Below are 72089 nucleotides of genomic sequence, written 5' to 3'. Positions count from 1 at the left end.
AGAGTCCATGCTGACGGCTAGTCCGCATGGAATTTGCTGAAAATGACCATCCAAAACTGGCCGCCGCCAAGGAGGAGACAGACACTAGAGGTCCAGTAAGGACCTCTAGCATCTGTCTCCTCCTTGGCAGTGGCCAGTTTTGGATGGCCGTTTTCAGCAGAGTCCATGCGGACGGCTAGTCCGCATGGAATTTGCTGAAAATGACCATCCAAAACTGGCCGCCGCCAAGGAGGAGACAGACACTAGAGGTCCAGTAAGGACCTCTAGCATCTGTCTCCTCCTTGGCGGTGGCCATTTTTAGATGGCCATTTTCTGACTCTGCAGCCCCCAAGCCACTGTGAGTCATCCCTTTTTCACCCCCTGCATTCCGGCACCCGGTGCACGTGCACCTCTAGCCCCCCCTAGTTGTGGCCCTGGGTATATATAGGGTTGTAATTGGGCATTAGTGTATTTTCCTGTGTAAATCAGCCTCACATGTTAACTTACAGTTAATGGAGTGTAATCTCGCCTACAGTATTTGAACCTAGTCTATTTTTTTTGCAGGTTTTGGGCATGTCTCAGATGCAAATTTAGAATTCGCAACCTATTACATTGCCTGAGTTATATAATGTATAATGGGAAAACATCTGGATGCAATTTTTAAAAACGCTAGTTGCTGACTTATTGGAATTATGTGATTTTTCATGTACCACACCCTCTTACATGTGCAAGTTTCACAAAATGTGCGAGTTTAACACGAAACTCGCACATTTGACTAAATCGCAACCTATTACATCTGGCCCCTGGACTATATATAAAATCGACATACTATTTTGCAACAATTGAGAAGAGAAAAGGCCATAAAAATAGAAGATTGATTTATTGATTCATTAATTTAAAAATTAAAATGGAGACGTGGACTATATATAAATCGACGTTCTATTTTTCAGCAATTGAGAAGAAAAAAGGCCATGAAAAAGGCAAGATTTTTTGATTAATTATTTCCTAAAAAAAAAATGTAAATTGAGTTGTGGACTATATATAAATTGACATTCTATATGTCAGCAATTGACAAGAGAAAGGGCTTTGAAAAAATACAAAATTGACTTATTGATCAATGAATTAATTTAAAAAAAATTAAATTGAGGCCTATTTTGTTTTGCTGCAACTGAGACAAGGCCATAAAACAATACAATTTAAATAGCCAAAGATTCCTAACAATGGTTGCAAGAGAAGCTGGACATACTATGCCCCCCTTCTCCTCTGCACCACTGTAGTACATTTATGAGGTGAACCATAATTATTACCACATTTTTTCTGTTTAAAAATGTGTTGCAAATTAGCAATATATTATAATAATAATGTAGCCAATAAATATGTTGTCATCTATACAAAAAGACAGTCACTAATGCCCTAAACAGCGCAAAGAAAGAGGTACAAGATGGAATTATCCTTGGGTATGTTGTATATTAAAAAGGACATGCACAGTAACAAATTCAATCAATTCAACCACAGGGACTGCCACTTTTGTGTCTGAAGTGCTTGGTTTATTTGGGCCCACACAAAACAAGCTACCAATGGGCAATCAATTCCTACACACCTATACACTGTAAAATATTGTCTCTGTATAGCGTTATGAGTCACACAATAAATAATTGCTTTCATACTTTGATTGTGGTTCCAAAGCACAAAAAGTTATTATTCAACATAAAAACAGATAGTTACACGCTGTGATCTAAATACAATTAGCGCAAATAAATTATACAGACCCAAGGTAGAGTCGTTACATATGCACACACTCTGGACCCAGATCCCGGCATCAAAGATGAAACCTCCGTCAACAGCAAAGCAAGAAGACTGAGATCCAGTTTCAGAGAGTCCTTACAGAGATAGGCAATACAATAGAACAGGTTGGCATGATTCCATTGGTTCTTCTTCCTGGTTCTTCTGTTACAGTATAGTTCATAGGTCAGTTCGTATGGTCACAATCCAGCCTCCAACAGCTCTTTGTGTCCATTTTCCCACTGCATTATAAATCTAAGCTGGCTACATTACAGAGTACATTTTAATGTTTAACTCTCTATGATCCATAGTTTGCAGACACATGTTGCGATCTACTCACCAATGATACCAGAAATATGCAAAGACACATTAGTTTAGAATGACACCAAATGGTCTGCTTACCATGTACTAAATCTTAGCTATCAAATAACATTTATTTCACAACATTACTTTTGCAGGGTTGATCATTTTATATGTTTTAGTGACTGTCTGTATTTATATTATGAGGACTTTTAACATCTTTCTATTGTGTGGTAATCGCACAACGCTAAATAATTGCATTGCCGTATGTACTTATAATGGGTGAGATTCGCTAAAACGGCACTGGGCAGCCAGTCGCAAAATGGAGTCTCATTGCCATTCGCAAAATGGCATCATGCAGATTTAATTTTAAACCAATTCTGTCTCAGCCAATTATCCAGCTTCGACAGTCCACCCTTTGATAGCAAACAACATGCTATCATACTCTGATTTTAAAATTAATTTAGGTTTACATTATGACATATTATTTAATGTTATATTATGGGATGGTACAAGGTGGTTCTTAAACCATAAATAATGTGTATCTAGGAGGGGACATAAAACTGCCCTTATACGCACATGGGAAAGATGTGGGGATACACCAATCCTATAAAGGAAGTCTTGAAGGGGATAGGGACTTACATTATTTAAGATGTCTAAAATTAACATTTCATAATACATTTCATGCATATCTAAATCTTATACATCATATGATGATACCTTCTAGTTCAGGGTTGTAATGCAGTCCTACATTTACCTCAGTATTCATATTGAATCTACTGACCACATCATAATTTCATTCTTTCGGTTTACCTTATCTTTACATTTTCCACATTTCAACATAGTAGGAACACACCTGACACATAAGCCAATTACTATGATGACAACCAGTATGAGGATCAGGAGTTTACCTATACACGCAATAATTTCCTGGACCCACTCTCCTAGACCTGAGAACCATTTGACTGGGTTCAACCAAGAAACCCATTCCTCTACCTTCTCCTCTACTTCAGCCACTGAAGCATTATGGTTCTTTCGAAATTCACATTTTAACTGCAGAATTTCACCCATCTTCCAGTCTATCACCTCCTTGGGATTGCTGGTATCGTTTGTAATGTAAGTGCAACATTTTACACCAAATTGGGTGGCCAAGGTTACGCAATACCCTCCCGTGACAGCTGTTAAATAATTTAACACTAGTCTATGTTGCACCAGTTCTTTCTTGTAAGCTTGCAACTCCCTACCTGTGTACCTGAATGTGTCATCATACATCTCGGTGATAATACATATTAATTTAGCAAGAACTTGGATATATCTAAAATTTAGTGTACCCCGAGCAATCCTGGTGGGATCCAATGCTACCAAAACTTGAAAGCCAGTTGTCTCACTAATTAACTGTGTGGCTTTATGCACGTCACCAGGTATTATATTTCTCTTGTCTCTGTGTTCATACTATGTGTAAAGATATGGTGATGGTGTGTTTTTATGAATACCAAGCATTTCACTATGTGTACACCTCTGGAAGTACTCATCCCAAATAACACAAACCTTCGAAACTTGGAGAAAGCCACTTATATGCTTTCCTTACACATATATATTATATACATCATCGGGGAGAACATAAGGAATAGAATGCATCATGATCATCCAGCACATTTCCCTAACAAATTATCCTATCTCAGGTTCTCCTATCTGGCTAATACATGTTTCTGGTTGTATATCCCTAGCACAGTACCCTTCTGGCACCATGTCTTTGGTGTTACTTAGTGTATATTTATACCAGAAGTGTCTTCCACCTGACCTAATTGTGCGCAACAGTTCATAATTCATAGGCTCATGATCAGCTCTTAGTGAAAAGGTCATCGTCTGGTTGTTCCCGGTCACCTCCCAACTTCCTGGTTCATTGGAGTTGGTGATGTTTAAACATAAAAGTGTTTTATCTACCTGGTACTGGTGGAGTTTAAAATGGTGTGGTTTGGTGTTAAGATATTTTCCATTCAGTGTCTTCCCTTTTTGTAATTCTAAAATTTCAGAGACATTTAATGGAATTGGCACTAATCCTACATTATGCTGTCCTTGGGGCACGTGAGAGCACACCCAACAGTCGGTTTGGTTTACAACTTTGCCCACCATGGTATGATAATCCTCTAAAGGATACCCACCCCAATACTGGTTTTACTTAGGTTGGCTGGCACTGTTGGATGCATCTCTCATTGACTACGGACCAACACAACTCACACCTACAATAATCCTCAGATGATAAACCTTCACACTGTCTCCGAGTATCCAGAATAGCAGATCTCTTAACAATTACTGTACTTGATTTGGTCAGATACTCCCCCGGTAGGTTTAGCACTCCTTCTCCTGACTCCATTTCATTGATATCATCATCAGCTCCCCTCTCCGTCCTCTGTCCTCCGTCACAGAAACCAGAGATCCCGAAAAAAACCCTGATAATGAGGACTCTGGGAGAAAATACAAAGATAACTACAGCAGACAAATCCATTGCTGTAAACACTCCAGGTTCAACATCATGACAGTTTGTTTCAGGCATATTATGTGACAACAATTTAAGTTTCTGCTGTTGCTGTTTTAACTGTTTACTTATTGTTATAAGATACCTTACAGTAACCTCGTTGTTACTTTTCATATCTTCCTGCGGACTTATAATCAAATGAGGCTGTCTAGCAAACAGTATTTCAAAGGGGGATAGATTGAGAGTGGGTATAGGAGTTGTCCTGATACTGTGAAGGACAAGTGGTAGTGCTTCTGGCCAGCCCAGTCCAGTTTCTGCCATGATTTTACTTAATTTATTTGGAATAGTTCCGTTCATCCTCTCTACCTTGGCACTGGCTTGCGGTCAGTAGGGGGTATGAAGTTGACTATTAATACCCAACTTACACATATTTTGGAAAACATCACCTGTGAAATGAGTACCCCTATCACTTTCAATAATTCTATGGATACCATATCTGCATACTAACTACAGAACAATTAAAACGCAGCAGTATTAGTGGCAGCAGGGTATGCCTCAACCCAATTAGAAAACACATCAGTGCACACTAATACATACTTGAGATTCCTGCAGGGTGCTAATTGGATTAAATCAATTTGTATTACCTGAAAAGGTCTGTCGGTCGGAGGAATGTGGGATGGTTCGGTAGGGATCGTTTTCCAAATGTTTTTCCTCAAGCAGGTCAGACAGGACATTGCTCTCTTTTCTGCTTGAGAAGAAAAACCCAGTGCACACCAGTATGCTCTCACCAATTTGCACATATCTTGCTTTCCCAAGTGAGTCAGACCGTGCACTGCCTCAGCCAGGCTTGGGTAGTACGCCTTGGGAGCCACTGACTTACCTTGTCCATCTCTCCAGAGTCCAGAGGACTCTTGCCCACATCCCTTGGACTTCCAGACTGCCTTTTCCTGAATGGAACACAAATTTTGCATCTCAATTAATTTCAGCATATAAATCGTTTGGAAAGTCATCATTTGTTCAATTTGTACATTAATTTAAAATGGGGTGGTTTGGAGTTTAAAATGGGGTGCTTTGGTGTTAAGATATTTTCCATCCAGTGTCTTCCCTTTTTGTAATTCTAAAATTTCAGAGACATTTAATGGAATTGGCACTAATCCTACATTATGCTGTCCTTGGGGCATGTGAGAGCACACCCAACAGTCTGTTTGGTTTACAACTTTGCCCACCATGGTATGATAATCCTCTAAAGGATACCCACCCCAATACTGGTTATACTTAGGTTGGCACTGTTGGATGCATCTCTCATTGACTACGAACCCACACAACTCACACCTACAATAATCCTCAGATGATAAACCTTCACACTGTCTCCGAGTACCCAGAATAGCAGATCTCTTAACAATTACTGTACTTGATTTGGTCAGATACTCCCCCGGTAGGTTTAGCACTCCTTCTCCTGACTCCATTTCATTGATATCACCATCAGCTCCCCTCTCCGTCCTCTGTCCTCCGTCACAGAAACCAGAGATTCCGAAAAAAAACCAGATAATGAGGACTCTGGGAGAAAATACAAAGATAACTACAGCAGACAAATCCGTTGCTGTAAGCACTCCAGGTTCAACATCATGACAGTTTGTTTCAGGCATATCATGTGACAACAATTTCAGTTTCTGCTGTTGCTGTTTTAACTGTTTACTTATTGTTATAAGATACCTTACAGTAACCTCGTTGTTACTTTTCAAATCTTCCTGCAGACTTATAATCAAATGAGGCTGTCTACCAAACAGTATTTCAAAAGGGGATAGATTGAGAGGGGGTCTAGGAGTTGTCCTGATACTGTGAAGGACAAGTGGTAGTGCTTCTGGCCAGCCCAGTCCAGTTTCTGCCATGATTTTACTTAATTTATTTGTAATAGTTCCGTTCATCCTCTCTACCTTGGCACTGGCTTGCGGTCAGTAGGGGGTATGAAGTTGACTATTAATACCCAACTTACACTTATTTTGGAAAACATCACCTGTGAAATGAGTACCCCTATCACTTTCAATAATTCTATGGATACCATATCTGCATACAAACTACTGAACAATTAAAACGCAGCAGTATTAGTGGCAGCAGGGTATGCCTCAACCCAATTAGAAAACACATCAGTGCACACTAATACATACTTGAGATTCCTGCAGGGTGCTAATTGGATTAAATCAATTTGTATTACCTGAAAAGGTCCGTCGGTCGGAGGAATGTGGGATGGTTCGGTAGGGATCGTTTTCCGAATGTTTTTCCTCAAGCAGGTCAGACAGGACATTGCTCTCTTTTCTGCTTGAGAAGAAAAACCCAGTGCACACCAGTATGCTCTCACCAATTTGCACATACCTTGGTTTCCCAAGTGAGTCAGACCGTGCACTGCCTCAGCCAGGCTTGGGTAGTATGCCTTGGGAGCCACTGGCTTACCTTGTCCATCTCTCCAGAGTCCAGAGGACTCTTGCCCACATCCCTTGGACTTCCAGACTGCCTTTTCCTGAAAGGAACACAAATTTTGCATCTCAATTAATTTCAGCATATAAATCGTTTGGAAAGTCATCATTTGTTCAATTTGTACATTAATTTTTAATGCTGCTGCCCATTTTGCAGCTTTGTCTGCCCTGTTGTTGCCCACTGACACCGGATCATCCTCACATGTGTGTGCTTTACACTTAATTACCGCCACTGCCTTAGGCAATTGGATTGCTGTCAGTAGTCCTTTTATATGTCTGGAATGTGCAATTGGTGTGCCTGCTGCTGTCATAAAATTTTTCAGACGCCATAGAGAGTCAAAATCGTGTACCACCCCGAAGGCGTTCCTATAGTCAGTGTAGATATTAGCAGATTTACCTTCTGATAATTCACACGCTCTCCTTAATGCCACCAGTTCCGCCACTTGGGCAGAGTGTGGTGGACCTAAAGGTTCGGCTTCTATGATATCTTCGTCATTTACCACAGCATAACCTGTACATAACTCTCCAGTGTCAGTTTGTCTATGACAACTCCAATCCATGTAAAATGTCACATCTACATTTTCTAAAGGTGTATCCCGTATGTCAGGTCTTGCAGTAAAGGTTTGATTCAGATATTCCATACAATCATGTGCATCAATATACCTGCAGAACTCACCTTTTGCCAGCGACTCACCTCTTTCCACCCTTTGTCCATCATTTTGCACATATGGTAAACACGTAGCTGGATTTAATGTACTGCACCTTTTGATGGTAATGTTTGCAGGTGCTATTAGGGCTAATTCCCATTTTGTGAACCTAGCTGAGGAGACATATCTGCTTTGGGCAGAGTTTAGAAAAGCAGATATAGCATGGGGAGTATAGACAATCATATCATGGCCTAATACCACATTGTCACGACCTGTGTAGTTCCTCCTCCCTACCTCTGGTGTTGCTCTTTGCCTAGGCCTGTCTAACCCATTCCCCCCTGGCTAGTCTTTGATTGCAGACCTGATTGCCTAATCAAGCAGCTGTGAGTTGCACCTGGGAACTAGTTTTATATCCCCTCAGAACTAAGCAGTCGGTGCCAGGTCATCTAGTCTACCTCTGTGACTGTGCTCCAGGTTCCCAGACAGCCTTTGCTAGTTTCTACCTTGGACCTTAGCTCACTTCAAACCTTCTGCTTCTGTGTAAGTTATCCTGGACACCATTATCATTACATTGCACCTGGACTTTTTTTATCTGTATATAAGTTACTCTGGACTTTTTATTTTTTCATCAGTATTACATTACATTGCACCAACATATCTGGACTTGTTAATTGTATATGTTACTCTGCACTTTGTTGCTATCAGCAATTACCACATTTTGCTTCACATCAGGATCTATTTATGCAGTGCATTGGACTTCTGTATTTACTTTTGCATATCCAGTCCGGTTCCATCCGGTCCTGCCAGTTTACCTGTGTTCATAAGCTCCCTGTTAATAGTTCCATTCCGAACCCAGTGATATCCATCTGCATTGCTCTGTTCTAACCTGACCATTTCTACATTCTTGAGTATATTGTTTAATAAATTATTTCAGTACATCTGACAGCTGTATTAACCTTATTTTGAGTACTTCATGCACACGCGCACACACAAAGAACCCTGGAATGTGACACACATCCTCACTCTTACTGACCAATAGAGCAGTTGCTGCTACATTTCTTAAACACGTTGGGAGTGATCTTGCCACAGTGTCCAATTGTGCACTGTAGTATGTTACTGGCCTACTGGCATCACCATGTTTTTGTTTAAGGACACCTGCAGCACAACCATCGGCTTCCGTACAATACAAATCAAAAGGTTTTTCGTAATCAGGTATTCCCAATGCAGGTGCTCTTGTCAGATTATCCTTAAGATTAAAGAAAGCCTGCTCTGATTCCACTGTGTGTATGACACAATCGGGCTTTGAGGAAGAGACTAAGGACCTCATTCAGAGTCGGTCAAAGTGGCCGCACGGTCGTATGGGAAAAGGGGCCGGAAATGCAAATGATTCCCTCGCAAGTTGCGTCCCTAAGTTCGGATCGGTAGCTGGCTGACCAAGGGGAGGAAGCGGCCGGAATTCAAAAAAATACGCCCCCTTCTTGTACGCATTGCACGTCTTCTCTGGGCATATAAGGATTAATCAAGACCATCGGGAACCATCGGAACTGGTCGTAGAGCTTAAGGTTGACCATACCCTCTCTTAAGCTCTACGATCATGTCCGTGTAAAATCCTCCCATGTCACATGTGCCATGATGCTACTTTGTTAATTATGCACTCCCATAAACTGTATGCACTCCCATAAAATGCTGTTCACATAATTAGGCACGCCTGTGTTCGGATCTCCACTCCCCCGTTTTCAAGCACCTTCCCCTGTTACCACCCACAAACTCCTCAATCTGTCACTCAAACTACCGACCTGGCTGTGTTCAAGGAGAGAGAAATTTCTGATCATAGTGGCTAGTATGCGCATTGCGAACTTTACGCATGCGCAGTATAGCAAACATCGGTGGCGTGCGGCCGCTTCGTCCGTCTCTGAAAGAGGTCCTAAGTCCTGTAATGGCAAGACCAAAATAGAAAAACCTGGGAAACACATTCTGCAGTATCCACACATTTCCAAGAAGGTACGAATTGCTGTTGGTTCTGCGGCAGTGTCATGGTCTGTGTGGCTTGGATTCTGTCATTTGTCAGATGTCATAACCCCTGGGTTAGGCAATGTCCCAAGTATTTAACCCTGGACTGGCATGGCTGTAGTTTGTCCTTAGCAACCTTGTGTCCTGTTTGCGAGAGATGAAGCAAACATGACATAAATGAATCAGAACATAACAATAAATCATCCACATATTGTATTAGAACAGATCCATTGGCAGGTTGAAAAGATTGTAAACAGTCATGTAAGGCCTGGGAAAAGATACTGGGGCTGTCTATGAAACACTGGGGCAATCGTGTCCATGTGTATTGTACACCCCTGTATGTAAAAGTGAATAAGTATTGATAGTCAGGATGAAGAGGAATAGAGGTCAATGACAGTGAAATGGGTTGCATTTGGTGGGATCTGCATAAGAATGACAGCTGGATTTGGTACTATGGGAAATTGGCTCTCTACTACCTTATTAGCCCCTCTAAGGTCTTGTACCAGCCTATAACCACTTCCACCACTCTTCTTCACAGGAAAGATGGGACTGTTGGCTACACTTGCTGAATGGACTAAAATTCCCTGCTGTAATAAGCACTCAATTATGGGATTCACCCCTCATTTAAGGCCACAATTAGAGCTGTTGACTGTTGGAAATTTCCTGTATTCCTTATGTGGATATCCAGGTACTCCCTGGTTAGGGGTCCTACCTTCACCTTACAGTTCCTACTTACATGTCCCACTTGGTTGCAGTTAAAGCACCGTCGTGAGTTGGGTGGGTGAAAGGGTTGATGTGTGGGTTGAGCGGTAGAGAAAGGTTGTGGGGGTGTATAGAGATTTGGAGGGTAATATGGTTGTTGAGCATAGTATCTGTTTTGTGGTTGTGTGTGATAAGTGGGGTAGGGCTGTGTTTGTGGTGGTGCAGGATTGGTGAGGGCATGTAGCTGTGCAGGTACAGGTGTGTCTGGTGGCTGTGATGTTACATTCATTCCTTCTGGAGCTTGAATACTAACAGCCATTAGCTTCTCGCTCTGGGTCTCTCTCTTTTTGAGGATGTTTTTATCATGTTCAATAGCGGACTCCCTAAGCTTCCCTACAGTAAATCCTTTCCAGCCAGGTAGTGAGGTCTGAACTCGGGTCTTTATCCATTTGTACCATGATGATCATTCCCCTGTGATGAGTGCTATCTTTAATATCCTTTATCCCAGTGTACTTGGTGATAGCCTGCAGTGCTCGGGTACAGTAATCCCCTGCAGATTCACTTTTTGTTTTATGGTGAAAATTTTACTCCAGTTAACTACTACTGGAAAATATACACCCAATTGAGTTATTATGCAGGTAATGTTACCTTGGTTACCCTCGTCTGTTAAGGGACCATCTCCATCCAATACACAATCCATGATAAACTTTTTCACGTCGGTATCGTGTGGAAGACAAGCCCTTAACACCACTCGCCAATCTTTATCGGTTGGCTCGTGAGCATTACCCAAATTTTTCAAAAATTGGCATTTTGCTAATTCCTTTTTAGGGTCAGTTAAATCATTAATTATGGAATTTAGCTCTGCTCTTGTCCAAGGACAATGCATTGCTACTTCCCTTGTGGGCACTACACCGTTCGCATCCACGTTCCCATTTGGAACAGTTATTGTCCGGACGGGATGCAGACCGGCCGCACTGCTACCTTTGACCTTGTTACCTGGCTGGGGATTTAGCCTGTTATTGCTATGTATATGGTTAACAACTTCCTCTACGGGTGCAGTGGATGTTAACACTTCCTGTACTATCACTGATGAAGATGGGGCCACCACTCGTGCTTGTTGTGATGGAGCATCTAACATGTGTACAACATGGGAAACAGATTCATTATCCGCATAAACATTTTCCTTGTGATTACTCGAGAGGGTACAAGTTATATTTTTATGGATTTTTACATCAACTGTACCTCCACCCCATCCGCATAGGGCGGTGGTGGTGCGCGTGAACCACTGGCAATACCTTCCGCAACGCCACCTTGCTGTGCATGCGTGCTATTTCGTGGCACCGCACCGCAGTTTAGCGCTGCGTGCACACTCTCCTGTATCATGCTCTAGTCACACTAGTTTGCATCACGTGCACAGCTGCCACAACTTTAAACATTCATTATACTTTGTTTTTTCCATTCGAGAGTGCACCATACAGATGCTATCTTGGACATTGTTCAATACCTCCTTATCAAAGCTGCCAATTCTGGGGAACAGTCTACCACTCTTCCTCATCATTTTAAACTATAAATCACAGTACCTAGTTGCATAAGCACCGTACCTAGTATGCATAATATGCCGAGCCGACCCAAGCAGCGCTTCCAACAGCAGCACATCATATAACATCTCTACCATTTGCTTGGCTCCCATTCTGGGAAAATAACCCTAAGCTTTTCAATAGAGATTTAGACTGGTGAAAGAACGTCAAGGCTACTTTCACTTACCTGTGGACGATATTAACAGGATGCGCCCACACACCTATGGAAGAATAACCTGGCTGCTTCCACGCACCTAATCCCTTTTTGACTACCTTTCAACTGCTAGCATTTAGGCATTCCAATAACACCTACCCTTTTCAGTGATTTCGTCCACCCTCTACTCAGTTCACAATTTTCCACAACTGTGTGGTTCAATTACAATGCTCAAATAACCCTAACTGATCACTGAATACTGCAATCACACTGAGAGCTGATACCTACAACAAAGACAACAGCTACACCTGCTTAAGTGTATAGACTGCGGTATCTACTACCAAGCCACTAGGTCGGCACTAGGCACCTAGCACTTAAGGGTCGTACGATACCCTTAACTTGGGAACATGTTATCCCTACCAACAAATGTTCACTGTTACATACCCTTTTTCTGCGCAGAAAAATACACATTTTCCCAGATTATGGCAACACTGATCAAGATATTTACAACAATGCTATCTATCAATATCACAATGCAATCTCAACAGCTTTGTTTTAAACATGTGGCAGCAATACAGGAAATATCTATATGCTATTGTGCGACTACTACACAAAACATATTATTACCCTTACGCTATTGTGCAACTTCCCCTTTTAACATGGAATTCTATCAGGAAAACTTTTTCCTCCCTTGTCCCTGGATTCTCATCAGCACTCCTTGAACCACACAGTAACAGGTAGCGGACTCTCAGCAACAAAGTGGTAGCAGATTTTCAAAGGCACAATGCATTCTTGCCTGCTATGGCACCTCCACCCTTTTGCTGAGAGATCGCTGACCAAGTGTTACCAAGTGACTGGTAGCGTGATTTCACACTGCGAGCCCCCAACTATTGATTCCTACCTACCTATACACTCAAAAATATTGTCGCTGTTTAGCGTTATGAGTCGCACAATAAATAATTGCTTTCAGACTTTGATTGTGGTTCCAAAGCACAAAAAGTTATTATTCAACATAGAAATAGATAGTTACATGCTGTGATCTAAATTCAATTAACGCAAATAAATTATACAGACCCAAGGTAGAGTTGTTACATACGCACATGCTCTGGACCCAGATCCTGGCATCAAAGATGAAACCTCCATCAACAGCAAAACAAGAAGACTGAGATCCAGTTTCAGAGAGCCCACATATATACCCTTACAGAGATAGGCAATACAATAGAACAGGTTGGCATGATTCCATTGGTTCTTCTTCCTGGTTCTTCTGTTACAGTATAGTTCATAGGTCAGTTCGTATGGTCACAATCCAGCCTCCAACAGCTCTTTGTGTCCATTTCTCCTGCTGCATAATGAATCTAAGATGGCTACATTACAGAGTACATTTTAATGTTTAACTCTCTATGATCAATAGTTTGCAGACACATGTTGCGATCTCCTCACCAATGGTATCGGAAATCTGCAAAGACACAGTAGTTTAGAATGACACCAAACATGGTCTGCTTACCATGTACTAAACCTTAGATATCAAATAACCTTTATTTCACAACATTACTAATATTGAATAAACCTTGAATATTACACTTTAATGCTAGGGAACCTTTTTATGTAAGTGTGTAGTGTGTAAGTATTGGGGTATTGAGAAAAGACGCTAGTTAGTGTTGTGCGACTACGTGTTTGTGGAGTACACCATGGTACAGTGTTTTGCAATGTTGATCATTTTATATGTTTTAGTGACTGTCTGTGTTTATATTATGAGGACTTTTAACATCTTTCTATTGCATGGGAATCGCACAACGCTAAATAATAGCAACACCGTATGTACTTATAATGGGCGAGATTCGCTAAAATGGTGCTGGGCGGCCAGTCGCAAAATGGTGTCTCATTGCCATTCGGAAATTGGCATTGTGCACATTTGATTTTAAACCGATTCTGTCTCAGCCAATTATCCAGTTTCGACAGGGCTTAAGGCAGCTAACAGTGTTTTGTTAATGATTTCTTCTCTACATTCTGAAGATGACTTCACTATCATCCTCACCTTCATCAGTGTTAACATCATCATCATAACCACAATAGATTAGCTCTTCCCTTCTGAAATCCACCATTACAGAAGTCTCTGTACTTTGATGTATTTGGCGGGAAAGGTCTTCCCCATGGAATTTAGTTAATTTTTTTGAAGATCATCTTTTGCACATTTTGAGGAAGTAGCCTCTTATGCTAATTGATTGCAAGGTTCCCGACTGTGCTAAACATTCTTTCTGAGTACACATTGGAGGGTGAAGTAAAGCATAATGAGTAGGTACAAGGGGCTCCACCCAATAGTGAAAAGGACTGTCTGATATGCTCATTTTTATATTGTCATTAATATAAAACTCCACCATTCTATGGATGGTTACGGTATCGGATTGAGTAATAGTAGAGGTGTCACTAATTTTGGGCAATTCTTTTAGACCTGACCAAATGTCAAAATGTTGTGTCACTCTGGTGCACTGAGTTTGACTCATCCTTATCACCAGAGGTTCTCTTGGAAAAGCTCAGTTTTTTTTCCTGGCAGTTTCAGGAGAAACTGAAGGAGACATTGTTGTGTCACTAGAGCTGCCAACTTGCTCACAAGAAGCTCTTTGCATGTCTTAAGAGCTGTGTCAGTTGGAAAGAAAGACATTACTTATGACTTAAACCTAGGATCTAGAATGGTTGCCAAAATTAAGTGATCTTATTTCAAGATGTTAACAACCCTATGGTCCTGGTGAAGCGAATAAAGAACTTGATCTACAAGTTCAACATACTTAGCAAAATCACAAAATTTCATCTCCTCCTTAAATTTCTTGAGCTTTTTTCCATTAGTATAAGTAACGGAATCTCCTGACTCAAGCTTGCAGTGAATGAACTAACTTCATAGGTTACTACTTCAAATGGTTTCAGTACATTGCATAAAATGTAAAGTATTTTCCACTGTGCTGGACTAAGGTACATTCCCCCTCCTCTCCCTATGTCATGGATTGTTGTGTAGGTTTGCATCGCTTGTTGCAGTTCTCTCCCTCTCTGAAGCATATAATTTAAGCAAGTAATTTAATTGCACCTTGTTGCTACCTCTTGCTTGAGCTGATGGCATGAAAATTTTAACTGTTCTTGCAGCAGCTGCATTTTTCTACATGCTGTTGCTGATTTCCAAAAATGTCCAGCATTTTTCGGGCCACAGACAGCATCTACTGCACATACCTGTCATTTAAAAAAAAAAATCTGTATCAGCAAGTTGATTGTGTGCACAAAACGTAGGGCATGTTCAAATTCACCATGTTGTAATGGTCTCACAATATTTCTCCTGAGTAGAGTCCTAGTGGGCTAAGCCATTTTGCTATGACATCCCTTAGCTTTACTAACAGGTTGACACCAGTATGCCTCTTAGTAAAGTCAATGATACAGAGAGTAGCCTGTATATGAATGAGCTGGTGTTTTGTATTGCATACTGCTGCTGCTGAAAGTGATACACCCAACCAGTGGTGTGTCAGTCATGTAATCTTTAGTTTTACCACTACCGCTTGACGACATATCTTTGGTTAAGTGAATAGTGGGTACAATTGCATTTTGTAAGCTAAGAACTCTTTTATTTTTTTAATGACCTGGTATAGGCGAGGAATTACTGTTCTTGTAAAATGAAATGGAATAGAGATGGAATTTGTAAGTGTAATCACAGGACCTCAATTAAGTGTCTAAAATCAGATGCACTAATGGCAGCTCTCATACTTGCATCCTCTTGCAAAGGATTGTTTCACAGTCAAGTGTTTTGGAAACTATAAGTAGAGGGCTACATCTGATCCTAAATGAGAAGATGGATGATGAAGGTGTTGGCTTTGTAGATGGCATGTATAGAATAAAAACCAGCACCAATAGAACAGAGGAATCAGACAATAGTTCAGCAGTCAGATAAGGTTATGTCAACCTTATTAAATTGGATAGAGCAAAATAGAAACTGCGCTCTAGAGTCTATGATGGGACATCAGTTCAACACATATAATGTAAAATACAATTTATTGTATTAAAGCTAAAATGCTAATTATGACATACACATAATACATACAAGAGAGTTGATCAGACTCTCAGTAATCTAAAACAATAAATGTAAACACACAGATAACACAACTGAATATAATTAACCAATCTATATTGGATTGTAGCAATATATAGAAACACTGATAGTAGTGATACTGGAGTCTCGTATAAATATAATGTGACCAGATAAGGTATATCCAACCTTCTGTAAAAAGTCTTGTGTAAAAATCAATATAGGAGGTATATCAAAATTGTAATAGAAATCCTTTCTCCTGAAGGTACCTTATCAGTAACTTAACGCTGCATATAATGACAGCTGATTTGGAACACACTTATAATTAAAATATCAACATTCAGCCTCCTCCAACATATGCGGCTTTGTCTCAGTAAGCACAGCAACAGCCGTGGGAATGTAAAACTGGAGCCATGGAAAACAGGAGTAGTTAATGTATAAAGCCAGGTATATACCATCAGCGTGAGGTGATGCCAGCTACCAGCCTACTCCAAAGTATACCAAATTACCTCGTAGCGGATTGTCAGTAGCCGGGGCACTGTAAGGTGAAAAACGTGAGCGATGTTGTTCACCTGTGTATATTGCACCAGATGACAGCCGTCTCAGTGCGGCGATGGTACAGACAATGCCAGACGGTGATGTCCCTTGGCTCTGGATAACAGCCAGGTGATAGTCGCGTCAGTGGAGTAGCGGTAATACAGTGAATACGGAAGTGAGCAGGAGGTGAGCGTCCCAGCAGCTGAAATAGTAGGTACGATCTCCGCTACTTAGGCAGTAAGACTCCCGATGGACCGAGGTTGGTCAGGGCAGCAGCCGCCAGCTTGTATCTTTGAATGGAGTGCAAATGGATGCTGAATGTAGGTAAGGTCTCCAGGCACCTGCAGGGAATGACAAAGCGTTTCGGCTACTGCTGTAGCCTTTTTCAAGTCAAAAGTGTTCCCCATTGTCCATTAAATGGTATAAATAACCCTAGGACAAAACTGATTGGTTGGTTAATTAGTTCAGTCTGGTCCGCTTAATCCGTAGTAGCTCATTAAGAGTTCTATTCAGCAGGTTTGTGGTTACTTCCATTGGATCTCATACTATCATTAACTGCTTCTAGAGAACTCAGGTAAAGATTAACCATTAAACCACAAACCAACCAATATACAGTTCTATTATACCAATAGTTAATACAATAATGAGTTTATGTAAAAAATATATATATAAAGATAAAATTAATTATTAAATAGAATATTAGAAAATGATATTAATATAAATAAAATAATATATATATAAAAAAATAATAATATATAATATTATAGTTGATCTGATGTCCCGGCATAAATATGACTTAAAAAACCTAGGTATTATTAATAAACTTATATAGATAAATAATAATAATAACAATTATTAGAATTAATACAATAATAAATCATATTACAGATAATAGAATAAAATAAATAACAGGAGAGGAAAGGTCCTTTAAAGGATATCAAAAATTAATAGTTAGAGAGGGATAAATCAAATCCTAAAATCAGCCTAACCTATAAGGACGTACATAGATTGATAATACATACATACATGTAAAGGCATGTATGTGCATATACAAATATATAGATGGATAACAGTATAGACAAATAGGGCAAATAGTAGCCCACTCATACACAAGCAAAGATATAGTAAATAGACCAAAAACAAATGGGGAGGGGGGATAGACCATGGCCGCTTGGTTGACCAGACAGTACATAGAAAGCAGCGACGGTCTAGTCCGCACCCACATATAGTACATACATATATACATAAATACAATACATGCATGCATGTACATACACAATCACATACATATACATAAACATAAATCTAATCATAAAATCCAAGTGCTTCGTTGAGGCCATCTGGAGAAAGTGTTTGAAGTCTGAAAATCCACTTGGATTCAGCTTCACATAGTCTTTTAAATCTATCGCCACCCCTGTTGGTAATTCCTATATGTTCTATCCCCGTAATCTAGAGACAGGCTAGATTATTCTGATGAGCCTCAGAAAAATGTCTGGAAACACTATGTGTCGTCAAACCTTTGATGACATTAAGTCTATGTTCGCGAAACCGTTCTTTGAGAGCCCTAGTTGTCCGGCCTACATACATATATATAGATAGATAGCATGTGTTGGGATCTAGCTGAGAGATGGGAGCTAGCTGACCCTAGACTTCTTGGTATTATTTTTGCATATGTTGACAAAAACTTTGCATGAACCTGCTACAAATGACATAACAAGGAGGAAGTTCCTAGATGGTTAATTACCATTACTTACTTTTGCTTTACAAATGCTACAGATGGCTTGACAATTGTTGTCAGCATTTGGGTGAAATAATTTCACACACATGAGGTGGATTTTTTAGTTTTATGCCCAGGCATTATTATGGGCAAGAACTGCTGCCACTGGTACCTCACTACACAAACAACATCCTCCTCATCAATATCCTCATTAATAACATCAGCTACAAAAATATCCCCATCATCCTGTTGCACTTCCACACTAGCATCCTTAATTTTTATGTCACCAACTTTACTTGTGCTGCTCATCCCCACACTTGCAGAGGGTGGCATATTGAGGCATCTTCTCAAATAGATGTATGAGAACACATCTGAAGGACTAGTATCATCATGATTGGCAGCAGCCACAACACTAGTACTTGGTTGCCGCTACTGCTCTTCTATTGACTGATAGTGATCCATATCAACTTACAGTGCTTATAGTATTAACACGGTGGCATAGCAAAAACTGCAGTTCCACCGTTTAATGAGTGCAACTGCCTGGCCCTGTGCACACACAAGTTTTTAACTTTTTTTTTTTTTTTTTTACACACTGCTATAACTCAAAGCACTTATAGTGTGTGTGGATCATAAGGTCTACAATAAAAAGGTAGACAGGCAATAGGTTAACAGGGTCTGAAGGTCAACAGGGTCTGAAGGTCGACAAACTAAACTTCGACTGGTAAGAAGGTCGACAGGGACAGAGGGTCGACAGGGTCATTATATCAGCACACAAATTATTGACCTTTAGTGTATCAGCCTTCAGAACCTGTCAATCTATTGCCTGTATAACTTGTATTGCCTACCTAAATATTGTCTACCTTTTTAATGTAGACCTAATGACCAGATACCGCTTATAGTAATGGTGGCACAATGGCACCTAATGAACAACAACACAATGCCTGAACCACACACAAGTTTTTTTTAGTCTTTTTTTTTTATTTTTTTATTTTACACCCTGCTGCAACTCACTACACTTATAGATATGGTGGCACACTGGCAATATGGCAATATGGTGGCATACTGGTAACTTTAGAAAATGGCACACCAAAAAAAAGATACTTACAATGAATCCAAAGCATGCAAGATCCAATGCCAGGAAGATGTTTTGCCTCATCTTGAAATTTGAGCCTGTCGGGAAAAACCCTAGCCATGTATCGGATTCGCTAAGAATCAGAAAGTTTGGGCAAGTTCGGTTTTCAGAAAACCAGACCAACACATCGATATTGAAGAACAAATGTGAAATCCTCAGCTTGTATCCTTGCTTAATTGTATCCTGGCACACCTTTATTTTCCCACCTGATAGATCACAACGTGGTATAAAGTAAAATACTGATTAAACAAATACGTGGTGCATATTTACCTTCCCACTCATCTATCACGGACTCTTCAGCCCTTGTGGCCAGGTATAGTCAATACCCCACTTAAATATGAGAGATTTTTGATTTAACCAGTTTCTTATCTGGGCCAGTGCAGATCCCGGGACTTGAACTTGATTCCTCCTTCAAAATGGCTGACGTACACAATAATCCTCCTCAGCTGTGCTATGGAAACCTCCTCTGCTCACCTACTAAACCCAATTTTCCAGGAGGGATGAAGCCAGGGTCTGCATTGGTGGATGCAGATTTCCTGGAATCACAGCTTCCAGGACCAAGTCAGGCTGCGGTAAGCTTCAGCTACTGCACCCTGCCCAAAGGAGCTACCAATCACGATAGATGCTATGGCAGTCCCAGACTGCAACCTTGGTCGCAGTACTGGGATCACAGATGCAGCAAGGAGGTGCCTGTATTCTTCAGTGTTCCAGCCACTCTGGTTTCATGTTCTTGTGCCTCCGACTTCCTGACAACCAGTGCTGATTCCTTGGGCCTAACAGAATACCGTCATTTCCAGCTCACAGTTTGTCTGAATTTCCCAGAAGCTAAGTTTAATTGTGTTTTTATGTTTTTTCTGCTTTGCTTGGGACTGTCTGCTCAGTTCACTTGCTATCCAGGTAGAAAGTTTCCAGCTGTGCTTAACTTGGTTTGTTAATACCCTGCATTGTGTGGACTATGTTTTGCTACAATAAAACATTTAAACTTCACTATGGCCCTGATTCAGAGACAGACGCAAGTGGACGTTCGCTCGTTCGGCGTACGAGCGAGAAAATGTAAATTCAAGCGCTTGCTTGTAAGTTCGCTCGTAGCTAATCTTCCACCTCAAAGTCTCCCAACCCCTCCTCTAGCTAACGAACGATCAAAATAGCGACCGTCCATCTCCTATTTTGGTTGCAGGGAACGCTTGCACAAGTACAAACCGGAAGTGGGCCTGTCATTTATCGTTTGCTTGCTATTTCATTCTGCCCACATACTGGAATCGATTCCTAGCAATCAGTATATTAATTAGCTTAATTGTTATTCACATCTTTGCAATCCGTTTTTTTTTAAAAATGTCAAACTTTATTATTGTTCGTGTGTGTCATTCCTTCCGCTGAATACGTTCGTTTGTACCAAGGGGATGGTTTTTCAAAATTCAAAGTTGTTTTGAATGCTACTAATGTTTTGCGTAAGTTGATATGCAGATTTTGCATCTTTATTAATAATATTTAAATTAGCTAACGCATGTCACTGCCTCAAGCCTATAATAATTCACATATTTGTGAGGGTGTAGGTCACATGTCTCATACAATAACCAATCCAATGGGTTCTGTTATATTTCAAAGTACATTAGCCAATCATAATTTTTCTGGGCCCTTTATTAAAGCTGTTTTTTTGGTAAAAAATCATTGCCATCTTGAGAGCTGCAGCCTTTACAAGACGAGAACTCCTGGTCCTCACAGATGTGATGGACCGGAGGATCACAGTTCTTCAGGCCCCCATCACAAACCAACGCAAGCGGCTTGCCTATGCGGAGGTGATGCACCGCCTGCGATCTTTGGGCTACCGCCGCGATATCGGGCAGCTGGAAAGGCGGTGGTCTGATCTCCACCGCAGGTCTCCCCCACCTTTTGGCGAATTTGCATGTTGAAATTCGCAACAGTAAGTTTTTTTTGGGGGGGGGTTAAATGTAAGCCTCCCTGTGTGTGCATGTTTTCCATCTATCCCTGGGTTTTTTTTGGGAACATACCTGCGTGTACATGTTTTTTTTTTTTTTTTGCTATTAAAATTTTGGACTGTGTAAATTGGTTAAAAAATGTAATTTTTTTTTTTTTTCATCAGTTAGGGGCTGAGCGCAGAGTGCGACGTAGAATCAGACAACGTCATCGCCCTCGTCCCCTATCCCCCACTCCCACCCAATCTTCCTCTCCCCAACCTTCACCAAATTCCCCCTCCACCCCAGACCGCCCAGTGCCTGAGGCCCATCCCTGTCCTATTATTCCCATCCCTCCCAATTCACACTCCCCTCCTCCCCCCCTCTCTTTTCATCACCCTCCCCTCCCCCCCTCTCTTTTCATCACCCTCCCCTCCCCCCCTCTTTTCCTCCCCATCCACCCAGAGTCAAATTTCCCCTCCTCAATTGGACCAGCACTGGCCCACCTCTGAGGAGGACGATGTGGTGCCTACAGGACCAGGCATCAATATGACCGGTATGTTTGAATTTTTAACTGTTTTTTTTTTTTTTTGGTTGATGTTGTCCTTTTGCCTGTGCATTTTCAATTTGTTAAGTATTTGTAATGTTTTGGATATATATCTTTGCAAAACAATGTCTAGGATGTTTTCCCCTTACACATATCACACATGTCCAAACACTCAGACTTGTGTCTATCTATTTTACGGTACCAACAAATGTATTTTAAAAGGCCGATACAGTGCTCCACTACCTGCCTGGTGGCTGTAAGTGCGGAATTATACTCACTTTGTAGCCCTAGTGTGGGTGCCAAATAAGGAGTGAGCAGCCAGGGCGTGCAAGGGTAACCACTGTCTCCTGTGGAAAAAAACAACATCAGGACCATTGTGTAACAAGCTTTGCATTGGTTGCCACAGAAGGTGTCAACTTACCCAGAAGCCACGCATCACCAGCTTGTAGGTTGTCTAATTTGTGCCAAATCCCTGATTGCCAGATGATGAAGGAATCATGTGCACTCCCAGGGAATTTGGCATTCAGGGACAGGATCTGGAGGGAGGCATCACATACCACCATTACATTCAGTGAATGAAAGTGTTTTCGGTTCCTAAAAATAGCCTCCAGCCTTGCTGGAGGCTGAAGTGGTATGTGAGTGCCATCCACAACCCCTATGATGTGTGGGAAGCCAACTATTTGGTAAAAATTGGCCTTCACCACACTAAGGGAACCCATATCCAATGGCATTGTAATAAAATGATGGAGGTGTTTAAAACTGGCCTCCATCACTGCCCTCAGGATCCTTTGAAAAGGAGGATTGGGAGATTCCGGCAACTATTCCTACAGTGGTTTGAAAGGATCCTGAGGCACAGAAATGTTACACCGACATTAATTGCGTAAGTGGTGGTATTGCTGTAGGACTGACAATTTGCCATTCAAGATCACTCTCTATTAATGAGAGAGTGTCTAGGATGATTTGTGGAGGAAGACGGTATCGTCTTAAGACCTCATCATCTGGCATTCCAAAAAGGGTGACACATGTTCTATATATCTCGGGCCTTGCACGCCTACGAGGCCTACGCCTGGGACGAAGTTGAGGTTGGTCGGGTTCTGGAACCAGGGCCAATATAATTCGACCAACATCAACCTGAAATGGTAAGCCAGGTAGTTATTTGTTTAGACAAATGTGTACAGAAAAATATACTTATCTTTTCTAAGAATTCCAAAGATGCTTACAGGCCTTGGACGGGTCATGTGCTGATCCACCTACATTTAAAAAGTAGAAATTATATTTAAGATTAATTTAATAAACTGTGATTGTAAACACATTTCTGGGGTAAAAAATAGAGAAGGGTGGACACATTATTTGAGAAAAACATTTCCAGGAGTATTCTATATGGGAGCGTTAACATGTTTTGGGCATTATTTTTGGAGGTAAGACGTCATTATGCCCGTTTTTACTTTTACACCCTATTCAATATCAAAGACTTATCGCAGTTTGGAAAAGTGTTTGTTAAAAAACGGGGATAACTTGTCACCATTAAAAATAGGTGTTGGAAAAAAGTGTAGATTTGGTGTTTAGGGGTGCAGGCTTAAAAAAAATTAGCCTGCACCCCTGGGACTGACATTTAACCCCAAAATGTGTGCCAAAAAGTTTAACAAACAAAAGAGTGACACCCATCAAAATTCAGGTATATTTTGGCATGAAAACAATAAAAAAGGGACAAAATTATTACACAATATGGAAGTAGGTTCAGGGCTATTCTGCAAGTATGCGGCAGGTGTTTTGAAACTTCGAATTATAGTGGCAGGTGCACAAATGTTGATGTTTACACAAATTAATTGAGGGACATCAAAATATGCTAATCCCCATTTTTAGTTTCTCCATATTTGATGGGCCCACTTAAAAAATGAGCAAAAATAACCTAAGTGCTCTTCTGCATCACTTCTTCAATGTTGGTAACAAAACACATGCTGCGGCTCTTTTAAACCCCCACTTTCAGATAAAGGTCAAAACGGGGTTCAACCATGTTTTGCCAAATTTAGGGGTGCTCTTACCTTTTTAAATTGGACAAACAAGAAACTTTACGCCAATCCCAAATCCAAGTTTCCAGTTGGTGTTATTTTTCAATTGACTACGGGGATAAGCGGGAGGGCGCACCAGACTTAACGCTGATAAATACTCCGATATTAAACGTTAACTTCGACAGTAAAGTTAACGTGTCCTATTGGTTTATTTTTCAGTGTTAAGTCTGGTGCGCCCTCCTGCTTTTCCCCGTATTCAATTGTAAAATTTAAAAAAATGGAAACTTGGATTTGGGATTGGCGTAAAGTTTCTCGTTTTTCCAAGTTAAAAAGGTAAGAGCACCCCTAAAGTTGGAAAAACATGGTTGAACACTATGGGTACCCCCGTTTTAGCCTTTATTTGAAAGTGTGGGTTAAAAAGACCCGCAGCATGTGTTTTGTTACCCACATTGAAGAAGTGATGCAGAAGAGCACTTAGGTAATTTTTGCCCATTTTTTAAGTGGGCCCATCAAATTTGTAGAAACTAAAAATGGGGATTACCATATTTTGAGGTCCCTCAATTAATTTGTGTTAACATCAACATTTGGGCACCTGCCGCTATAATTATATTCTAAAAAACACCTGCCGCATTCTTGCAGAATAGCCCTGAACCTATTTCCCTATTGTTAAGAAATTGTATTTAAAAAATAATTTTTGATAACCCATTTTGGCCTGTCCATTTTTGCTGAACCAAAAAAAAGAGTGACTCAGTTCTTTTTTCACTGACATTCTCAGGGACAAAGGCTATTTTATAAAAGCCTGCAACCCTAACCCCCAATTCTGCAAATTTTTTGTGCACCTATTCAATGGAAACAACTTATCACCGTATTGGATGAAAGACTTGTTAAAAATGCGATGTCTTTGAGATTGAAGAGGGAGTAAAAGTAAAACCTGCGAAAATGACATCAGAATGTCTAAATTAACGCCAAAACTAAGTTAAGGCACCCATATTGAATAGCCATGTTAGTGTTAAGACAAGATTTTAAACTAAAACCAAAAAAATATTAGAACGCAAAATAATACACTCCTTTTACAGTTCAAACAAGACACATAAGTTCGCAAAATAGTACGCTCCTTTTACAGTTCAAACAAGACACATTAGTTCGCAAAATAGTACGCTCCTTTTACAGTTCAAACAAGACACATTAGTTCGCAAAATAGTACGCTCCTTTTACAGTTCAAACAAGACATATTAGTTTGCAAAATAGTACGCTACTTTTATTGGTTACACATGATTGGCCAAAGAAAATAAACAACATTACTTTGGGAAACAGATGCAAAGACAAACACATCGATTTTGATAAATAATTAAACAAACACTTACCAAAAAAAGACAAATAAACCAAAGTACGAAAACGTCACTGGGGCAAGGCCAAAAAAACTGTAAAAAAAATAAAAAAAAAATTAAAACACATTTTAACAAATTTACTCTGAATTTTTAAGGGGGGGTTTTAAAATACTTACTGAAAAATGCAAAAGCCAAAAAATTGAAACCAAAAACAACCAGAAAAAAAATAAGTAAGCTAAATACCAAAAAAGATCACAACCCAAAAACACACCTTCTACTACCAAAACAGCCAACAAACCACGACAACGCCAAACCTCCAACAATCAACATGCCACCTCGACTGGAGTCACACCAAGCCATAAATAGTCTTTATTTTCCCGCACAAATTAAGGACGGACAATAGGAGCGGACAATCAATGATGCGTCCGAATTAGGAGAATAGGAGCGTACAATCAATGATGCGGCCGAATAATGCTGACGCATGTATAAAAACGTCACTGAATCCCAAATCGGTCTGCTGTAGTTGAGTCCAAAATGACTACCGAGCAGCAAGGTATTGGTCAAGAGGCGCCAGGTAAGTATTATTGTTTTTATAATGAAAATTATGGTTTATCAATAATTTAAAAAAAATTAAAAATATCCCAAAAAATTTCTGTTTTCCAAAAGGTGTGGAGGATGATATGGAAGAGGCTGCTGGGCCTAGTAGGCCTACAAAACCTGGCAAAAAAAAGGCAGCCACAATTCACAAGGAAGGAGATGGAGGTTTTGGTACAAATGTGCACTGACACCCTGCCCCAGGCCCCAAGGAATATGGGTGCAAGCCAGAAGTGGAAAATGTGGGAGGACATAGCCAGTGCTGTCAATGGGGTGAGTGAGTTGGAACATGCAACCCGGGATGTTAAACGCCGGTAAGTACAAACTATATTTGATTAAAAAGTGTTTACAGGACAAAATACTGCAGTAATAATGCCAACTTTTTATACAACAGATGGACCGACTTCAAATATCGGCTGAAACAAAAACTTGCAGATAGGGCTAGGCATGCAAGGGGGACAGGTGGGGGTCCCACTCCTGTGTCACTTGAGTTCACTGATTTGGAGGAGCTGGCACAGGGGTGTGTGCAGGATGAGGAGGTGTTTGGCGTGTCGAACATGGATACCGACATGCCAGACTTTGCGGCTCCTCATGTTGACCCAGGTAAATGTTGGAATGTTAACAACTCTGAAATGTTTTTGAGAACATATCTAGATTCTAATTTGACTCTTTTCTCTTTTTTCTCACAGAGACACAGGCGGATGAGTCTGCTCCAGAGGTGAGCGTTGGCCGCAGAATTTCTTCTGGCTCTGCAGGGGAGGAAGCAGTAGATCTGGCTGGGGACCCTGTGGAAGACAGATCAAGGCCTTCCCCCTCGCAGGCAGTAGTCCTCCTCACTGATCTCAATTTCAAAACGGATCAACAGACCGAGATTATGCTGAGGCAGGACGCCAATCTGTTATGGGTGGCGGACGCCCTTGAGGCAAATTCTGCGGCCAACGTGCGAATTGCTAATGCCCTGGAGCAGCTCGTTCGCCACCACATGTTGGAGCCGGCCTCCCTTCCTGTCGGAACATCAGGACCCTCCACCTCTGGCACAACAACAGCCATCCCTCCAAATGTGCCTAACCCTATGCCTAGTCCAGAGGCCACAACATCTGCCTCTGGACAGGCCAGGTGAAGGACATCCCGGACCCGGACCAGCTCACTCCCCACCCCACCCAAATGCCCGAAAAGGCGATAACAGCACTTGCTAATTTCCCCACAATCCATTTCTGTGTTTGCCCCATATTCCTTAATGGCCAAAACCTCCCTCTCCTTTCTTGTGAATTGTTTTTAATAATTTTATTGGTTTGTGTATGAAATTTTTTGTGGGCAAAAAAACAATTTATGTTTTTTTTAAGTTTTTTACATTATTTCTGAGTAAAAAATAATAAAAAAAAGACAAACTGATCAATTCTCTTGTTTATTTCTTTCAAAACTGGTTTAAAGGTAATCCAGACAACAAAATGACAAACAAGACAACGAAAAGAAAAACATTTTTTAAATTCTAAACAATCAAGAGTTTTAAAAAAAAAAAAGAGTTTTAAAAACCAAAACAAAATAGGAAACCAAAAAATGGTTTCTTTGGCCATAAAATATTTGCTTATCAAAAAAACATGCATACAGTATTGTTGAACTACAAACCCCCACAAAAATAAATAAAACCAAAAAAAAAAATAATCTGCTAATTGATTGTATTAGGCAGCAATTAGCAGCTGAGTAGTTCACCTGCGTTCAGATTTTAGAAACTAAAAAAAGGCTATTAACAAAACACCTTACAAGCAGATTAACAATTACAAGATGATTGTTTATGTGGCCGCAAATGATACATCACCACACCATCGATGAGCCCGGAGAAGGCCCAAGAGACCATCATCATTGCGGTAGACTATACCAGACCATAGGCTGAGCGAGCAGTCTTACTGAAAATTGGGTCAGCCAGTGACGTATGACTTGTTCCGTTCACATTGGCCGCTCGCATCAGATAATTTATGTACGCCCAACAAACGCCTCGACACGCCTGCGTTTTCCCATCTCCACCCCCAAAACGGACAGTTCTGTCAATCACATTTGACATGTCACTTCCTGTTTGCTGTTCGACGAATGACTGAAAAATGATCGCAATCAGCCGTACGCACATGCGCACTGTTACACCGATGCATGCGTGGTTGTACAACATCGGATCGCTACGAGCGAACATCCGCTTATGAGCGGCTCTGAATGAGGGCCTATGCTGCAGATTCCCATAGCTGTCACTTCTCATATAAAGTTTGCATAACACCCTGTTTTAGGGATGACCATCAACCATCGATAGTTAACAATCATTGATGGTTAACTGCTGATGGTTGATGGTTTTGCTATCAATGGCAGAAAGCCAATTGTTCTCAGCCATCGATGGCAGAGTGGGGCCCAATTTTTTTTTTTTAAGGGATGTAGCTTAGCCCCACCCCATGGCAACTGTTAAACCCTGCCCCCATTTCTTGCTTGGGGTCTGCCGGGTCCCCAGAAGTACTGGCCATCAAGGGGTGCAAACTATCGATGGTTCACCATAGATATTTTTGGTGCAATCAGTGCTAATCACCGATGGAACCATCAATGGACCCCCCACTGATGGCCATCTCTACCCTGTCTGATGCTCATTTGGCCCTGCCCCTTTTTCACAGCAGCCTTATGGCAAATGTAGTTTCTCTCCCTGAACTGGTAAAATACAGTGTCCATCTCTTTTTACTGAGGCAAAAGTTATTAGAAGCCCCTGGATGCTTAAGTCAAGCTGCAGCTTCCCCAGAGGTTACATGCAAATAACTGTTTATCTGGTTAAGATTATTTTGCATGAACATGCCTTTATTGTACTTTGCCCATTTCAGAAACCCCATGTTGCCTCTCTGGCCATAGGGCCTGTTGAATTTATAATGCATCCCATTCTGCAATCATGTGCCATTAGAAAATCTGCAGAAGAAACAAAATACAACAGACCAACTGTTAACTCAATTTCAGCCCCTAAAGAACTTTTCTCATCAATAAATTTAACACAGATAACTACAATAGGAAGCTAAGTGGCATCTACCAGATCAGAGCTTTTTGTTCTTGATGGTATATTTCCTGTTGGATAATTGGATGAATTATTCTAAATCATCAAAGAGATATGTGTTCACACTACTAATTTTCTTATTATCAATAGTAGGGGTCATGTTATTCAGAGACATCATTAAATGTCTTAGCTTTCAGATATGGTCATACATACATTGAAGTTGCTAGTGTATTTTTCTATATTAGAAGTTATATTTACAGTTATTATAGCTATTTACCATTAGTATGAATCAGAATTACATTTATGTGCTTGTAAATTAATATAAAACCAACACTTTCACAATATTTACTTTCATGGCATGCAAACACTTCTCGTTTCACAAGTTCCTAGAGAATCATGATAAAAATTATTCCTAATATAGAATGTTTTATCATTCCTTTAACACACAGAAAAGTAGAAGAGTAATTTCTTAATAAGCAACAATAATTTAACAAATGTAGAGAACTCTTTTTAATTAAATGCTCTAAATACAGTGGGCCTGATTCAGAGATGAACGCAATGGCAATTATGTACGCCAATTGAGTGTCTGTTTGGCAACGTGCATGAGTATAAGCCACACTATGCATGTGCAGCGATCACATTGTGATTACGGATTCACATAGGAATCCATTGCAAAATAAGTGACAGGTGGACAGTGATTGGGGGTGGTAACAGGGGGGTGGTAAGAGAAACCAGAGCCGTATTAAGGGTGGGTGACAGGGGCAGTCGTATGGGGCTCCCCACACACAGAGGGGCCCCCCAACTAGCACAAGCAGGGGGGTTTCTGACTACTTAGAAACCCCCCTGATGGACAAATCCCCCCGCTTATAGCTGGCAAAGTGGGGGCAAAGCCAATACGGCAAGTCCCGCCCCATATTACCTGCAAATCGTGGAAATACAGCTTGAGGAGATGGGGCCTAATGATGTGAGGTGCCCGTCCCCATTACCAACCTGCAGCATAAAAATGTAAGTGTATGTGTTGTGTACTGGTTTATTGTGTGTATATATGTGTATGGATGTGTTTGTGTGTATATTCTGTGTGTATGTGTTATTGTGTGCATACTGTGGATGTGTTAGAATGTATATATATGTGATACCCCATAAGGACCCCCAAATTCTTGGACTTTTATATGCTGCCCTGTGCTGGGGAATGTTCTGGAAGTGCAGTAAGCAGAGACTTTAGTACCCAGGAGACCAGACAGTGTGTGCTTCAGTGCAGAGCTGAAAGTGAAACTAGGTGGTAAGAGGCTGGAAGCAGCAGGAAAATGGCAGTGTGAGGGAGCTGCAGGTCTGTAGTTATCAACAGCTGATTGAGGTGGCTCTGAGCTGGGACACCTTCCAAAGGGACAGACCAGGGAGCTGCACTGCCAGTACCTGGGGTAAGCCAGGAGACAGACACAGTGAACCCCAGCTGTGAAAGACAGCCCAGACAGCTCCAGCCCAGCCGTCTATGATAAGAAATGCAACATTTCTGTGGTGAGATCTGAACCCCAGCACTCTGCTTTGTTCCAAGACAGCACTCAGTGATGATATAGCATTGGTCCCCTATAGTACATGGAGATACTGCACAATTACCAGTCTGTGTAGTTGACATTGCACAAGTTAAATTGCTAACATGGTATCACTTGAACAGTCTCTCAGGATTACAGTGTTCTTACATCTCAGTATATTACAATTCATTCAGTCTCCCTTTACAACATGTGCACCAACAACAGCCTGCGCAGGACGAATAGCAAAATTGTGCTCTATATTGATGATTTGCAAATAATGCTTTATACTGAAATACTTGTGTGTGAGACATATTGTCATGCATAGAGAGTTCGTTAGTTGAGTTTAAGGTACTTATTTATCAGTTAGTAAACGAGTAGCAAGTATTGTAATACATTACTGTGATGACTATAGAATGCATTAATGAGTGTTTGAAGACAATTCTAGTTACTATGAAATGGTTATTAAATGATTCTCGCATGTTCAAATGTATTCACTACCAGTATGGCAAAGTGCTCCTGCACAATAAAACTAGCGTCACTTTCAAAGGGTGTAATTACTGTGCTGGGTTCTGGGGGGACTCCTGTCTCTCTGCTGTGATAGGAGGAGCCTAAAAGAGGAACTGCACTGATCCACACGCAAGCAGGTTCCAGAGGAAAAGTAGGTACACTCAGTGACATCCCACCAAATTGGGGGTGTTACATTTTGGTGTCTACGAACAGGATCAACCATGGAACTGCGAGAAGGCAACCCAGCTGCAGATGACAACAGGATCAGGGAAATGACTGACAGGGTTGCAGGACTCAACCAGTGGCTCACTGAGATGAGAAAGGAGATAAGTGACCTTAGATAGAAACGGGCTGTAACCAGATGTGAGGAGTGGTATCCAGACCGCAGAGTGCAAAACCAACCCCGATGGGATGTTTCCATAGAGACTGGAAGGTGAGTAATGAATCAATTCGACACTCGAGGGAGACCTATATGTCAACGATGCAAACAAAGCGGTCACATTGAGCGGAACTGTCGACAGCCCTCAACAAGAGATGTAGGTCCAATTGCAGTAAGACAGGACCAAGCTACAGTGTCTAATGTATCGTATGCGATAAGCGAATCAGCCCAAGAAGACTTTTGGGTCATATCATGTGGTTCAGTGTACCACATGGTTAAGGATTCATAAAAAGAACAGATACTAAAAGAAGGGTATATGTGCATTATACAGCCATTAAGAAGACCATCCCTGAAAAGTGTTTCTGAAGCCTGAAAAGTGGCAAAATGGTAGAGTTTGAATTGGCGAATGGAAAAGGCATAAATGCCATTAACGTGTCTGGTTCAGGTGGTGTTCCAGTATGAGGCAGCAAATTTGCAACAGATCGCAAGCAACATTGGCGCTATACATGTCATGGAGATACTCTACGTAATACTAAGCAACATGATCAATACAGCGATGGTGGAGAAAGGACAAGAGCAGTTGATAGTGCAACTGACAGAACGATGGTCTTCCACATTCTTACAAGAAGGTATCGGCACCTACCATATCACCAGATGATACCAGCTGAACACAGACATCAAGATCCTAATGTCCCAGAGCAAAGTGAATCCTTGGGGCGAACAGATGAACAGGACATGAAGGAACCTACTGAAATGGTGCAACCAAGCCTGCAGGATGTAGTTAGGCCACAACCCCCTCCAGAGCTGGTACGTGAGAGCAGACTGAAAATGGAATGTACCGATTCCAGTACGGCTGACCCCAGTTGAGCAGATTCAAGTACCACTGACCAGAAAAGGGACACTGAAGAAGTGATGTACATGGCCACAGCAGAGGGATCGGGGCCCCTTAAACCCAGTAGCCCAGATTTGGTTATGTCACAGTCTGAATCTAATGTCCATGTAGAAACCATTAGTCTAGCTAAAGAGGTTGAGACATATCTTTACCCAGAGAAACATGGCCCAGATAGTGAATACACCACTATAAGCGATGAGGAGTTCACTTTCATGTTGCAGCAGGCTATACAGTATGTAGGATTAGAAAACGCAACAGAGGTGTATTGCTCTTATGATGTTAGGTTACTGTATGCATGTACATATCTGTCTTTACATAATAGCAATGCATTTTATGTTGGGTGATCATGCAGTAATGTACAAGAGACTATTCTTTGCTGGACTTTGCAAGTTTGTTTACTGCGTGAGGACACGCAAGATTTTTAATCCTCACCATGCTTCAACCATCTAACCGACCTGGTCCTCCTCATCGTAGGCATAGGAGGCATGCAGGGCCCCAGATATTTTAAACATTGGTTACCCTTTTTGGAATGCCTGATGATGAGGTGTTAACTACTTACCGGCTACCACCCACCATTATCCTATACACACTTTCAATAATAAAGAATGATCTAGAAAGTAAAATACACATTCCTACATCAATAACACCACTGACACAGTTGCTGGCGGTGTTAAATTTCTGCACCTCAGGGTCCTTCCAGACCACTGTGGGTCTGGTGGGTGGCATATCACAGCCATCATTCTTCCGGATCCTTAAGCGTGTGATGAATGCTTTTTTTTTTTTTTTTTTTAAATATTACACAATATATTAGTATGCCTTTGGATGAGGAAGCCCTTGTTTGGTAAAGAAGCAGTTTTTTGAGATTGCTGGCTTTCCACACATCATAGGGGTAGTTGATGGCACTCACATAGCACTTCAGCCTCCAGCACAAAAGGAACACATAAATCACAACCAAAAACATTACCATTCCATGAATGTGATGGTGCTATGTGATGCCTCCCTCCAGATCCTCTCCCTGAATGCAAAATTTCCTGGCAGCTCTCATGATGCATATGTGATCCAACATTGAGGGATTTGGCCAAAATTAACAACACTGCAAGCTGGTGATGCATAGCTTCTGGGTAAGTTAAACTTCTTTTTTTTATTTTTCAAAAAATGATTTTTTTAAAAAATTAAATGAAATTAAAAAATACAGATATAACATTAATCTCCTTCCCTACAGGTGACAGTGGATATCCTTGCATGCCCTGGCTGCTGACTCCTGTTTTGGCCCCCACACCAGGGCCACAAACCCAATATAATGCCACATTTACTGCCACCAGGCAGGTGGTGGAGTGCTGTATTGGTCTATTGAAGGGTTGGTTCAGATGTCTCCATCCCTAATGTATTCACCAGTTATGGTTTCATGTATCGTGGTCCTGTGTGGTATTTTTCATAACATCGCCATAAGGAGTTGAGTACCAATGCAGCCAGAGGAAGCCTTGCCTGAGGATGGCCCCCAGGAGGTAGGTGTGTGAGACTGTCTGGGGGGGCCAGATGCAATGATGTTGTTGCTCATTTTTTTAAGTATGTATTGCAAAATGATTTTGTTTAGAATATTAACTAACTGTAATGTTCGTCATTGTTTCTCTGTTTTGACTTTAGGGAGTTTTTAATTTTCAACATGTTAATAATTTTGTTCTTTTCTTTTTATTTCCCTATACCCTACCACAATTACAACAATGAACAAACCAAAATAACACATTGTGAATGCCCTTGTCTATGCTTGGATAAATGACAACCCTTTTGCTGACTTGAACAACCATGTGTTTCTCCTTTTTGTACAGTTCTTGATTTTGTTTTCTCAAAAGTTTTTCATTTTGTATACCAAGTGTTTGTTTTTTTAATGTAACCTCTTTATCATGTTTCTTGCTGTGTTTTGGAAAAATAAGGAATTTATTTTTAAAAATAGTGCAATTTTAAAATTTTTGTCTAAAGCAATATTAACCATAACACATTCAGCATGTTCTGGCAACATTTCTGTGGCATGAGATTTGTTTGTTTGTTTGTTTTTGGACCCTATTGTATTTTCTGCTAAAGTTTTTTTTTTGTTTATTTAAAAACAATACAACACATTAAACAAGCTTTATATTTGCCCGATGTATTTTGTGGCCAAATGTTTTTGTTTTTACTTTGCACTATTATTGTGTATGCCTTACAATGTTGGCTAAAGTATTATATTTTAGAAAATGCTCAATCAATATTTTGTTAACAAAAATACATATCAAATCAATGTTACCATTTTGTTTTGTTTTTTAAAACATTTAATAACTACGTTTAAAACATTAAGGCCAAAACCCATTTATACGCCTGGATTAGACAGGTCTTGACTAAAAAAAAGGATGACAAAATATGTTAATTATCAAAAATTTCTTAGAAAACACACACAAAAAAAATTAAAAATTAAACTCCGACAAGGTCCAATGCCTGTAATATTTCACCAATGCTATTTTGAGCATTGGCTAATATTTCCGCCAGATTACCCAGCTCCTCCCGCAGAAATGTGAAAAGCATCTGTGGATCTGTAGAGTAGAAAATTGTAAAAATTAATTATTGGTCAAAATACGAGTCACAAACATTGAACAATTTTAGTCTATTTTATGCCCTACAGTGTGTGGGACACAATGAAATTGATATATACACCAAAAATATTATAAAAAAAAGGCAGGCACATTTGTAAGCCTAGCAAATACAAAAAATAAGGTCATGTATTTTGTGATAATCTAGTAATGTTTTTTTTGGACAACCAACAAATATATATAAACCAAATTAAATTTTTATTTGTTTGGCCTAAAAAAAATGTGAAAAAATACACAGTGACAAAAAATTTTTTTTGGAGTGGTAAATTCTAAAAATTACATTTTATAGACCATAAACATTGAACAGCATAAAGAAAAGACTACTATTTAGAGGAGACCACAGGGATTAATGTTGAACATATGATGATTTTTTTTTGGGGGGGGAAATAAAAAATAAAATAAAAAATTTACAAAAGGAAATAAGGGTTAATGGCTAAGTAGCCTTAAAGCCAACTATTTAGAAATTTTTGACCAAAAAATGTTACCTAGAATAGACACCAAAAAAATATATTGGACAAAAAAAACCACAACACACAACAAAGCCTTTTAATAAAAAAAAAAAAAAACATGTACAAGTACACACAAACATCCTGTAAATATGAAGACAATTGCATTCTACATTTTAAAAAAATAAAATGACCATAAATATGTCCACGCGAAGATGCTGCTCCTCAATCAGGGGTAGGTGGCCATTTAAAGCTTCAGTGGGAGTGATTTGCCCCGAAGAGCCTTGGTCAGGAGGGGAATTTTGGGATGAGTTGGCAGGGGAGGGAGGGCCATTTTCTGAGCTTTGGCCCAGGGAGGGAGGGTTACTTGGGGAGTATGGGAGTGGGGAGGGAGAGATGGGTTGGGAAGGGGAGGGGTTAGAAGGGGAATTTTCCACAGCATTGCTTTCACTACGCCGTGTCTGTCTCCATCTGTGCTGCTGTCCTAAGAATAGAAAAATCACAAGTCCAAATTTTATTTAAGCAATAACAATAGGAAAAAAAATAACAGTTAATACCGAAGAAAACCACAAAAAAAAACATTTATGGAAAGTAGTTACCACAAACTGAACAATAGGTACAACATACACTACAGCTTTTTTTAAAAAACAGTTAAAAAAAATATGGAACAAATATAATATCCAAAAACGCAAATGCATACTTCGGCCTATTTGCACCTGCAGACTCAATACGATCTGTGGCGAACGCCGCCGGAGGTTCGACCACCGGTGCTCTAGTTGAGCAATATTGTGCCGATATCCAAGCGCACACAGCCGGCGGCAGACCACTGTGTAAGCCTGCCTCTTTATTGAATTTCTGATAGGGGGTACAAGATGGCCCAGGCGCCTGTCAATCCCTTCAACCAGCACTAACAGTTCTGAATATGTGAATGCTGCTGCTCTCATGATGGCAATGGCAGATTTTACAGTAAACCACAACTATAAATGGCTAACATGAAAAATGATTGGCTAAAAAAACATAATTTTCAAAAACTAATTTCTATTGGACAAAGCATTATTCATGTGACCAAAATTCAACATTAATAATAGCAACTCGGATTGGCTCAAGCCCTTTATGTGTGAATACAAATTAAAATATGCAAAATTACACAAACTAACATTCATAATGTTAATTTTAATGGAGCATACACACGGTCAGATTGGTCAGATGAACGATTTTTGACTGTATTAAAATGAATGGAATTGTCCAAGTCTGACTGCAAACACATCAGATGTCAGATATCGTTATCTGACAAACGGGAACGCGCATCGTTCATCGTCCATCGTTCAGGCATGTCAGATATGTCAGATTTTCCTTCAGATATGAACGACTGAACGATATTTAAATCGTTATCGTTCAGTTCTGAAGGAAAAATCTGACTGTGTGTATGCATGCATTTAACAACACAACATTCGTAATAAAAAAAAACGGGTTTAAAATATTTTTTCAACAAACTCACTAGCAGAAAGACATCAGCATGAACGGAATGACATTTGAACAATAAAGTTTCGAACACTAATTACATAATTGTCAACAAGCTAGTAACAAGCTGATAGATAGCGCATGGAAACATGACGTGTGCATCAAGCGGCCGCAACCATCAGAAGAAAATTAACATACAACGACAGACAACGATCGACTCAATCGCTAGCTGCTATCACTCGTTAGCTAGAGGAGGTGCTTTGTCAATGTATGGGCGTCACTTTGGTTGCAATCACCCGGCCATGCGATTGTTTTTTTTTTTTTTTTCAAATTCTCGATCGTTAGATGTACGAACCAGCTGCCGCTTACGACCGACTATGAATGAGGTCCATAATGCGCAGCAGCGCACTCAACTATCCTGAATTTGTGCAGCTTTATTTATTGTGTCGGTGTCATGCTCGGGCACTCGGTAACAGGAGAAGGACGGAGAAATGCATGCATATATATATATATTATAGACAATAGCGGGGGTGGCGGCACTCATAGTTATATGTAATAGAGACTGAAGAGTTCTTCATTGCAAGTCGCTATGAGTGCTGCCACCCCCGCTATTGTCTACATGATTTCCTGATGCCAGTGAGCCAGGCACATGGAGGGCACCAGCGCGCTACATTTATTACGGACTTCGTGAGTGCCAGCACCCCGGATATAGATATATATATATATATATATAATTACAGTATATTCTCTGTGTGTATTGTGTGGCTGTACTTTGCTGGTTGTGTAGATGCTGCTACTGATATATGGCCTACACAGCCTCTTTGTGAGACATTCTTGTGCATGCCTAGTAAACCCATCCTACCCACATTCGCCGCCCGGCATACTGTGTGCACGCATTGTATCAAAAATACATTATGGCGCATATTCAATTAGGTGCGAGAATAGCAAAAAACCTGCACCTGCAAGGTTTTATCTGCAGGTGTGGGTTTTTTGCTATTGAAATAAGTGTTGATTTTTTTCTTTCTTTACGTGACGGGAGGTTTAAATTCTCGCACCTCCCGAGTAAGTGTGATTTTCCAAAAATCGATAATTTTGGGAAAAATCAGTGGGACTTGCTCGGGCACCCCAGCGGAACCCTCCCTGTGGACTAATTAAGTAATTGGAACTTTCCAATTAGCTTAATTAGTCAGTACTTACTTACCTTCTGCAGTGCTGTCTTCTTCATCCAGCATCGGGGCCCGGACTCCAGCAGCAGCGATGAGTATGTCAGCGTGTATGTGTGTGTATGTGTGTCCCCCCTCAGTGTCAGTGTGTCCCCCCGGAATGGGCGCTGGGAGAACTGTATCTCCCAGCAGCCCTGGAGCCTCCGAGTAGCTCCCGGGACTCCCAGCAGCCCCCTTTCCATTGAAAAGATGGAGGTGAGGCCACCAGGATCCACGTAGACCCCCGGGCAGGTACGTGAAGAATTCTAGTTTGTTTGTTTTTCATGCGGCGCAGGGTTTTCAGAGCTGGTTTATACTAGACTAAATTAGGATTATAATAGAGGCACACCTTATTGATATGGTTGATAAATGAAAGAAAAACAATGAAATTCCATAGACAAAAAAACCTTATGGTATAAATTTCCCATTAAGGCTTCATTAGACATGATTTGAAATTTCACAAAACCTACTGAATTTCTGCCACTCAAACTCAAAAAAGCAATAAAATTCCGATCATTATGGCTGATGCCTTAATGTACATGATCCTTGCACAATACAGATATTGTATGCCATCACACCCTGTGGTTAACTGCAGATTCAGCACTCTCACAGAGTGAGATTGTTGTCACTCACAAAATGGTGGAGATGCTAATTCACAGTATTGTGTGCTCATTGGAATACACACATGCAGTCTATGCAACTGAGGCCTGAGCAGTTATGTGGTTACCACAACCCATTCAGTGCCTACAATCTTCCCATTCGATCACCACAACAATCCCACTGGGTTCCAACATCTTTCTCACTCCATACATTCATCTCATTCAGAATACATATTCAGCTCCATAATTTCTAAAACTATCATACTATGTATATGCAAGTACACTATCTGTGCCTCCATGCTGCTTTATCTTCCCCAATCCATACAGCTGTGTGGTCTCCTAACTGTGCTTCTTTATTCCCTTATATGCACCAATCTGAATTTCCACATCTGCGCCACCCTGTCTTCTTGCATTTGTGCGACTATGTTTCCTTCCACTATTTTCCCCGCAGCCACACCACTCTGTCTTCCTCTCATCTGTGCCACTCTTTCTTCCTCCATCTGCACCACTCTGTCCCCCCAACCATGACACTCTGTCTTACCCCCCATTTGCACCACTCCGTTTTCCCAAATCCCTAATGATGTGTGTTCTCCAATTGTGCTAGTCTGTGTTCCATCATCCTACCAAAATGTTTTAACCCATCTGCACTGCTGTCTTCCTGCGTCCATGCCACTCTGTACCCCCCTTTAATGTTGCTCTTTTCTCCCAAACCTTGCCACTCTGTATCCAACTGCATCTGCACCACTGTTTTCCATCCATCTGCATCAATTTGGCTCCCCTCCATCTGTGCTGCTTAATCTTCCCCCCATTTCCATGCCGTTCTGTCTCCCCCATCCACAGTTCTCTGTCTCTTCCCCCATCCACCCCACTCTTAGCCCATCTTTGCAGCTCTATCATCTGCTCAGACCTCAGTTGCATATACTGCATGTGTGTATTCCAATGAGCATACAATTCTATTATTAGCAGCTACACCATTTTGTGAGTGACAGCAATCTCACTCTGTGATAGTGCTGAATCTGCATTTAACCACAGGGTGTGATGACATACAATATCTGTATTGTGCAAGGAACACGGCCATTAAGGCATCAGCCTTAATGATCAGACTGTCATTGCTTTTTTGAGTTTCTAATGAAGCCTTAATGGGAAATGTGAAACCGTAAGGTTTTTTTGTGTGTGTGTATATATACCCTCAGAAAATCCTGCTTTTGCCCCTGCCCACATAGGGTCGGTGTAACCCTGCTGAGGCTCTGTGTGGCTTTGTGGGAGCCCCCACAACTTAGTTGCCCCAGGGCCCCCACAAGCCTTAATCTGGCCCTGAGAGAAATGCAGGTGTGTCTGTGCATTAGAACACTGTTTTATGGGCATGCATAAATTAGAGACTGCGATTGCATATGCAGCATGAAACCCCTCCTCGTGCGAGGAGAGCTGCTGTATCTGTGGCTGGTCAGACCTGTCACAAGGACAAGTAGCCTCTCGATATTTATGCAAGTATGCAACGTTGCACGCAGGTAAGAAGTTAGAAGTGGTCGTCTTTATGCTCAGTGATCTTTGCTAACATTGGCATATTTCTGCCACTCCATTGCCTATGAAAACACAGCTGTGATTGCATTTGCGTCCGTCTCTGATTTAGGCCCAATGTTCATTGTTAAAAATGCTTTATAAAAGTGTATTAAAAACATCTAGAAAATCTGTACATTAATTACTGTGCTCAGACTGTGACAGACAGCATTGTGTTGGGGGCCTAGAGTGTAAATGTAGCGCTTTGTAGACCTACAGTATTTGTCATTGGAAGCAGCATATTATGAGGCCAAACTAATAGACTGTAGCTAATTAGCTTGTATGGAGTAACATAAAATATGAGTGACAGAAACCAAAAGCAGAGTCATAGCAATCACCGCTAGTAACATGATTTTTGAAAGGAGGCCATTAATCTAACTTTATCATATACATTTAATTATGTCTTACAGTTTTACAGTACAATCCAGTCAACATGGAGTTTTCAAGATATAAAGCTACCTGACTAGCCATTCGTTCAACTGTCAACAATCCAGACACAATAATATTTTCCATAACATTACATCTTGACCTCATGAAATAAAGGCCACATCAATGTAATTGAATAAACTATAAGATGTTTCTATGTACAAATATTCAGTCTTCTACATTCTGTTGATGTATTACCTGGGATAAAATGTAAACATGTATTACTCGGGTAAACTCTTTGGACTCTACTTCGGAATATTTAATTTTGGACAGTATAGATTAGTAGGGCAGCAACCTCTGTGAATATCCAGGTAGTATGAATGGCACTCTTCATACATGGGGTACAATGGTAAGACTAAAAAGTATTTGTTTACCAAACATGAAAGGTCATTGTATACCACTATTATGCCACTATTTGGGTACCCTGTTTCATTTATACTCTCACCAAACCTCTGTGCCCATGGCAAGAGGATACTGCCAACCTACCAATATGCTGTCCAAAATGAAACACTCCCAAATACAGCCCACTTTGTCTGCCCTGTTCATTTCTGCTTTTGGCAAGACAATTGGTATAACTGCAGATAGACTTTCTTCATCATTAACCCATAGTAATAACATAATTCAAATATTACATATAATGGATGAGAGAAACAAACTAATAGTAAATACAACTAGACTAAACAATTTTCAGAAATAAAAAAAATAATTAAAACTACCTGTTCAGAGATCTTAAAATCGAAACTTAAAGTCCTCACGACCTGCCCTCTTCATTTCCAATACAAAGAAAAGTAAACATATCCTAATTATAGGAACAGAGGGCCTGATTCAGAGCCGGACGCTATTTGCGCTCGCTCGTTCAGAAAAAAGGGGCCGGCTATTTAAATTGAGCGCTCGCTCTTTGCGGTCTGTTGATGCCTCTATATCTGAGCGAGCGAACGAAACATGCGCTCGCTATTTTGTAAAGACGCCCCCTGGCCGCTCGCATCATACGTCATCTCCGCTATTTATTTGATTAATCGTGTACAGCAAGGCATCTGAACTGCTCGCAGTGCTTGTGGTAGGATTTTCCTATCGCAATCATGCGAACAGTTCAGGCTAAGAAACAACCAAGTGACGTGGTCGATGACACTGCTTTGTTCATTTATGCACACCCTTAAAACACCCGTTTTGACCGTTTGGCACGCCTGCGTTCGGATCACCACTCCCCGTTTTCAAGCACCTTCTCCTGTTACCACCCACAAACGCCTCATCCTGTCACTCAAATTAGCAGGCACTCGCTATTTAGCAAGCGCTCGATTTCTGACCGCCATGACTGGTTGACGCATGCGCATTACGACCCATATGCATGCGCAGATGTGCGAACATCGCTCAGAGTGAACGTGCGGCCGCTTACGAGCGGCTCTGAATCAGGCCCAGAGTCTGTTAAGATAATTGACAGTACGAGTACCAACTAGTGGATTAAAAAAATCTTTAATATGTATGCTTGTTCTGGTGGACCCAGATATTCTATATATAACCCCCACTTTTTATAGAATGTGACAGCTCCTTGTTCAATTAATGGCAATGCTGCCTGTCTGTCTAAGTACAGTAATCGCAGTAAAAAAACACCTTAATTCTCCAAGAAGAGGTGGAGAAGTAGAAATCGAATAATGTAAACTGATTTTCTTTGCTGCAGTAAAAGTAGAAATCGGTAGTGGGAGAATCATCCGCCCATTTAGACCCAACTCCCATCCTTTAAGGTTTTGCCAAAGGAACTTTAGCAAGTCGAAGATTAAATTCTTGGTAAATAATATTCATCACTTTTTCCTATAAGTCCCGAATATGGGGGCACTCCCCTAATTATGAACAAAACTTGAATTGGGTCTTTTACATTTGGGGCACCAATCAGATTCACCCGCCACCATGTGGCGACTTTGAATCTGAGAAATCACATATCTACGTATAATTTTTAAATGCACCTTTTGTAATAATGAAGATATTAGAAAAATCAGTACCTTATTGTAATAACACAGAAAAATATCTCAGTCTACAACATCAGGGATGTCGCCCTGCCAACACGACACCTAACAGCAACTACATCCACCAATTCAGAGTACAAGTACAGCCATGGCCAAACATTTTGAGAATGACACAAGTAATGGTTTTCACAAAGTCTCCTGCTTCAGTTTCTATGATGGCAATTTGCATATACTCGAGAATGTCATGAAGAGTGATCAGATGTATTTCAATTAATTGCAAAGTCCTTTTTTGCCATGACAATGAACTTAGGGCCTGATTCAGACCCGGTCGCAAGCGCTGATCGCTCGCAACTGGGTCGATGGTGGCCCAGAGTGCATGAGCACGACGGAGCTGGCTCCTTAGTGTGCATGCGCGAGACCCAGATAGCGATGGGCTATCCGTCGCTCCGGGTCTCGCACCAAAGGGGGCATGCGGTCGATGTTGAGTGACAGCATGCCTCCTTTGGTGGGCGGGTCTGGGGGGTGGCTGCCCAGATGGAGGCGTTCCCAATGGAATGCCCACTGTTTTGGGGCAGCCTCATAAGTGATGTCAGTGGGAGAGCTTTCAGCTCTGTTTGAGCCGAAAGCTCTCTAGGGCTTGCAGCCATGAGACCCTACCACAAGAGTCTCGTCGCAAGCCCAATGGTCGCGATGGTCTTGACCATCGCGACCATCATCCTGGCCGCTCGCATTAGCTGTGGGTGGCTCTATCAGAGCGTCTGGCTCTGAATCAGGGCCTTAAACCCAAAAACAAAATTTCCACTTCATTTCAGCCCTGCCAAAAAAGAACCAGTTGCCATGTCAGTGATTCTCTCATTAACACAGGTGAGAGTGTTGATGAGGACAAGGCTGGAGATCACTCTATCATGCTGATTGAGTTAGAATAACAGACTGGAAGCTTTAAAAGGAGGGTGGAGCTTGAAATCATTGTTCATCCTCTGTTAACCATGGTTACCTGCAAGGAAACATGTGCAGTCATCATTGCTTTGCAAAAAAAGGGCTTCACAGGCAAGAATATAGGCACAATTCTAGTCTCCATTTTGTGCAGCATTGAGACTTCAATGAAGATGGACGCGATTACCTTGTTCAGCACACTTGATCGTGGAATCTGGTAGTTTTGATCTATTATATGGAAATAAATCACAAGAACACCCTGTGGGATGATTGAAAGAAACCTTTATATGCGGACTACAACATCTATATCACATGAGTAGGGTACACATCATTTTACCCTCCTCGTGATTGGTGTATATCAATAAAGAGATTAATCTTGGAATATTGAGTGGACTGAGGGGATAAAGAAACCTTTATGGGAAAATAACCACTTATTTGAATGTGAGTTGGGGTAAGCACTTATTTTACCCAATTAATTGACAAAACTATACCATCTTTTTCATCTCTACCATATAGACATTAGTGATATACGTCAGAATCTCCCATTCAAGAAAAGGATTAAGTATTATCTTTATATTTGTATATCCAGTGCCACCTGATAGCACAATATTTTCTCTTTTTCACGAGGATATTGCTGCTAGTAAGATTGCACCTAAATCAACCATTTATCGGACCATCAAGAATTTCAAGGGGAGAGGTTCATTAGTTGTGAAGAAGGCTTCAGGGTGCCCAGAAACATCCAGCAAGCGCCAGGACCATCTCCTAAAGTTGATTCAGCGGTGGGATCGCGGCACCACCAGGGTAGAGCTTGCTCAGGAATGGCAGCAGGAAGGTGTGAGTGCATCTTCATGCACAGTGAGGCAAAGACTTTTGGAGGATGGCCTGGTGTCAAGAAGGGCAGCAATGAAGCTACTTCTCTACATGAAAAACATCAGGGACAGACTGATATTCTGCAAAAGGTACAGGGATTGGACTGCTGAGGACTGGGGTAAAGTTATTTTATCTGATGAATCCCTTTTCAGATTGTTTGGGGCATCTGGAAAAATGCTTGTCCAGAGAAGGAAAGGTGAGCGCTACCATCAGTTCTGTGTCATGCCAACAGTAAAGCATCCTGAGACCATTCATGTGTGGGGATGCTTCTCGGCCAACGGAGTGGGCTCACTCACAATTTTTCCTATGAACACAGCCGTGAATAAGAATGGTACCAAAACATTCTCCAAGAGCAACTTCTCCAAACCATCCAAGAACAGTTTGGTGATGAACAATGCCTTTTCCAGCAAGATGGAGCACCATGCCATAAAGCAAAAGAGATAACTAAGTGGCTCGGAGAACAAAACATTGAAATTTTGGGTCCATGGCCAGGAAACTCCACAGACCTTAATCCCATTGAGAACTTGTGGTCAATCCTCATTGATAACTTGTGGTCAATCCTCATTGATAACTTGTGGTCAATCCTCAAGAGGTGGGTGGTCAAACAAAAACCCACAAACTCCAAGCATTGATTAGGTAAGAATGGGTGGCCATCAGTAAGTATGTGGCCCAGAAGGTGATGACAGCATGCCACCACAAATTGCAGAGGTCTTGAAAAAGAAGGGTCAACAATGCAAATATTGACTGTTTGCATAAACTTTATGTAATTGTCAATAAAAGCCTTTGACACTTATGAAATGTTTGTAATTTTACTTCAGTATACCATAGTAACATCTGACAAAGAGGTCTAAACACTGAAGCAGCAAACTTTGTGAAAACCAATACTTGTGTCATTCTCAAAACTTTTAGCCATGGCTGTACTTAGTTATATAGGGGATAGATTGGAATTGATTAAGTAACTTAAGGAGAGTCTGGGTAAAAGTATTATTTGAGACAGGACATGGAAGGGAAAGTACATAGTGTCTGAGTTGAATATACTGTACATAACATATTGACTAAGGTCTGACGTATATTTAATATGTTAATACAATAATCAGTAAAAGTTTATTTTTAAAATATTTTAATATGTTCTGGTAGTCACTCTTTGTATTCTCAATAACTAATGAACCCTGTTTCTCATCCCATGTGTTCAAGATTATTAAGTACATCAAGTATAGCATTTCTATCTTTTTTCAAGATAAAAGTGCTACACTTTTTTAAAGTCTTGTGGTCAGACAGGCCCAGTGTCAAACTGGGGCATAAAGAGCCTACAAGGATGGTAGTGGCCTCCTAAATGGTGGTAGCACAAAGTTAAGGGAATGTTTGCTGACAGTGGCCCTCATTCAGAGCCGTTCGCTATTTGCGGTCGTTCATTCAAAAACAAGGGGTGGCTATTCAAATGATCCGTTCGCAAATTGCAGTCTGTTCACACCTCTAAGTCTGAACGAGCGAGCAAAACATACGCTCGTTTATTTGATAAAAACGCCCCCTGGCCGCTCGCACCATACGTCATGTCCGCTATTTATTTGATTAATCGAGTACATCGTACAGCGTATGAACTGCTCGCTATTCTTGTGGTTGGTTTTTTCAACCGCTATTTTGCGAGCAGTTCTGAGTTTAAAAAAACCAAGTGACGTGGTCAATGACGCTGCAGGATTAATTATGCACACCCTTAAAACGCCCATTTTGACCTTTAAGCATGCCTGCGTTCGAATTCCACTCCCCCGTTTTCAAGCACCTTTCCCTGTTACCACCCACATACGCCTCATTCTGTCACTCAAAATAGCAGGCACTCGCTATATAGCGTACAAACGATTTTTGGCCGCACTGACTGGTTCGCGCATGCGTACTAAAAACCGTACGCATGCACAGATGTGCGAACATCGCTCGGAACGAGCATACTGCTGCTAACGAGCGGCTCTGAATGAGGGCCAGTGTCGGCAGTGCAGGGGATCTGGTTGTGTCCTGTGTGGGAGTGACGGCAGTGTGGGGTTCACTGACGGTGTCCTCAGTATGTTGGGCAGCAGTGCCAGAGTGCCGGCAGCTGTGGTGTCGGCAGTGGGGGATGCTGCCAGTGGGGGTGCCGGTGGTGTTGGCAGCCCGGCGGTGTCAGGCAGCAGGGGATGGTGGGCACCATCTTTTTCTCTCTCCTAGTGCATTTTCAATGGGTTTAATGCTGATTGGCTGAGAGCCGTGACAGACGGCTCTCTCAGCCAATCAGCGTTAAGCCCGCTCATAACAAAACCTCAAGACCTGACAGCGGGGTCTCGAGGTTTTGCCTTGGGTGAGGGATCCAGGGCAGGCAGGGAGATCCGAGTGTCACTAGGATCACCCAGGATCCCCGAAATTTGGGTGAGTTCAGATCTCTGAGATCCGAACCCGCTCATCTCCAGTTGCAACCCATGTGTAGTTAATTAAAATATGTTAAAATTGTGCAAATTTTAAAGGACTTGTTTTTAAATTAAAAATGGTTTGAGTAATTTGTGTGTTAGGCTTTTGTTGTTTAGTTTTTGATTGTCTTTTAAGTTATTTTTTTCTTGCCTCCAAATGTAGGATTTGGCCAAGATGCCCCTTTCCAACCCTGTAAGATAAATCCACACTATGCGAAAGTGAAGTTTTTATTCAAAAAACTTACTTTATCTACATCATTGCAAATGTTTGTTTACATTTCAGAGAGATGTTGGTCAGCTCATAGTGTCAGTGCTCTCACACCCCTACCTACCTGTACATCCTCTTAGGCGTAGGCACAGGCAGTGGAGGCATGCAAGGCCCCAGTTATATAGAACAAGTGTCACCCTTTTTGGAATGCCTGATGATGTGGTGTTAAGGCGGTACCACCTACCACCCAACATTATCCTAGACACTCTCTTATTAATAGAGAGTGATCATGAAAGTCAAATAAACATTCCTACAGCAATTTTACCACTCACCCAATTTTTGTTGGTGTTACATTTCTGTGCCTCAGGGTCCTTCCAGACCACAGTGGGTGTTGTTGCTGGAATTTCCCAGGCCTCCTTTTACCAGATCCTAAGGCACATGATGGTTCCTTTTTTTTTTTAAGCAAATCCATAATTTTATTAGTATGACTTTGGATATGGGATCCCTTGCTGTGATAAAGCAGCAGTTTTTTTAAATTGCAGGCTTTCCACACATCATACGGGATGTAGATGGTACTCACATACCACTTCAGCCTCCTGCAGTGCAGGAGGCTATTTATAGAAAACCATAAACACTTTCATTCTTTGAATGTAATGCTGGTATGTGATGCCTCCCTCCAGATCCTGTACCTGAATGCCAAGTTTCCAGGGAATGCACATGCTTTGCCTTTGTCATTCAGCAATCAGGGCTTTGGAAAAAAATAGACAATCTACAAGCTGGTGATGCGTGGCTTCTGGGTAAGTTTTTTTTTTTTGGTGTAGCTCAAATGAACTTGTTTTTTACAAATTTTTGATGTTATTTTTTTTTTTATTATTTTGGCAGGAGACAGTGGATATCCTTGCATGCCCTGGCTGCTGACTCCTTATTTGGCCCCCACACCAGGGCCACAAACTCAATATAATGCCATGTTTACTGCCACCAGGCAGGTGGTGAAGCTCTGTATTGGCCTTTTAGATGCCTCAACCGCTCTGGTGGTGAACTAATGTATTTGCCGGCCATGGTTTCTAAAATAATGGTCCTGTGTGAGATCTTTCATAACATTGCCATGTCAAGTCCCAGTGTAGCCAAAGGATGCCTTGCCAGAGGATGGCCCCCCTGAGGTAGGTGGTGTGGGAGTGTTCAGGGGCGCCACCTGCGATGCTGTGCTTGTGCATTTTTTCACATTTCTTATTGGTCTGCAGTATATGTTGGAATTTGTGTGTCAGTTTTAGGCCATTTATGTTGAGTTGTTTGCCATTGTTTGAATGAGTTTTTTTGGTGATGTTTATGTTCTTTTTTTTGTTTTATTACATATCAACATCCTTGCTTTAACCACCAAAAAAAAAAAATTATCTCAAACCTTGTGTTTTGTTCATGGAAAAAGCTCCTCTTGGAATGGATTGGCCCAACATGTTGTCATGCTCCATCTTCTACCAGTTCCTGATTTTTTTATTTGCCCAAAAATAATGTGTTCTTTGGCATTGTGCACAATAAATTGTCTTATTCTACATTGTGTTAGTTTTTGTTTGCAAGCTAAATAAAGCTAGTGCACATTCCAGGTTCTTTTCTTCAAAAACTTTGGTTAAAACAAAACAGACATATACATTTCCTTAGTGTGTGTGTGGGAATGTGTGTTGTAGGTAATCTGGTTGCCGCTTTTTAAGCATGTTCTAAAAAAGGAATACAACCATTCTGATTTGGAGTACTAATTTTACACAAACACACAATGCTTACTAAATGCGTTATGTACATATACTACATATGGGTAGTAGGGATAGCCTGTTGATTATCTTGTTTTTTGCTAATATGATGTGTAGTGTAAAGATGTCGTTAGTTTCCTTTAAAAAAAAAAAAGCTTAAACTAAAAGTTCTTGCTTTATTCTTAAGCCAGTAGAAATGTGTTGGGCATGAGACCCATTGAAATGACGTTGTTGGTTATTTCATCAAATAACATTTGTAAAAGTGTCATAAAACCATGCAACACATACCAACATATTGGTCCACCTTGGTTCATAATGTGGTAATCTGTGAAGAAGGAGTCAATTTTAAACAAATGTTTTTTATTTGCAAAATGTAACAAATTGGAATATAAAAAACAATAATAAAATTATTTGGGCTGCAAATAAAGCAACAATATTGGCTAAACAGGCGTCCATGTGGCCTAAATGGGCCCGAGCGGCTTGAAGCTCCCGCACAATCTGTGCAGACAATATCCGGGGATCTGTTGATGGAGTTAAAACCAAAAAACATGTTTACAATCATTATAATATATTTAGATTAAAAGGAGAATAAAAATCAACTTGAAAAAAATCATAAACATGCAGGAATGCAAATAGTTTTTAGGCTAAAACCTCAGTAAATAGATGTTAACATACTTAGGCAATCATGTTATAAATTGGTAGGTGAGGCTACTAATCTGCATTTGGGGCGTCCCATTCAAACATTACATTAGATGATATTAAGCCATTAGCCTTACTAAAAAGGCATGTCATCATGATAAAGGCCCATGTAAGAGTGGGTAGGCCACTCTATGTTGTTTATGAATGAAGAGTAATTCAAATGTCAAATTGGGAAAATGGCATAAACAGGCCCAGCCACACAAGCCGTGTGTTGGCCTGTGGCATGGGCCAACTCAAAGTGGGCTACTTTGGACAACAAAGTAAGTTAGTTTGTCAAAATCAGAATGTTTAAGCACAAATTGTGATGGACCAAAAAAAGAACAACTACAAAATACATCCAAACAAAAAAACAATATGTGAATGTAAACTCACACCTACAACATTAATTTAATACTTGTCATTTTCCAGGATAATGTGTCACACTAAATATTATTTCTGAGTTCATTTGAAATGTTAAAAAAAGTTGTGATAAAATAATGTGGATGCTCATATTGGAAGCATTTTGAAGAATATACAAATGACTTTGGTTTAGGCAACCCAAAAAAAAACAAAAATTAGGGTGAGTGGCTCCATGTTACCATTTTGACCCATATTTACTTTAAAAAAAACCATGGTAACAAATCAAGTATGGGCAAAACACCACAAAAAAAGAGGGACTTCTATGTTTGGATTACATTTGTTTACAGTTTCAAACAGTGTAGGCATAAGGAGCGTACACACTAGATGTTATGCTCCCTTAGCGATATTGTCTAGTGTGTCCCAGCATGGTGTGCTCAATGTAGTTCATGACATTGAGCACACCCACTGAATGATATCATTAATGATATTGTTCAGCACCGGGCTCTCTCCCCCATTCCCCAACATGCAGCAACCTGACCATATCGTCAGGTTGGCCTGCATGTTTACCCGATGAACGATAATGACGAATGACCTGCGGGAACGTGCATCGTCATTATCATTCATCGTTTCGGTGTTAAAAATGGATGATAAAGTGGACGACTGAACGATAATATTGTTATCGTTCAGTCATCCACTTTAATCGCCCAGTGTGTACGCACCTATAGGGTCTAATTTTAAAATAAAAAAATAAATAACATTATTTATTTTAAACCAAAAAAAATACCTCCAAAATCAGCCAAACAGGCAAACCAGCCAAAATTCTCAACAGATGGAGGTGTAGGCCAGTAAATTGGTGAATGTTGGAGGGAGGGGACAATTGGGATGGTTGGCCAGGGAAGCAAGGGGTAATTTGGAAGGAGTGGGCAGGGAAGGGAGGGGTAATTTGGATGGGTTGGGCAGGGGAGGGAGGGGTAATTTGGAAGGGTTGGGCAAGGGTGGGAGGGGTAATTTGGGAGGAGTGGAACAATAACAAAATAAAAAAATGGATAATGGAAAAAAAAGCAAAGTACTGTAGTACCATACTGTACACTACATGCACACACATTAAGGCATATTTAGATTAGCACATTGAACTATTAATACAAATAAACTTTCGCAGCCTAATACGCAGCTGCAGAAATGCCAGTAGGGCAGGAGAATGGCGGCCTAAGTCTGACCAACGCCTTTCTAATTGTCCAATGGTCCGGCGGAACCCCAACACCCGTAGGCATCGACGCACCTCCGCGTACGCAAGCTGTTTTAACGTGGTTTGGGATGGAGGGGCTAGAGTGCCCGAGTGGCAGTCCATGGTTTCTGCTAAAATGGCCAGCTCACGCCGTGTGAACGCATCTGCTCTCATGATGGCAATGAAGTTTTTTACATACAACACAATTTTTACAGATAACAAACAAATATGATTGGCTATTTAACTTTCATAAAATATGCTAACTTCGATTGGTTAATGCATGAGTCATGTGACAATAATAATTCTTAATATTGCGAGTTATGTTTGGCTTCATGCGCTTAGGTGCGAAAGCAAAGTTAAGGGCAAACAAATACCCACAGGATAAAATACTCAGCTATTTGCAAAGTTCACTTGGTAACAAGAAAGCTATCTTTGGACATAAACAAAACACCATACTGCCAAAAACAAAAACGTACAGTTAAACCTTAGCAACTTGTAAAAAACAAACAAAAAAACAATAAAGTTTATTGACAGTTGAAAAAAAGGCAAGAGAGCCAACATTTGGACATCAATTAAGCAAATTAATTAAATGATTGATGTAAATCGATTAACGGATGTTTTGAAAATGAAACAGAAGCCAATCGAAACATGACAGGGTTACTGCAGGAAAATACTCTATGAGCACAAAAAAAAAAAAAAAAAGTGGCCCGCTCGCTAATTCTGTTGCTTCCTATTTAGAGGAGGAGTTGGGTGAATATGGGGCGCTGCCTAATTATGAGCAAGCACACGTGCAAGGGCATCGTTTACCATATTTACGCTCGCACGCACTGCGGGCGAACACAGATTTGCATCTGGGTCTGAATTTATTGCAGACACAGAGGCATATCTATAATGGGTGCCAGGTGAGTGGGGCACATGGGCCCCTGGGTTCAGGTGGCCCACACTGCACACCGTGCACTAATAACCTTAAATGTACTTTTCCGTAGTGCTGCTTTGCAGCACCAAGCCGGCATTGCAGAGCAGCAAAAATCACATAGGAAAATGGCCGCCGCAATTTTCCCAGTGATTTTTGCTGCTCTGCAACGCCGGCTTGGTGCGCAGTACTACTGTCCCCGGGAAAATGGCACCCACCTCATGAGCAGTAGATTCTGGCCAGAATCTACAGTGCACCACGGGACTTCTGGAGAGAGGAAGGGGCCTGCACTGAGTCTGCACGCGGGCCCCCTCCCCTCTTAAAATGCCCCTGTGCAGACATCAGTTAGATTATAACCTATAGCACAAAAATAAGGAAAACTGGTAATAATAAAAATAAAAATACATTTTTGTAAATATTCATGAGGTATAAAAATGATAAAATATATAAAGAGAGACCTACTAAAAAGTATAGAAGTGTACTAAAATAATACCATATAAGCATTATATTGTTTTTGTCTGTCACTATGAATAGTTGAGAGTCTTGACAAAGAGATGCTTTAACCAAATGAAATGTCAAAATAAAACTGACTAGGATGTGTTTTATTGTGTGGACCTTCTTTATTTTTACACTATGGAAGGCTGTTCATTTCCCAATAGAAAGGTATATTTCTATATTTGTAACATAAGGACAGACCGTATCTCCACAGTGACATTCAGCAATTTGACAATAGGGCTGCATAAATTATCTAGTTTCCAGTTGCAGGAATTTTCTTGTGAGAGTTCAAGAAAAAAAAGTGCAATGACTCACTGTCCAAGAGTTTTACTAAATGTGATAATTATAACTGAATAATTAATTAAATCCTCTTTTTGCTTGAAAGCCAAATAATTACCATGAAGTTTTATTTTAATATTAATATAAAAAACATATCTAAGATAATTTTTTGCTATACTGTAGATATTATGTATTTCTTCAGTAGATTGGCACAGCAAATCAACCTTAATGTTATGCTCTAAATCAAATCAGCCTTAAAGATGCATATGTGTACAAAACAGGTGAAACTATGTATCATGTAACAAGATGAGCAAGCAAATTATAGCAAAGGGCAGGGCCCACATCATTAAATAATTCATATAAGGACTTATTGTATGCTTAGTACCAGATGTGCAGGAGACTACTGTGGTGTCAGTTTAATCCTTACTTGAGCAGCAAATCCAGTGTTATTAATATGAGCAGGTTGTGACAGGCAGCTAACTAGAAAACAGGAGTCAAGGTGGCACATTAAAGGAATTTTTAGATTGAAGATATGCTATAAATTAATTACCAACAAACTAGCCTCCAGCTTGGGGATCTGCTTTACATCCTGTGGTCAATTCAATTAGTCGCGAGTTATGTCCTGCGAACCGTTCTCACGGCAACCTCACACTGCGAATTTCAGTTGCAATTCATTTGCAAACTCGCATTGCTTTTTCCGAGAAAATTTTAGTATTTTTGTGCACACCCCTTGAGCAGATGAAAAGGTAGGGACACCATGCAGAACCTCTGGTACACGTCTCCTAATGAATATTCATGTACTTTGAGGGGTTTAATTAGCATAATTTGTCCAATAAAATTGTCAGTATTCATAAAAATATCTCTAAAAAGCCCAATATTGGGTTAGATCAGGGGTTTCCCAACCACGGTCCTCAAGGCATACTCACAGTCCAGGTTTTAAGGATAACCATAATTGAGCACAGGTGATTTAATTAGTATCTCAATTATTTTGATTTATCCATCTGTGCTCAACCATGGATATCACTAAAACCAGGGCTGTTAGTGTGCCTTGAGGACCGAAGTTGGGAATCACTGGGTTAGATGATATGGGACAGGTACATGGAGAAGTTGTATTAATGGGAGAGGGTTTTTTAACTTAGCTAAAGGCATTTATACCAACTTTTTACAAACTTCTATTGCAAAATAACTGTACAAGCATTTTTCTGTACCCCAAGATGCTGGAAAGACTTTTATTTGATGAAACACATTTGCTTCCTATCATTTTTCAACCATTATTAAAAAGTTCAAATTTCAGCCATTTGACACCATTTAAGAGCCTTCAGTATTTTCCTTATGGCCACTAACAGCCTTTTATATGGTCCTGCTATCTCTGTTCACATGTTTTGGGGGTCCAGAATGGTTTCTCTGCTTTTTTGTGTACTTCCCAGTTTGCTTTTTGTACAATAGTCGTGCAACCTTGCATCTCTAATTGGATTGCACGTTTCTTGGGTTGCATGCATCAATGCGAAGTGTGCGAGTTTCATGAAATAAACTTGTATTCACAAACTCACTCCTAATTCAATTGCCTACAAAATGTCTTATGGTTTGTGACATATGTTGCAAGTTTGTCCATCTCAGTTTTCATTTAATAGTTGTAGTGCAAAATGTTCCTATTTTTGTCAAATATTACAGCCCCTCTTATACAACTTGCTCCAGGCCTTGTGGCAGAGTTGGTAAGTTATGCATTGGAATCACTAGGAGAGTGTGGGGAGGAGTGGACCACACTGGGTGATACCATCCGAGGGGGTGATGCCAAAATAGCAAAGCTGCTTTGCTATTTTGGTGTCACCCCCATGGATAGTGTCAAGCAGCAGTGATGGATGATGCACACATGCACACATCTTTTCCACATGTCCCCTATGTCCAGAGAGGCTGGGAACTTCCCATCAGCTCCTGGAATGCTGGGCAAGCCTCCAGCATGATGAGAATGGTGACATGACATGTGGTCACATCCCCAAAATGGCACACACCAGAGAGCGTGGCCTCACGAACATGCTCCTTTAAATCAACGCGTGGTCTGGAGGTGCCGCAACCAGGTGTTACCACTCATTGCAATGCATTTGTCCTATTGCTTTAGAGTTCTCTTGTCACTGGTTTGAATAATACACTTGACAAGTTATTACTGATTTGCATGTTGTTTTATTGGTCTCTTCACTACTGCATAGAAATCAAGTGTTCCGATTGACTTGATAAGCAAACCCCCATAGACGGCTTCTTTTTTAATACATTGGATCTTGTTGCATAATGGTTTAAAACTATAACACAAATATGCCAAACAGCTCTAAAGTCAGGTGGCTCAGTGAGCTAGTGGATTAATTCATGTTTCCTATATGTTTGTGGTTGGGCTGCCAATGGTTTGAAATCTGAGCCAGTCATACAGTATGTGTTTTTACTAATTTGTATGTTGGCTTATGGGTCTATTCACTTAATGTGTACAGTAATGCATACAGTACTAGCTCTGTGAACAGTGGTAATGAAGTATTGTAATGGACTTGAAAGTGAAACCCCACAGGTAGCTTTCTTTTTAGCACCTTGAATACTGCAACATCATGGTTTAAAACTATGATAAAATAACCTCTAATAATTTAAATGTTGTGGAGACTCCATGGGTTATAGCATATGTCCTATATGTTCTTTATGTTTGTTTCTCAGTGGTTTGAATTATAAGCCTGATGTGTTCTTTTTTTAAATTAATATACTGTACATGTTGGTTCATAGGTTACTTATTACATTGTGTCTGTGAGCAGTGTTCCCATAAAATTGATATTTAAATCCAGTAGACAGCTTGTTTTTTAGTATGTTCAATACTGCAGCATAATGGTTTAAAACTATAACAAAACTGTAATTAAATAGTTGAAGATGAGATGGCTCAGTGGATTAGTATGTGTGTTTTAATCTCTAAGTGCTCTGTTGTCATAGGTTTGAAATCAATACTTTCCACAGTTTTTTTTACTCATTTTCATGTTGGTTTGTGAGTCTCTTCATTTATGTAATGTCAGAATTTGGGGTTTTTGATCTGAGTCAGGACCCGTTGACTGGGCTGATGAGTCATAGTGAAATTGTGGTTGTATCAGGAGTCAACTCATGGGTGTTACACATGTGGCAAATGCCTGTTGCCTTCAGATAGATTACAGAACTCTGGAACGGTCCCTGTCTGCACCTAGAGCTAATTGAGTGGAACTCAACCGCTCACTCTGAATACAGGAATAAGGGGCAGGGACCAGTGTTTGAGAACTCAGGGGACAGAGCAGGGTAACCCATCTGGATACTGCTAGCAGATGCTGCAAACTTATTATCAGAGCTGGGTGAATGGAGCCTACACCCTCAAAGAGGAATCTAGATCAAGTCCCCAGCAACCAGAGTGAGCACTGAAGCAGAGACTCAACATGAACCCTAACCCTCAAAGAGAGAATCCTCAGAACAACAACCATAAATCGATAGTGGTATCAATGGTATGGTGAGTAGAAAGTCCCAAAACCAGGACAGGAGCTGCGATCTTGAGAATGAGAAATACACTTGCTGAGCAGCAGAGTAATCTGAAGTGCAATACAAGAGGTGAGTTATACTTAGATGACTTGCTTAAAGTCAGGATCATTGTAGGCTGAAGATTTGGCACTTACAGTACTAGGATAGTCCATGAAACACTCAGGATACTTCAGATTACTGCATAGGCTGGGACCAGAATGTAACACACAGGCTTGGACCAGACTAGAACTGGAATGGAAAACACAGGCATAATATTGCCTGAACTAGATTGGGACTGAAGGTAATGACAATAAAACCAGAATGGAACCAGAGGCTTGAACCGTATGGAACTGGAGGTAACAGCAATAGAACCAGAATGAGATTGGAGGGTTGATCAGTACTGAGACTGGAGGTAACAGAAATAGTGCCAGGATGGGACCAGAGACTTGAACCGGACTGAGACTGGAGATAACAACAAAAGAATCAGAATGAGATCAGATGATAGCAGCAACTTGAACACAGGCTGGTAAAGGTGTAGACAGGAGACTGGTCACAGCACATGACTGCAGAGTAGATGAAACAGACACAGAAGCAGTAGCTTCCATGAATACAGCAGACAGCAGAACATGTTGAGGCATTGGGTCAGAGGTAGCAGATACACACTGGTGAGTTAGCACACAGAAGAGTATTCAACCACATTGTTCAGACAATGTGCTAGGGGAAGGTCAATCCTTAAATTGGGCACTCTTGCAATGGATAGGAGGCAGTGATTTGAGCACATCAGACAGGTAGTGACTGGATACTAGTATTCATATGATCAGAATCAAAATGGCTGTGCCCATGCCACTCAGGAGTATCATGACAGCGCTCTGGAATGGAATGGTCCACCTTGATAAAGCACCACTGGACAGGGTAAGTATGACTAAGTTGCAGTTTTGTGACATGTAATGCATATAATATGTCTGAGAGCAGTAATAGTGAAGTGCTCCAATAGACTTGAATGTCAAACACCATGCATAGCTTTGTTTATAGTAGCTTGCAGATTACACAGTGATGGCATAAAGCTTTGACAAAAGTTGTTCTACATGGTTAAATGCAAGGTGTAGAATAGGGGGTGCCATTGTTATAGGGTCCAAAGGCTTATGAGGACTGACTCACCTGCACCCAGGTCATATTGCTCAAGTGTACACAACTTCCAAAAGAAATTAAAAAATAAATCTGTCTTGGTGCACAAGAATACTATCTGTATGATACTAAAATATAACCTATTTGTAATTTTAAAAATGAGAAACTGTTTAAAACAATATATTTACTCAGCGTGAAAAATATAAATATCAAAGAGCAAAGACAAAATAAAGATGTGTTTAAAACCAAGGAGTCTACCACAGAAAATTGTCTAGTAGTACATTATTGCATACTTCTTACATTCAGTATTTGTTGCTGTTCCAGGGAAGAAATAATATTTGAGATCTCAACACTATGCCAATATTTTATCCTTTCATTTAGGGCAATCATTTGGTCCTCAAACTATGTGCCGCGGCTCCCCTGGCACAAATGGAGACACATGGAGGGGGCAAATAGAGAGACCTGGGGGGGCAAAGGGAGAGACATGGAGGTGGCAAATGGAGAGACATGTAGGGGGCAAATGGAGAGCCATAGAGGTGGCAATGGGAGAGATATGGAGGTGGCAATGGAAGAGGGAGATAGACAGAGGTGGCAATGGGAGAGATATGGAGGTGGCAATGGAAGAGGGAGATAGACAGAGGGGGCAATGGGAGAGGGAGAGAAATGGAGGTGGCAATGGGAGTGAGACGGAGAAGGCAATGGGAAAGAGATGAAGGGGACACTGGGATAGAGATGGATGAGGCAATGGGTAATAATAGCACAGTTTTTCTCTTTCTTTTTAAAATACTTCTGTTTTTTTAAGTAGTTAGGTCAAAATAACATAACTGTTTGGTAATATGGTGCCTTGATAAAATTATGGAGGCCCTAGGGGTTCCTTGAACTGGGAAACTTTGGGAAGCACTAATTTTGAGAAGTCCATATAATTATGTAATTTATTTTTTATGTATTCAAAGAAAGGATATTGATACACTGGTGACCAGTCTCATATCAGCACTATTTATGTGTTATTACAAATATTCTCTTATATTGAAATGGTTACTTTATGTAGCAATTCAACACACAGTTCCCTGAATCAGCTGGTAACAGTGTATTGAATGTAAAAGTATAGCTGTGCCTTAGTTTGAAGTGTCCGTATCAGTGGTGTCACTATATTCTTCAGTGTAATGAGTTTATCTGTGTCAGTGAATACCCAAATTATTCACATCTGTATCGATTAATTTACAGATCACAGAGCTAATTAGGCAGTTGAGTAATGCACAAATCTTTCTTTGTCTTACTGTCAATTGCTGACAATACCACAATATATCATTGGAGTCTCATCTCACTTAAAACTCAACTGCGCTTTATGATACTGCATCTTTGTCTGTCTATTCAATAATAAATGAAAGACACAGCATTCTATGCCAGTAAGTCCACTGCTCATTTTGTCTGTCAAACCAAAGTAGATTAAAGTAGTTAATCTGAGAGGAAGCGCTCCGCGGTAACTATCTATAACTAAAATGTATGTCAGTCCCACTGAATGTGTACAGTAAGGGAAAGTGGGGAATGTTAATGCTGCAAAATAGGCTTATAGGTTCTAAAGTAATGTCCTGTTTCTATGTATATCCACCAGGAGAAAATAGTTCAGGTAACTTGAGGCTGGATCTTGTAATTGTTACTCTAATGTTGTGTCAAAAGACCAATAACAAACATTGTTTATATCAGTAAACAGTTCAGGTGGGCAAAAACTTGAGGCTGAGTCTTGATCAGTAGTGTTAAAACCACAATTTCTGCAGAAAAGTTAATGGATAATCACCAAAAGATATAGTATATTAATCCCAACGGAGTGGGGGGATAAAACCCATGTAACCACGTATCAGCTCGGCAAAAACTTGTGGCCGAGTGTTGTTCAGTTATACTGCAATCTTTCCTTCGTGAAGGATGGAATAATTACCTCTGTCTCAGCTCCTCGTGACCTCAGAAACAGGGAACGCAGTATCAGGAGAACTTGTAGACACGATTTAGCAGTGTTAGGTAAGTAGGAAACTCACTTACCCTAGATGTAAAAACTGCTGGTTCAGTTCCTCCTTACGTCCTCTCTGCTGTATGGGTCTGCAAATAATACTAATCCAGTGCACAGCCGTCATATATTAGCCACCTGCAAACCATACCCGTATACAGTGCACAGCCGTCTTGTAGTAGCCACCTGCAAATCATACTGTTACACAGCCGCCTTACACTAGACGGTAATTCAGTATGTTTTATTGCCGGACATAAGCCCGTCAGTTTAAATTCCAATGCCGTCAGCCTGATGGAAGAGATGGCAATAGCTGAGGTAATTTTATTATTCCTAACCCTCTCCTCCACTAACCCACTGGCTTGTCTAACCATAACTTTCCCCCTTAGTGTCTAAACCTAACCCACTCCCCCCCTTCCCTTAGCCTAACTCTCCCCCGTGGCGTGTCTAACCCTAATTCCCCTATGTGGGGTCCATAAAACTTAATCGTATCCACAGTGTGTCTATTTATCCTGTTTCCGCTCCTCTAGGACTACTACAGCCTAACACATCTAGGACTGTATTCATGAGATTTAGTGATAAATTTACTGAATCAAGTTAAACCCGTTTTTGGTTGATTTTAAACTCTGCTTATATCGATCTAATTCGTCTGATTTTTACAGTGACAAATTCGAGTATTTACAAAGAAGGGAGTTGAGCTGTCTGTCAGCGAGTTGATCGATGGTGAAGTAGGTCGAATTCATCTCCCCCGAGTTGCTTGTTTTCACTGCTGACTCTTCTGAGTTTGCAGTGATTTTCTCCCTGTCAAATTCGCCCGTGTTGTGAGCTTGCAGATGTCAGTGTGACATGTGCATGCCTGCTGTATAGATGTTCAGAAGAGACACATATTGTAACAATGTTACCACATTCAGTTGGTTTCAGAATGTGATCCTTGGGAAGCTGGAGACCCCCAATAAAGGAGTTATAGCTATAGCGGTTTGGCAGTGCTCAGCCAGCATGGCTATGCTCTATACATAGGACTGTGGTTTTTTTTCCCTAACATTGATATCTCTATGTTTCAGGTACAGAGCGACAAATGTTCACAATAACTGCTTTTTGTTATAAGAATTTTTTGTTTATCACAGAGCTTTTTCAGAGTATTATTTACAATATTCTTTAACTTGTATCTTCTTGCGCATATATCATCACATTTACAGTGCAGAGGAGCATAGGGTTGATGTAAACTTTCAAATCATTAGTACAGCAATTCTAGACATTCTGTGTGTCATACATTTTACAAATGAGCTTTCTCAACGGCAAGCCAATTGTGTGAACCTGACTCCCATTTATTCTCTAAGTGGAATTTAAATCTGCCAATCCTGTAACAGTTCATGGTTTTAGGTTGTTTAAACTTCTTAACCTGATAGCCGATGAAATGGATCTATGCCTTTAGGTATGTTTATAATTTGGTGGCAATGCTTTATAACATTACCTCATTGTAGTAATACATATATTGTAGGAAATGTATGTTATTGTAATAATAATTACAGTGATGTATTTTGTTCTCATAATTCTTTATTTTTTTTATTTAAAAAATAATCTATGGTCATCTAATAAAAGCTACTGTTCTCCCAATATGTTATTATGTTTCTTTATTCATTAATATTTATATAATTTTTTATGTATATTTTTAATAAAAGCAATGAAAACTTAGTTAAATAATTTTTATATATGTATTATTTATATTGTGCATAATGATGTATAATAAAATACACTGTTCTAAGAATATTAGTGTATCCAAACATGTCAAATTTATAGTTCTAAGGTGAAATAAAAGTGAATAGAAAAATAGAAAAAGAGGGGTGACAAATTCTATATTCCATTGTAAAATTCTAAATCTCAAAATGGATTCATATTGTCAAACCGCAAATCTTCTGCAGCTGTTGGGTCACTTACCTTGTTCCCCACTCCATTATCCGGCTTTGTGACAGACTGTACAGCTACATCTTCTCACCTCCTGCAATCTCTCTGGCTTCCATGTGCAGCATTCATTCCAGTGCTGGCTGCTGACAGTCACATGATGCCGACAGCCAACCTCTGACAAGCCAGGGGTTTATAAGGATTCTCCCTGCACACAGCACTTGCCAGTGCAATATTGTCCACAGCCTTGGTGCGTGATACTGTGAGAGTTCAGGTGGATACTTATCCTACTCAGCTACTCAAGTGTAGATTACCATCTCGCTGCACCCCTGGCTCCCATCCCAGTGAATCAGTATTTATAGTTATATGCCCAGTGAATCAGTATTTATAGTTATATGCTGTTAACGAATTCTAGGTACCTTCCCAGTTATCCTGCATCGGTTCCAGTTCGATGACAAGTATCATCAATTCCTGTTTGATAACCAGCACCATTGGTTCCTGTCCAATATCTGATTCCATCTACTCAACTCCGATAACAAGTATCATCAGTTCCAATACGATAACTAGCACCACTGGTTCCAGTCCATTATCCTATATCATCAGTTCCAACCCAATAATCAGCATCTAGTACAGCTCCATACCATCTCAGCTGCACTTCCAGCATCCTCAATATACATTGTTCAATGAGCAGGAATTACATCAGTCTTGCCAGTTTCTGGATGCCAACCCCAGACCTCAATCCTACCAATGACTCAAACTTGGATTCACATACAGATTAAAGCATGTCAGTGACAGTTTGTACTGGATGTATGGATTTGGTGGGTAGTCCTGTGCAAAGAGCATCATAGAATGTCTCGAGGGTTTAGAGTCATCGCAGCGACAGCTGGCGCAGGTTCTCCGAGAAGTTTCTTCTTGACAGGATAGCTTGCAGACCAATATCATGGGGGGTCAGGCTTCACCTTCTCCTGTAAATCTACTCTCCAGAATCTCAGTCTCCACTCCATCTGCTCTGGTTACTCATCTGCATATACCCACACCACATAAGTTTTATGGCACTCCCAAGCTACGCTGTGGTTCCTAAACTAGTGCAATGTGCACTTCACTTTGCAGCCCACAAATCTCCCTACTGACAAGACACTGGTTGCCTATATCGTGTTGCTGCTTACCAGCCCAGTTTTAGAATGGGTATCTCTGCTGTGGCAGAGGTCAGACCCATTGATGTCCAATAACTCCCATTTAATCACTACCTTTTGTAAGATCTTTGATGAGCCTGGGAGATCAACATCAGCTTCCTGGAGGGTGCACAGTTCCCCATCTCTGTACATACAGATTATGAAAACCTATTATTCTTGAAGACCGCAAAATGCTTAACACCTAGACAGACATGGTGGGCACTGTTCTTTTCTTTCTTGCGATTCATCAGACCATTTTCCATCAACAAGATCATCAATCCAATTGCATTCAGACTTAAGTTACCTCCCAACTCTCCAAATACCCAACTCTTTCCATATTTCACTAATGAAGCCTTTTATTCTCAACCGATTCCAATCTGCCCTACCAAACTCTCCTAAAGTCCAGGCACATTGGGAAGAGGAATTCAAGGTTGAAAATATTCTAGATTCCCGTATTTGCTACAGGTGTCTTCGATATTTGATAGACTGGAGACGTTACAGTCATGAGGAATGATCCTGGGTCTTCTCTGAAGATGTTCATGCTCCTCAGTTGGTCAAGAGTTTCTACTCTAAATATCCTTACTAGGCCAAGAAGCATCCTGAAGCCACTTCTAAAAGGGGGGTACTGCCACAAACCAGACTATCTGCTGCAGCCATCAAGTCACTTACCTGGTTCTCCGCTTCATGATCCATCTTTGTGACAGACTCTCTCCATCTGCAGCTTCTTCTCACCTCCTGCAGTTTTCCCAGCTTCCAAATGCAGCATTCCCTCCAGTGCTGGCTGCTGGGCACTATATCATTGGTTCCAACCCAATAATCAGCTTCTAGTACAGCTATGTACCCTCTCAGCTGTACTTCCAGAATCCTCAATACACATCATTCCATGAGCAGGAATTACTTCAGACCTGACAGTTTCTGGATGCCAACCCTAGACCTCACTGCTACCAGTGACTCAAACCCAAATTCACATACAGACTCAAGTAAGTCAGTTACACAAATAGTGGAAAAATATGTTATTAAAATTGTGCCATTGTAATGATATTGAATGCCTACTCCATGTGAAAAGTCTAGAACCAGACTAGCGAGATCTTCTGCCAATAACAACTGCCTGTTGTTCCCTTAGAACTGGGATACGTTCACCGGTACTTAGGCGGCTGTCTGGACTTATAGCTCAAAGTAACAGCAATTCACATGGAAGAGCAAAAGGATACAATGGTGAGAGCAACAGTTGGAATGGAGACTAAATCGTGGATAGTAGATATGAAAATAGATGCAGAACAGGAAGTGGTACACTATCGATGCAGCAAGAAGCTGGTTCAAGATGCTGTTGGTAGTAAATGTGGTATGGTTATAAGAATAGAAAAGGTGGCTTGAGGCCTGTACTGAAGAGTCAAATAATTGATTTGGCTTTGAGAGCCGTTGTTGTGGCTTGGAGCCCGTGCTGAGGAGAGGAAGACATTTGAGTTGGCTTTGAGAGCTGATGGTGCGACTTGGAGCAAATGCTGAAGAGTTAGACAATTGATTTGGCTTAGAGAGCTGATGTTGTGGCTTAGAATCCATACTGTAGAGTTTGAAAATGGATTTGGTTTTGATAGCTGATGCTATCAAGAACTAGATACAATGTCCTGATAAATAGTACACAGATTTGAGTATGAGTTTATGTACAAGTTAATGTAGCATCCAAAGTCCTGACAGACCGTACGTAAGTTTGAGTACAAGTTAGTGTACAAGTTTGTGTACAAATTAGCATCCAAAGTCCTGACTGACAATACATAAATTTGAGTACAAGTTTGTGTACAAATTAGCATCCACTGACTGCCGAGAATGCTGAACTGGCTTGGAGGGCCGTCACTGCCAGTACAGCTAGGAAGCCGCAGGTGGAATAACGAAGCCGGAGCACAGCACGGGAGTAGATGGTGCGGCTAGGGAGCTGTAGGAGAGGTCACCAGAGTCGGAGACAGCTGTAGACAAAACCGAGGAGATGGAGATCCTTCCAGCAGAGTCACAGGATACTGCTCGTGCCGCTGAGCCGAGGGAACCCACAGGAACCTTATAGTCGGCGAGGCGGCAAAAGTCCAGTGTGTACAAATAGGAGGATGGACCAATCAAGCTGCACTGAGGAGGATACATCACTTCCTAAGGCATGCCGATCGCCTAGCAACAGAAGAAACTGGAGTAACCCCGTCCTGACTGGGTAATCTGCTTTAAGGAGACAAGTCAAGACCGCGACTTGTAACTGCCATCTGGTGATGTGTAAAAATGTGGTGCGTGATTAGAGGGTTATGTGAGCTATATGAATATTGTCATATGGTTATTGGTTAATGCAGAGGTTCCCAAACACAGTCCTAAAGGCACCGCAACAGTTCAGGTTTTAGAGATATCCATGATTGAGCTCAAGTGATTAAATCAAATTGACTGAGGTACTAATTAAATCACCTATGGTAAAGCATGGATATCCTTTAAAAAAACTAAAAGTAAATGTGCTATACAGGGTGGTATGATAGACCAATAAGAAGTCTGGTTTATAATATATATAAATTTAATAAAGGGTTATCACATATAATCACACAATAATAAAACAAGGAGAAAAAACCCCTTCATAAAAACAATTAATTGCACTAAATGTAATAATCCCAGCTGTGCTGGTAATCTGAATGAAAAAAATCTCTGGGAGCAAAAAAGAAACACTAGCTCTGTTAAATTCAGTATTTCCGGAACCTGCAACTATGTATCCAATTGTATGCAATAGCATCAAGTCTCTTACTGCATAGTAAATTTAGACCAGCCACATCAAACAGACATATAGAGGCACACTGTTGGTGGAGGAGGTGCTGTTAAATGGCATAGCTTCCCTCCTCCTTATTAGGCTATTCCAGTATCTGTGTCACTGGCTGTGCACAAGCTCAGTGGCACCAGATTGTATATGATCAGTTTTATACTGGAAAACACCCTAAGGGTCCGCAGTCAATATAAGTATAATGATGGTTTAGGGGAGTGATCTCAACACTTCTGTAGGGTTATTTTTTATGACAATATAAGTGTCTTTATCCATAAGCTGGCGATTTGCCTCTTTAATATAATCACTTGTATCTTGAATAAAGATCCCTCCGCCTTTATCGGCAGGTTTTATTGTCAAAGAGGAATCATTAGCCAACTCTTTAAGAGCTTTCCTTTCTTGTATCAGGAGATTATCTTTATACTTTGCTTTTTTTTTCCTTTAAACATTATTTATTCAAATCTTTCATGGTCATTTTGTAAAATGTGTCAATTTGAGTGCTCTTAAACTGTACAGGGTAAAATTGTGAGGCCTTACGGAATCTCTTTGTTTTAATGTTGTACGTGGTGTCAACGCTATAAAGTGGAATAACACCTTCATCATCTGTTGCATTTTCTTGTAATAATTCATTCAAAATTTGAAGACCAGAATTATCTGTGTCATCCAATAAAATAGGGACAGCTTCTAAATCCCGCTTCCTCAATGTTTTCGAGGCAAAGAATCTCTTCTGACAAAGGGTTCTGGTATAGCTATTGAGCTCAACAAATAAATAAAAAAAATCTGGACTTTTATTAGGGCAAAATTTGAGACCTCTCTCCAAAAGTGTCAACTGATGTTCAGTCAGTTTCTTAGTGGATAGGTTGTATACCCCCCTTTTCCTATCTAGTACCTTGGAACTCTCTTTTTTTCTTTTTCCATAGTCCTCGTCCTCCTCTCGTTCCTCTAAACCTGGGTTCCTTCCTCTTTTGGGGGTTCTTTGTTGAAGGAGTTGGTATTTGTTATCGGTAGCTGGTATATATTCTGTTGAATCCTCCCTCTTTCTAAAAAATACTTGTGATTGTCTCTAGGGCTCTTCTTAAGGGGCTCTTTGGGTCTAACTATCAATTGATTTTGATTTTCATGGTTAGATCTAGAATCTGGATTCAAGACAGGTTTGATGGACTGTTTAATTGAAGGAGTCAGTCTCTCGCTCAGTAAATTAGATGAATTAGAGATATCAGAGAAATGGACTCCTCTAGAAGTAGACCTAAAGGGTTTCCTCCAGGAGGGATTGGCTGGTAGCTGTTGACCATATGATTGGTGTGCGCCCATTGATTGAGGGGCCTTCTTCTTATTATATGTTCTAATTTTGCCATCTTCGTAGTCTATGGTGTCTCATAGGAACTTTCTATCTTTACCCTCTATTAGTTCTTTCTCATAAATTTATATCTTATGATTGAGAGCCTGATCCCTTTCTCTATAAGTGGGATGTTCAGTAAATTCCATTAATTCCTTCTTAACCTCTTCTATCTGGGTCACAATCTCCTCCACCTTACTTTTTGTAAATTGAATCAAAAGTTCCATCTATCATCGACCATCTGTTACTGCACTACTGCTTTCTCTGCTAGAGATTTCCTGCTTACTGCAGTTACTGAATCATGGTTGAGATCACTCCCCTAAACCCTCATTATACTTATATTGACTGCGGACCATTTGGGTGTTATCCAGTATAAGACTGATCATATACAATCAGGTGCCGCTGAGCTTGTGCACATCCAGTGACACAGATACTGGAATACCCAAATAAAGAGGAGGGAAGCTATCCCATTTAATAGCACCTTATCCACCAACATGGATATGTCTGTTTGATGCTGCTGGTCTAAATTTACTATGTAGTAAGAGACTTGATACTGTTGCATACAATTTAATACATAGTTGCAGGTTCCGGAAATACTGGATTTAACAGAGCTAGTGTTTTCTTTTTTGCTCCCAGAGATTTTTTTCATTCAGATTACCAGCACAGCTGGGATTATTACATTTAGTGCAATTAATTGTTTTTATGAAGGGGTTTTTTCTCCTTGTTTTATTATCGTGTGTTTATATGTGATAACTCTTTATTAAACTTGTATATTATAAACCAGACATCTTATTGGTCTATCATACCACCCTGTATAGCGCATTTACTTTTAGTTTTTTGTATTAACATTAGTTGGGAGGTTGCAGATACCTCTTTGTAAATTGCTGCAATCTGGGTATGATTTTGATCAATTTAATATATATGAGAAGGGCAGTTTTGGTTTATAGCGCCATCACATTTATTTGGATATGGATATCCTTAAAACCTGGACTGTTATCGTTCCTTGAGGACCGAGTTTGGGAACCTCTGAGTTAATGTGATAAAATATCCACTATAAATTGTGATTTAGAAAAAGAGTGTGGGTGTAAAAAATACATATTGTCAGGTGCCAAAATGTTCCTTATGTGAGACAAACCTTCATGCTATAGTTAAATTATATCAAAGTGAAAGTGTACTGAGTGAACTATAACAAACACACATGTAGTGAGGTAAACTAAGGCCAAATGTAGAATTGTAAGTTTATACAAAAATGATGATGACAGATTCCTATATAGGAGTAAAAGTCTCCTAAGGGTATTATTACAATATTTCAAAGGTGTATAGTATACACTAAATAATATGTTAGGAGCAGTAGTGATGTATCCTTTATATTAAATCCAATTATTTGGCCTCTATACATCTTATATACAGTCCTAGGTACAATTTATTGTGAGATAACATCTTGATAATTGAAGATTATTTAAATATTGATTACCATTATGGCCCTAATTCAGAGCCGGACGCTCTGACCAGAGCGCTTGCTCTGAATCAGGGCCCACCTCCATAAATATGGAGCGTCCTCCTGGACGCTCGTATAGCTGTGGGTCACCACCCACAGCCTATATGAGCGTGCAGGATGATGGTCGCAATGGTCTTGACCATCGCGACCATCGCCAGTGCGAGCAGAAGCCTGTGGTTGAGTTTCTCAACCGCAAGGCCAGGAGTGATTTTGGCTCTATCAGAGCCAAAATCACTCCCACTGACATCACTAGTGATGTCAGTGGGGCCCGGCTTCTGACGGTAGGCGTTCCCTTGTAAAACGGAGTAAAACCGAACCCGCTCACCCCTAATTTAGAGGAACCTTTTTGTTGTATACAGTACTTATATTTGCCCTCAAGGGACTGCAAACTAATTTATCTTTGAGGTATTGAGACCACCAACTGACTTGAATCTGTTTCAGAAGGATTTTTGCTAGTTCAGTATCTTTAAGAAGTACATTTCAATGATTATATAATATATCCTTGATACGTTTTCATTGTTTACAAAAACTACCAATAAATCTAACCTAGCCATCTATGTTCTTCTTGTTATTAATTAAGAGAGAGGATCTTGTGTATCTCTTGGTGTTCTTCATAGTGTACTTGAATTCTTGTTGTCTTACTTCAAAGGTTTCTGCTTTAGAGCAATAGTTCTTAATCTTAAGGAGTACCCTTTTTGGAATTCCTTTGAATGTTGAAAATAGGTGTGCACTTAGGGCATGTAGGATACTGTTCCTGGCAGTTGCCTTGCAATAGAGATCAGTAGATAGAAGATGATGGGAATCTATCTTGATTGTCAGATCTAGAACATTGACCATATCATGACTGGCATCCGTAGTAAGTCTCATATTAAATGTGTTGACATTTAACGATGTGATACATTCTTATAGCATTCCTCAATCTCTTCCCACAGTATGAGTAAATCATTTATTGAAGCCAGAGTAGAACATGCTCCGTGTGTGTGTGTGTGTGTATATATGTATGTGTGTGTGTGTGTGTGTGTGTGTGTGTGTGTGTGTGTGTATATATATATATATATATATAATACAAAAAAGGTTGCACTCACAAAGCAGCTGCTGGGGTGTCCACCACACAGATACAGTCCAAAAACTCCTCCAATTGATTAGTACAAAAAAGAGGGGCACTAACCAGGCTTAAAAAGAGAAATTAATCCACCTTTATTCAAGTGACGACATATAAAGGTACTTCGACATTTTGGTCACAGTGCGTGACCTTCCTCGAGAGTCACAACATAACACAAGTAGAATAACCGCAACCATCATGTAGGACACAGGCCGTCTCTTGAATAAAGGTGGATTAATTTATCTTTTTAAGCTCTTTTTTGTTATATATATATATATATATATATATATATATATATATATACTCTGATAGAAGCACTGGTGAAGTTACGGATTGGCGTGTATTTGTGTCCCAGATTCCTGTAATATGTGTTTTAATCCCCAGGAAGAGTCTGTTATACAAAAAGATCTGAGTGTGGGCATTTGGTTAAAGTTGGAGAATGGGTCCTAGGGGTGTGGATGTGAAAGAGATGGGAGAGCTCCATCCACAGGGCCGTTTCAGGTGTTAGGCCTTTCAGCCTGTGAGCAGGCTAATTAGGGTTTACACCTGGAATTGGCTCAATATAGCTGTGTAAGAGTTTTGATGCAGTGTCTCATACCTGGGAGAGCAGGCCCATAGGTTAGGTTGCTCTGAGACACTGTTTGCTACAATCCAGAAGGTACTGTGGATGTGGGCTTATTTATTGTTAGGTTATTGAGGGCATTTACTGTGCAGTTAGAGCCTAGATGGGTTAGTATTTAATTCATGTTTTGTTTATTTGATTGTTGGTGTTGCACAATGAAAACTGGTGCCGACCAGCTTGCATGAAAACCCATGATTGGAGCGCTGTTTCCTGGCTGCTGTGTGTAAGGAGGTGTCCATCTACCCCAGGAGAGGGACCCTTACCCCGATCATATCACAAAATATATACATATATATATATATATATATATATATATATATATATTGGATTTGTTGAACACCCATTCCTGGTCCCACCAGCCAAGGTACAAATTAGCATATAGGGGTGCACAGGTAGTCTCCAAAGCCATGCCTCGAACTTGGAGATAGAAATTGTCCTGGCTTACAAAATAATTTTTAGTAAGTATGAATTTAAGCAGTTAAAGTAGACATTGATGAAACAAACAAAAACATGGTGGAACAGGACAACATTCAACAATTACTGTACCTAAAACAAAACATGATTCCCAGAGGATTAAAGGCCTAAGGTCTTCCCAACATTTCAGCTGGCAAACATGAGTCTCAAAGAAGACCATCTTACTAATCACGCACCACATTTTTACACATCACTTTACTGCACAGATGGCACAATTTTAACATTTTACCCCACTATATGAACTAATTTTAATATTTAGAATTTTACAATGTAATATAGAATCTGTTTCCTCCCCTCTTTCTATTTTAGTATCTAAGTAGTATAAATAGACATTATATACTCACCATTATAGGACACTAATATAAATATATATAATTTTGGGAACTAATCACTATTTATCTCACCATAGAACTATAAATTTGACATTTTCAATATCCAAATTTACCTCACATAGGAAAGAGATCACAGGGTGTACTTTTAGAAATGTTTGGGTACACTAATATTGTTAGAACTATGTATTTTATTATACTGTACATCATTATGCACAATATAAATAAGAAGTATATAAAAATTATTTAATTCAGAAAACAAAGCAATTGTCAGGAATCTCACAAGTGCCACAGATATAGATGAAGCAGAAGTAAGGTTTATTACACACACAGGTATATAAAGTAGTTAAGGCAGATGATTTAAGCACCACAGATTTCAGATAACTGGATACAAATCATGCAGGATATTAGCAGAAAAGCATTCACAAATAAAATACAGTATGTAGGAGATCCAGGGAAGAAATGTAAAAATTCTTGTTGCACTTGGTTACTGTAAATGAATGCAAGAATCTTGCTGAATGCTGATACAGATAGGCCCAGCTAGTGTGTTGCTCATAGCGCGCCATTCAGGCCTCTGTGTCGCGCCATGGAACATTACGTGATGGCTGTACTTTGGCATACCGTGGTATTCTCCAACGAAAGATATGCTACGGCATGTAATACAATGCTTAACCGCTGGCTGGCAAGTGCTCTACTGATGTAATTTGTACTGAATACCATACTGTTAAATTGGATGGATATCACATATTTGCATATTGCATGTTCGCACAACCAATTTTTTTAATATCACATAAGCTCTTAGAACAGGACACAAATCAGTAAACATACTGTACATAACTGTACAGTAGTGTCGTTGCCGTGATGTTAAGACAGTATAACCGATACTGTAGATTAATGAGATGCACGCACAGCTTTCAATGAGATGGGATTAATTATTCTTTAATGGTGGGGTACTGTGTATATATGTACTAGTATAATAATTTGAAAGGAAGACACATTTTTTATTATTAAAAACAGCAGTGAGTGGGTGGAATGCACAAGGATGAGCCCACTATGTGCAGTTTTTGATATAGCTGGCGTGTGGGCTAGACCCGAGACAAGCAACAGTTCTTGTCCCAGCCCTGGAAAATAATGTTTTTTTTGGCGCTGTCCCAGACTTAGACACTATAGTGAAACTAATAGTGGGATCTGCCTGAAAGTGGGGTCTCTGTATTACAAACTGACTGTGCATTTTAAAGCGCGCACTTGCATCACTGTCAGCACTATTGGCGCTATCCCAGACAGACACTATAGTGATTTTATGACTTTAGAAACTAGTAGTGGGTTTTGTTTAAAAGTGAGGTCTCTGTATTACAAACTGATTGTGCATTTTAAAATGCACACGTCAGTGCTGTTGTGGCTGCCAGCTTCGGGGGTTGCAATGGAATCCCAGTGGACCCACTCCATAGGCCAGTCATGCTATGCTATGGCATATGGAGGATCATAGTACTATGCATGCCCAGTGGGTCGGGAGTCACAAACAATGCATCCCAGACTTAGACAATATAATGATTTCTTGACGTTAGAAACTAGTAGTGGGCTGTTAGAAAGTGGGGTCTCTGTATTACA

The 72089-nt window shown here is 40.5% G+C and overlaps 1 pseudogene; it reads left to right on the top strand.

Annotated features, from left to right (window-relative positions):
• Positions 1 to 31202: 31202 nt before the first annotated feature.
• LOC148543170 (uncharacterized) lies at positions 31203 to 63380 on the top strand (annotated as a pseudogene).
• The last annotated feature ends 8709 nt before the right edge of the window (positions 63381 to 72089 follow it).

The sequence above is a fragment of the Taudactylus pleione genome, unplaced genomic scaffold (assembly GCF_031769625.1).
Source record: "Taudactylus pleione unplaced genomic scaffold, aTauple2 ptg000006l, whole genome shotgun sequence".
In the NCBI taxonomy this organism is placed as follows: Eukaryota; Metazoa; Chordata; class Amphibia; order Anura; family Myobatrachidae; genus Taudactylus; species Taudactylus pleione.
This window is presented reverse-complemented; position numbering and strand designations above follow the sequence as displayed.